The sequence below is a fragment of the Leucoraja erinacea genome, chromosome 31 (genome assembly GCF_028641065.1).
Source record: "Leucoraja erinacea ecotype New England chromosome 31, Leri_hhj_1, whole genome shotgun sequence".
NCBI lineage: Eukaryota > Metazoa > Chordata > Chondrichthyes > Rajiformes > Rajidae > Leucoraja > Leucoraja erinaceus.
Genome location: NC_073407.1, coordinates 17,705,063 through 17,777,151, shown reverse-complemented (window position 1 = coordinate 17,777,151; position 72,089 = coordinate 17,705,063). Strand labels below are relative to the sequence as shown.

Genomic DNA, 72,089 nt, shown 5'->3' with positions numbered 1-72,089 from the left:
CTTATGAATGGATGCTTTCATTCACAACATCCTCGCTGTAGCCTCAAACATATTGAAGAAAAGCAAGTGATGGAAATGAAAGCCTAGTAAGCAGTTTTAACCTTGTGCGCATGTGTGCTTGAGAGCATCTGTGCTTTTTCGTAATCGCCCATTGACTCCTTCAATGGAGAGTTTCCTCTCAGCTCACCTTTCATTTTGCAGTCACCAGTTAGCAGCAGTCCCCGTTTTTTGATTGTATTTATGACCACTTAATCCACGCCACCAGCCAAGGATCAAATATATCTCCAAATATTGATCAGATTTGGCCTCTGGGAAGTTCAGACTAAAGAGGCCCTGGACTCTGACCCTTAAATAGGAAATGAATTTCAATCCAATAGACTGACGTGGAGAGACTGGCTGCCTGGGCTGTTGGCAGCACACAAAAAAAAAAATCAATGGACTGTGTTAATGATGCACAATTTATTGGGCTGTAGCCATTTTAATATTGTAATGAATGCTGGCGGTGATGGGGAGGTACCTTGCTGTGTGCTCAACATGCTGCAGTATATCAAAAAGTGCAGCATCCATCTTGATGTGTTCGTTTTTCATTTACAAATAATCACCTGCATGCTATTTCTGCGTATCACTCTTTCTTTCCCTTGAATATAAGCTGTGGAGCAGGGCGAGATTTATAAACCTAAAAGGTGGGGGAAGGGGGAACTCTGTGCAACATTACGTTCTGCAGTCAGCAGAGACCTATTCTTCATTCCACGTCAATGTTTGCACGCACTGTGGCACGGGGTGTCGGCTGAAGGGAGAAGCTGCAGAGGCTGACCTGACCGGGGTCTTTTGATCGATCGGAAAAATACAGCATGGAAACAGACCCTTCGGCCCACTGAGTCCACGCTGGCCATCGATCACATGTACACGCTAGTATTACACGCTGTATCTAAGATCGGTTGGCGTGGACTTCTGTGCTTCGCCACTTCTGTGTTATCCCACTCCCGCAACCACTCCCTATTCACTGAGTGCAATTTACAGAGGCCAAGCTCGCATGTCTTTGGGATGTGAGAGGAAAGCAGAGCACCCAGAAGAAACAGGAAGAACATGCACACTCCACACAGACAGCACCAGAGATCAGGATTGAAATTGGGTCTCTGGCGCTGTGAAGAGGCAGCTGTGCCATATAATAATATTTGGATATAATAGTAATAATAATAATAATAATAATAATATGTAAATATAATAATATTTATATGTTGCAATTCTTCAGCTAACTGAAATTCAACGACAGTCCATGGCAGCACTGTATCGAAGAATAGTGTCTGGGGCAGCCTGGCCCAGTACGATGCTGTCAGCTCCTTCCACCATTGCTCCATGTAGCTACCACAGGCTGCACTTGCTTCACTTGCCCGGCGACTGTAGGGCCTCCTGCAGCCACCTCCACCACTCTGTGTATCACTCATAATGAACAGTGATGGTTTGTGGCTTGATGTGTCCGGATCGATGTGTTCGTGGAGTGGGCCCTTGGAGGCCTTGCAGCAGCCTGTGGCTCGATTAGATTGAATTCCATTCTGTGCCATTAGACCAGTGGTTCCCAACGTGGGGCGTACGCCCCACAGGGGGGCAATTTGATTTTTAAGGGGGGCAATTGAGCGCGACTGAGGATGTCTGGGTCCAAATTTTCGATTTTTATTTTTTGGGGATTTTCCATCAGGTAAACATATGTAGTTGAGTCTGAAGAAGGGTTTCGGCCCGAAACGTCGTCTATTTCCTTCGCTCCATAGATGCTGCTGCACCCGCTGATTTTCTCCAGCAATTTTGTGTACCTTCGAACTTCCAGCATCTGCAGTTCCTTCTTGAAAACATATGTAGTTTATGTTTCAGATGTTATTTTGAGTAAATAATTTTTTGGGGGTAAAAAAGGTCTTTATTGTGTAGTTATTACATAATCCAAGGTATTGGCGTTGTCAAGCTTCTTCAGCTGAAACGGAGTTCACTTTTTAAATGATAAGAATTATATATCACCACTTGGGTGGGGGGGGACATCAGGATTTTAGAGGTGATTAGGTGGGGCATGGCCAAAAAAAGGTTGGGAACCACTGCATTAGACAGTCTGTAGCGGCGTGGATCACATTGACAGCAATGCCAAGCCAGGCTGACCACTGCAACTCCAATCCAGTGCGTGCATTTGGCCCCTATCCCTCCAACTCCCTTCCTATCTATACCTGTTCAAATGATTTTTAAAAGTTGTAGTTTTAATCAGTTTAGTTTATTGTCACATGTACAGAGTTACAGTGGAAAGCTTGTTGCGTGCTTCCGTACCTGCTTCTATAGGCTCCTCGGACAGCTCATTCCAATTACAGACTCCCCCCTGATTGGAAAAAGTTGCCCCCAATTTTTAAATTGCCCCCTTTAGAATTTACTTTGGAGATAAAGCATGGAGACACCAGGGGCAATTTACAGAAGCTAATTAACCTACAAACGTGTAGGCCTTTGGAGTGTGGGAGGAAACTGGAACACCCGGAGAAAACCCATGCGGTCACAGGAAGATCATACAAACCATGACCATACAGTACCTGGTGTCAAGATTGAACCCAAGTCTCTTGCTCTGTAAAGCAGCATCTCTACCACTGTGCTCGCCTCTAATCCTAAGCCTAGGACCTCTAGTTTTTAAATCCTCTACCCTGAGGAAAATGATTGTGGGTGTTCCATACTGTGAGCCTGTTATTTTAGATGCGGAGCTATGGTTCATCTGCCTTACATGCTGTTAACCTTCAACATTGCCTCACAAGTGGCTTGGCCTTAATTCCTAGAGACACAAGGCGCTGGAATCTTGAGGACATTTGGTGCTGGAGTAACTTAGCAGATCAGGCATCATCTGTGGAGGACATGGTCCTTAATTCTTGCTTGTTTGGCCAATCGGCCCTTTTCCCGGTGGGAACAGATCACAATGGACAATCTTCACTCCAACCTTCACTTGCACCTTGGGTTTATGACATGGCCTTAGTTTAATGTTGAGACGATTGGATACATTAGACGGATCGCACAATAACTAAGCTGGAAAATAAAACATGATTTATATTTGCTGCATTCTTATGCTGTATCTTAATGAACCTGGAGATTTATGGGAATTAAGAAATGTCCATATTAAATATCGTTTAGCTTGGATTATATGGTGAAGATTATTCACTTGTTAAGGAAGCACTAACGATAACGATTTATAGGAAGTGAATTTAAATATTTGCTTGGGATTGGAGTTACCCAATGACATCAGTGGTTGACTTTATTGACTTATTTAATAATTAGTAATTTTATCTGTTTCTGTCAAATATTAATTTTGTCTGTTTTAAATGATGTTGACTTAGTTGATTGAACTTCTAACTACTGTGTGTGGACTAGAAATGCTAATATGATTTCTGAAAGTCTTTCCTAAATATTGGGCGATGCTGTGAGACTGCCCTTTAGTAATTATCCAGCCCACTGCTACTCATCCATCTCGGGCGGATGTCATGCTGCCTGCTGTTATTTCACATGGAATGGAATGGGACAAACTCATTCTAACTCTCGTTAAGTTCAGAATTGTCTTTCAGTTCCCAGTAGTTGAGGCTAAATTTGACATCGCACTCGAAGGGATGGCTGGTGCAGGAAATGGAAAAAGTGTTTAGACTGATGTACTAGTTATCTTCAGAGATTGGGGCTGAGCCAAACTATTGGAATAGCTACACCTAATCTTGGGCCAGATACGGATTGAGGTGGGTTAATTGTATCACCTCTGACTCGGAAAACAGTGTGAAGTCCCTTGGCAGGGAACACAACCCACACTGACACATCAGTGCAAAGCCAGGGTCGTATCACACTGTTGCTGATCTCTGGATGTGAAGTAAATCTACAGACACCTGCACTTGGTTTTGAAGCATCAGGGGCCATTCAGGCAGGGCCCAATATTGGTTTAGTTTAATTTAGAGATGCAACGGGCCCTTTGGCCCACTGAGTCTGTGCCGACCCCACACTAACACTATCCTGTACACTAAGAGTCAATTTACAATTTTACCGAGGCCAATTAACCTACAAACCTGTAGTCTTTGGAGTGTGGGAGGAAACCGGAGCTCCCGGAGAAAACCCACGCGGTCACGGGAAGAACGTACAGGCAGCACCCGTAATCAGGATCGAACCTGTGTCTCTGGCGCTGTAAGGCAGCAACATTACCGCTGTGCCACCCCTGAGTATTTCCCCACTATTTCTCTGCACCTACATAATACTTGATGTGAAACATCTTGGTCCACAAGGGCAAGGCCCAGAATGTCGTAAAAGCTTTGTGCTAGCGTCTGACAAGTCCTCGTGTTGGTGAATAATGTTTTAATTTGTCAAGAGCCTCCATTTTAAAATGGGCCCATAGCTCCTGTCATCCACATCCAGCGCGCCTGGTCTCACTCGTTCCATCATTGCCAGCTCGAGGAGTGTGGACTCCACTGTGAAGCACGAAGCAAAAGGGTTTGATTCTCCTAAATGGAGTGGAATGCACTTCATTAATGCCTTGATGAGATCATTACACGGACCTGGAGCAAATAATCAATACAACACTGCAAATGATGTTGTAAAGAAAAGTTAAGCCTTTCAATAATTTGCTTATAAAATCCATAAAGGGCTTAATGGGTTTCCCACAGTCAATGGTTTAAAAGGGCCCTCAGTTTCTCAATGCAAGGCTGTCCATTACAATTGGTTGTATTGTGAGAACATAGAACATAGAACAGTACAGGAACAGGCCCTTGTGCCCACAATGTCTATATTGAACATGTTGCCAGAATAAAATGATCGCCTCGGCCTGCATTAAATATCACATTCTGCCGGAGCTGCATACAAGAATAAATGAAGGAGACTTGCGGGATTTCTCACAATACAAAGAGAAAGATCTCAGCTCTTTGTGTTTAGGCGATGACAAATGATGGAAGAAATATCAAATACTGATTCATAAAATGAGAGAGAACTGCCTTTTCTGTCAAATCACATTAAGTCCTGGATGGACTGGACAGGCTAGATGCAAGAAGATTGCTCCCGATGTTGGGGAAGTCCAGGGCAAGGGGTCACAGCTTAAGGATCAGGGGGAAATCCTTTAAAACCGAGATGAGAAGAACTTTTTTCACACCGAGAGTGGTGAATCTCTGGAACTCTCTGCCACAGAGGGTAGTCGAGGCCAGTTCATTGCCTATATTTAAGAGGGAGTTGGATGTGGCCCTTGTGGCTAAGGGGATCAGGGGGTATGGAGAGAAGGCAGGTATGGGATACTGAGATGGATGATCAGCCATGATCATATTGAATGGCGGTGCAGGCTCGAAGGGCCGAATGGCCTCCTCCTGCACCTAATTTCTATGTTTCTATGGCCCTAAACTTTCTAGGATTTAATGAAAAGAAGACAGAGGTGATATTGTTTGGTCCAAATGGCTGCCGTGAACCTCCCCCTGTTGACTTCAGTCCCCTGGCACGGTGTGTGAAGCCGACAGTTTTGGACCTGGGTTTTAGGATGGACAGTGATTTTAAATTAGATCATCAAATAGGCGTGGTGGTAAAGTCCAGCTTCTTTCACCTAAGGCAGCTGGCAAAGGTGAAGCCCATTCTTGAGCGGCAGCATTTTGAAACAGTAATCCATGCCTTTATAACATCTAGGCTGGATTACAGTAACGCACTCTATTTTGGAGTTGCTCGATCTTCCCTGGCTCGTCTCCAGTTGGTTCAAAATGCTGCCGCTCGTCTTTTAACTGGAACTCGAAAGAGGGAGCACATAACGCCAAATCTGGCCTCCCTCCACTGGCTCCCGGTGTACTTTCGAGTTCATTTTAAAATTATTTTATTTGTTTTTAAATCTTTAAATGGGCTCGCCCCGCCTTGCCTCTCTGAGCTGCTTCATCCATACGCTCCTGCCCGGTGCCTCGGGTCAGCTGATCAGCTGCTCCTGGAGGTACCGAGGTCTAAGCGGAAGCTCAGAGGGGGTAGAGCCTTCTCTGTTGCTGCTCCGGCGTTATGGAACACTCTGCCATTGCACATCAGACAGGCCCCCTCACTGTCCATCTTCAAAACCAGTATTAAAACACATTTATATTCCTTGGCTTTTGACCCTGCTTGAGACTTTGCTCCTGTTTTGGTGCTTTTAATGTTTTAATTTTATTGTTTGTACTCTCTCTTTTAATGTTTTTATTGTCGTGTAATAATTTTTTTGTCCATGATTAGTCATGTACAGCACTTGGTTAGCAACGGTGGTTGTTTTTAAAGTGCTCTATAAATAAAGTTATTATTATAGTTGACCATAAAACGCAGTGCTGAAGGGACCATGTCCACAGATCAAACATGGATATCAGGAGATTTGTGACGCATTTTATTCATCTATTTTTAACAAACAGTGGATAAAATAAGGAGCGAGGAGGCCAGTTAGCGAAGGCCAAAGGATTAATGATATTCAATATCCAAAACAGGTTATAATCTTGATCAAGTTGTAAATAGCCACAAAAGTCTTGATTAGTAAGTGTGTCCAGGGTGATGGGGGTGAAAGGCAGGAGAATGGGTTTGAGAGGAAGAAATAGATCAGCCATGATTGAATGATAGAGTCGACACGATGGTCAAATGGCCTAATTCTACTCGTGTGTCTTATGTTCTAAATCAAAAATGGAACGTTGGAAAACATGCAAAGAGATATGAAGGAGGAAAATGGAGTAAGGGGTGGGTTGTGGGGTAGAATCACTCTGTGTTCAGTACTACCCTTTGGCCATCAATGGAGGGAACGGGCTGGTGATGGGGCAGTAGGTGAGGGAGTGGCTGGTGGAGATCCCAGATGTGGCAGATTGTATCCAGTTGGCCCCTACGGGCTGAGTGGCCTTCTCCAGCATGTGTCCGGCCTAAAGATAAGCCCACGAGACTAGCATCATAAAAAGAACACTTGGAGTAGCTGAGCTCTCCCTTTCCCTTGCGTGTGAGATGGGTCTGGGTCACTGCCTTCTGCATTACTCTAATGCCCATCAGATTGGAAGTCATCAAATCTGTCAGAGGGGGGAGACTCGTAAAGCTGCCGAGCCTTTCGCACACTCATTTTAGAAATGTCACGGGCATGTTTGACTTTTATTTAGTGCATTTCACCATTTAAAACCATAAACGGCGAGAGAGGTGGCCTAAAGCCCATAACCAGCCTCTTTGCGTAATGGACTGAACAGAACTCTCCTGTTATTATATGCAAGCGAGAGTTATGGCAGAACATTGTGTGCGTTTAACATAAAATTCAGATTGCTGGCTGATGCGTGCATATTTACATTTCCAAATGTATTACAGAAATGAAGGGTGTGCTTCAAAGGTCGCTGAGCCTAAGCAGTCAATTTACATCCTGCAAGGTTGTAAATTTTACAACCCTGTGATTTGTTACTCTTCCCCACCCACCCCCCCCCCCCACCCACCCCCCCCCCCCCCCTATAAATTCAAGACTCCTTGATAAAAAGGATGGTTGCAGTATCAATCTTGGGATAGGTCAGGGAAACATGGGCAGATGTGCAGGCCAACTTGTGGGCGGGAACTGGTTATGCAAATTACACGCAGATTTAAATGAAGGGTTTGATACAGTGGAAGAGGAGAAACTGCTTCCAATAAGAGAGAATAAACGCAATCATCAAAAAGGAGGGAATTACTAAGAGGGACTTCGGGGCGACTATTTCGCTCGGAGAGTGGTCTGTATCTGGAACGAGCTGCCAGAGGAAACTATACAAGTGGTACAATTAAAAGACAGTTGGATGGGTGGGAAGGGTTTAGAGAGCTATGGGCCAAATGCAGGCAATGGGACCCGTCCAATATGCCAGCTTGTTTGGCATTGACAAGGTGGGCCGAAGGGCCTGTTTGCATACTGTACAGCCACATGACTGAGTTATTTGAAATAACTGCTTCCTCAGTAGTTTGAGTTTTGGCATGTTGCCCAATAATCTATCGAACTTCTACAGGTATAAGATGGAGACCGCACTTGTTACATCGTGGCCTGGTTTGGAACTTTGAACGCTTGGGAATGAAGGCGGCTGCAGAGGGTAGTGGACACTGCTGGGTTTACACGGCTACTGAGCCTCCCCCATTGTTGGAATCTACATTGTTGGAAGCGCTGGCCCCCATCTAACATCATTAAAAGCCCACACCACTCACAATCCCTGTATGCTGCTCCCATTGGGGGAAAAGGTACAGGAGCCTGAGAACCCTCTTCTCTAGGTTCAAGGGTAGCTTCTTCCCATCAGTCATCTGGTTTTATTGAACCACCCTGCACAACCCCCCAACCACAAGCCTAGCTCCACCCTTCCAAACCACCAGGGACTTTGCACCGCTGTGGATTCTCTACGCACTACATTTTTTATGCGCTATTATGGTCCAGTTTATGCAGAATAATTGATATTTATCGTATATGTATTGTTGCATGTAATGCGTCCATAAAGCTGCGGCAAGTCAGGATTTCATTGATCTTGTTCTGAGCCAATCCACGTGATCAATAATTATGCTTGACTCTCTGGTTGTGGATTTCATAAAACTGAAAATGTGGTTCCACAATAGTTTTCATAAGGGAATTGGATAAATACTTGAAGATTAAATTATATTGGAACCGGTGGAAGAGTTAGTCGCAGAGAACTAGAGAAGACGCGCTAGGCCAAAGGGCTCCTTCCAGACTGGACAACATTCTGATTTGAAGGAACTTGAGGGCCAATTGTAGAGTATTAATGAACTTGGTCAAAAGCTTTGAGTGGTCTTTCTCGTTCAAAAACAGCGTGTCAGCTGAAATATAATTATTTCATTTATATGTTCTTTTAAAATAATTTAACTTCTCCATTATTGATCAGTGTAAATAACCCCAACTGTCTGACTCTTAGATGCAGCAACACACAGAGGCCAACGTACATTTGAAGCATAAGGTCGCTTTAAGGTGAGAGGGCGGAGCTTAAAGAAGATGTGCTGAGCAAGTTATTTTTTCTCCAAAGTTGTAATTGTCTGGATCATGCTGCATAGGGTGGTGGTGGAGGCAGATATCACAGAAGTATTTAAGTGGCTTACAAATATGCAAGGAATGGAGGAATGTGATCATGTGCAGACAGTTGAGATTAATTTGTTTTTGGCACCATGTTTGGCATGGACATAAACTTACAAAATTCATAAGGGGTTGGACATGCTAGATGCAGGAAGATTGTTCCCGATGTTGGGGAAGTCCAGAACAAGGGGTCACAGTTTAAGGATAAAGGGGAAATCCTTTAGGACCGAGATGAGAAAAACATTTATCACACATAGGGTGGTGAATCTGTGGAATTCTCTGCCACAGAAGGTAGTTGAGGCCACAGTTCATTGGCTATATTTAAGAGGGAGTTCGATGTAGCCCTTGTGGCTAAAGGGATCGGGGAGTATGGAGAGAAGGCAGGTACAGGATACTGAGTTGGATACTGAATATGATCAGCCATGATCATATTGAATGGCGGTGCAGGCTCGAAGGGCCGAATGGCCTACACCTGCACCTATTTTCTATGTTTCTATGACATTGTGGGTTGAAGGGCATGTTCCTGTACTGTGTTCTGTTTGTTTCATTTTACTTGAGAAATCTCCCCCGCCTCGTTTAGCCTCTCTGTTATTATTTGTGATAATATTGGTCATGTTTAATTTTTGTTTGTTGTGATTACTGATGACCAGGAAACATGTCACGGATGTAGGGATTGCTATAAATAATATTTGCCGGCGATGTCTGAACTGAGATTTTAAACACAAGATAAGACTTCCCTATGAATGGATTCTGTTGCATGCCGTGTTTGCTTGAGATTTACTTACTAACTTTCACATCCGCCAGCTCAGCAAATTACAGTATTCATTACCGATGGCTTCAGGAGCCTATATTGTAGAAAAAAAAGGAATTGGTGCAAGATATATTTGCAACCATTAATTTAATCTCGTCCTGATGCCGTGGGAACTGAATCGGGCAGAATGGGTCTAATTGCAGAGGACTTGAATCGTGTAAATTAAATCATTAGCTGAGCTTATTCTATCCATTGTGGTTGTGTTGCCCTTAAAATTGAGCTGGCTATTAAACTTCCATGTTCTGACTTTTTCTGTTAAATCTGCTATTTTGCAACTAAGGAATAAAGGGTGAATACATGGAGTATTTCACCCCAGGATAGGAGAATCAAGAACTAAAGGGCATAGATTTCAGGTGAGGGAAGGAGGGGGTGGAAAGGTTTAATAGGAACCTGCTGGGTAACATTTTTACACACAGGGTGGTGGTTGTATGGAATGAGCTGCCGGAGGAAGTAGTTGAGCCATGTACAATAAAGACATCTAAAGGATTGGTATATAGACATGAACAGTTTAGAGGGATATTTGCCAAATGCGGGAAAGGGCACTACTTTAGATGGGGCATTATGACTGGCATGGTCGAGTCAGACTGAAGCATCTGTATCCATGATTTATGACTATACTAATCTAATTTGTTTTCAATTATAATCTCAATGACCCCTGGTGTTAAGGTGTTCTTTGCTTAAAAACCCACTGGTGTGATGCAGATGAGCCTGGCCAGTTGGATATTTATTACCAACCCCTATGTGCAACAGTCCCTGGCCATCACTGTTTGGTTCCAATCTAACACCTTTGGTGGCACAACTGGTGCAGCTGTCACCTCACAGCGCCAGGGACCCGGGATCAATTGTGACATGGAGTCCTGGCTGTGTGGAGTTTGCATGTTCTCCCTGTGTGACCATGTATGTTTCATCCAGGTTCGCTGGTTTCCTCCCACATCTGAAAGACATGTGGGTTTGTAGGTTAATTGGCCTCTGGAAATTGTCCCTTGTGTGTAGGGAAATGCATGAGGAAGTGGGATAACTCGGAACTGTTGCTGTATCTTTCAATCAACCTCAAGTCAGCACAGCACTTCCACCAAAGGAAGAGCTTTGGCTTAGATCAGAAGATTCAGGGACTTGGAAGTTGCAAAATGGCAGTGTAACATTGTGACCTCTGCATCCAGTCCAGACTCTCTATTGTACTGTGCTCATGGATAGCATGATTTAACTGGATGGCATGCAGACCAAACACTTCACTGTATCACTATATGCATGACAATAATGAACCATCAGGCAACTATCCACTTGGATGAGACTTGGGTTGGACCACCTGTGGAGTATTGCATTCAGTTCTGTTTGCCCCATTACAGAAATAACATGTGGAGGCTTTGGAGAGGGTCCAGAAGAATGGTTACCAGAATGCTGCCTGGATTAGGAGATATTAACTACCAGGAAAGGTTGAACAGGCTTGGATTGTTTTCTCTGGCCTGCCAGAGGGCGTCGAGTCCTGATAGAGGTATAGAAAATCATGAATGGCATAGATAGGGTAGAGACTCAGAACTTTTTTCCCCCGGGGTTAAAATGTCAAAGACAAGAGGGCAACGTTTTTAAAGGAGATGTGTGGGGCATGTTTTTAACATGGAGGGTGATGAGTGCCTGGAACTTGGCACCAGGGGTGGTGGCGGAGGTAGATACAATAGTGGCGTTTCAGAGGCTTTTATACAGGCATGTGGATATGCAGGGAGTGGAGGGATATGGCTCGCATACGGGCATCATGTTCGGCACAGACATTATGGACCAAGGAGGCTGGGCTGTACATGGAATGGCCATCCCTTGCTCCCTATTTACCACCTGGAATTGTGAGGTTGCAGCGGGTAACACAAGAGATTTAAATCCAATAATGTCACTGTTCCACTGAGTTTCGAACAATGTGCCTGTCTTAACCTTTACACTGATTTACACAGTGACATTTGCAAACTCATTACATTGGGATTAGTCCTGTTGCTTTGCTTATGTTTTGTAACTGAATTCGCCGCAAAAAAAAGTCACAGACAGGCAATGATGAAGTCAGTGCTTTGTGAAGAAAAGAAAGCCGGTAACTTAATTCTGTGGGTGAAAGTGCTCGAAACCCTAACAAATTGGCCTTCTGTTTACACATTAAAGTGTAGGTCATCTCATTACGGGTCAGGTACCACACAGTGAGCAAGAAACCTGGACTCCTAATGCTGCTTATCTGATTCTGCACCCTGGACCTACTGTCTATCTGCTCCCTTCATCTATGGAACCGCCCATTCACTGTACTCCAGCCCCAAAAATCTGCAAACTCGGATGACCTGGCATGATTAAGTTAAGTTTGCATTGTCAGAAATTCAATTAAGCCCCCTCTCTGAGAGGAAGTTTGACAATGGTCTGTGTTCAAACTCGGGTCTCAGTCATGATGGGAAATGATCTTGAAGTGAAGGGAGGAATTACTCGCCATTGTTCCTTCAGAACCCACATTTAAACAAAACGCAGAAAAAAAAGATGGTGTTGTTTCTTTCTAAAATGAATTGTATACTTAGTGTGAATTGACTTAACCATTGAAGCCGAGACACGTCAATTAAAAGTGCTTTTAATATCCTTCTTTAATCGTACCCAATTGGAAACATCCCAGTAGTTGTTCTATTTTAAGACACAGCGTGACAGAGCAGTGAACGGGTGTCCATGTACAGGTGTCCATGTACAGGTGTCCTTGTACATCCTTCAACTGTCTGGCTGATCTTGCTGGCAGGTGTGTGCTGTTATATTGGTTCACGTCGGTCAGTACAGTGTAAAGGGCCTGTCCCATGAGCATGCGACTCCATGCGGCAAGCGCGACCTAACGTGATCGCTTGAGCCGTACAGCCTCGCGGGGCCGGTCCCACTTCGATCGCCGGAGTCGTATGGAGATGTGCGGAGCTGGTCCCGACATCGCGCGGGGCTCCGAAAAACTAACCGTGTTCTAACATTCCGCGCGGCAACAGCCTGCCGCCTGCAGCCGCCTCGACGGGCGTGTACGCAGCATCTCAACGCCGTACGCAGCGTCTTGACGCCTTATGTCACGAGCGAACTTCCCGCGGACTTCGCTCAAACTTCACGTCACTCACTCTACCTCCGCGCGGCCCCCGTTTCCAGTTTGGTCGTGCTCGCCGCAGGCAGGTCGCATGCTCGTGGGAAAGGCCCTTAAGGAATGTGATGTGTGGTGGCTGTGACTGCATGGTGTTCTGTCATGTTTTTTAGTTTGGTTTCAGAGATACAGCATGGAAAAAGGCCCTTTGGCCCACCGAGTCTATGCAGACCATCGATCATCAGTTCACACTAATTCTATGTTATCCCATGTTCTCATCCACTCCTACACTTGAGATACAATGTGGAAGCTGGGACTATGGCCCACTGAGTCCATGTTCACTATCGATTAACCCGTTTTTTTTTTAATCCCATTTTTTGCATCCACTCCCTATACACTGGGGGCAATTTATACGCTAGAGCCCAGAGGCAGTGGCTTTACCAGAATTCAGATTTGTTTATTGTCAAATACACTAGGGTGCAATGAAATTCCATGGTCGCATGAATATTGGGTGGATGCAAGATTGCAACCTTCACTTGGTCCTCTCTGTTTCGACGAATGAAATCGACCTGGTGTGCGCAATCAAATAGAACAAGTTGTCCTCCAACTTTAGGCTGTGCACGCCATACACAAGAAGAAGTCGTTGCATGAAGTTCACAGAGTAAATTATATACATACACTAAAGTTAAATACAATGATGAGTGCAATGCAACAGAGAGGTGCAAGATGAAGTATGTGGTGCCGTATGAATTGTTTGACCTTTACATTAGGAAACAATATTGGGGTAATGTTTATGCTGGATAATGCAGGTGGTCTTATATTGTAATAGTTTAATCAGGATAACCTTTATGTAGTTGCAATGAACTTGGAGAGTTGGTTTGCCCAGTACTGGATCCATCCTATGTGTTACATCCCCAAACGCCTGGTGCAGGGGGATGTTTAACTGAACAATGCAGCTTAGTGCAGCAGCTGATGTATCAGAGAGATGTATCACAAGCTGTGCTGATGATTTGAAGAGTATTCAGTGGTGTAGAATCTCAAGAGAAACCATGTAAACAGAATGAGTCGTGCAGTAAATAATGCCACTCCATGCAGAAGTGGTGTTGGAATTTTTCTGTCCACTTTGTGGCCCTGTTTGCAAATGTTCCTTCAGCATTGTTCTGATGTATGAATCGCTATTACTGAGGATCGTCATCAAATCCTTAGAAATAGTAGTGGAGCCTGTAAAAAAAAAACCATGTGAATGCCTGTGGAAATGAAAATATGATATGCATGATAGAAACATAGAAATTAGAGGAGTAGGCCATTCGGCCCTTCGAGCCTGCACCGCCATTCAATATGATCATGGCTGATCATCCAACTCAGTATCCTGTACCTGCCTTCTCTCCATACCCCTGATCCCCTTAGCCACAAGGGCCACATCTAACTCCCTCTTAAATATAGCCAATGAACTGGCCTCAACTACCCTCTGTGGCAGAGAGTTCCAGAGATTCACCACTCTCTGTGTGAAAAAAGTTCTTCTCATCTCGGTTTTAAAGGATTTCCCCCTTATCCTTAAGCTGTGACCCCTTGTCCTGGACTTCCAGTGAATGTACAGCACTACCTTCCAGCCCAACAGTCATGTGATGTTTAGGTTTTGCACACACCTCATACCTTACTTACTTTATATCAACGCTTAATAGTATAGTAGTTTAGTTTATAGAGATACAGCGTGGAAACAGGCCCACCGAGTCCACACCGAACAGCAATCCCCACATTAGCACTCTCCTCCCACGCACACACTAGGGACAATTTACATTTATACCAAGCCAATTAAGCTACAAACCTGTACGTCTTTTTAATGTGGGAGGGAACCTAAGATCTCGGACGAAACCCACGCAGGTCACGGGGAGAACGTACAAACTGTGTAGTCGGGATCGAACCAGGGTCTCTGGCGCTGTAAGGCAGCAACTCTACCGCTGCGCCACCGTGCTTTCCATGCTTTATGCTGCTGGTTGAATGGTGCAGTGAAATTCCACTTTTGCATTGAATTCAGTAAAGGCCTTACAATACATAGACACAATCATATCTAAGTACAAGACTGTGTAGGAGAAGCAGATTACACTGAGGCAATACATGAGTTGCATTTTTCTGGCACCATCTTGTATCCTTTAGTTTTTAAGTTCTTAAAAGTGTAGTCTTATCTTGGCCTTAAAGGTCTGTTGTCCTGGCACAGCCATTCTTCAAATCCTTTGGTCCTTGGATACTTATACAGCCACTTCTGCCGCACCTTGCGGTAGCAAGTTCCCCAGTCTCATCATTTACTGAGCAAAGACATTGCTTGCACAATCAAGAAGGGTTTTGGCCTGAAACGTTGCCTATTGCCTGAACCCGCTGAGTTTCTCCAGCATTTTTGTGTACCTTGGTTGCACAATCAATGGGAGCAGGAACTAACTGGAATGTCCACAATACACGGCACTGCTGGGGACAAAGAAAGCAAAAGTTGATGTAATATTTGAAATCTGGAGCTTGGATCTTAAACGGCTGTTGTTTGCATGAGGAGAGGGACTTGGGATAAAGAATACTGTTCACATCAACTCCCTACACTCTAGGGGCGATTTACAGAGGCCCATTAGCCTACAGACCCGCACGTCTTTGGGATGTGGGAGGAAACCGGAACACCCGGAAGAAACCCACAGGGAGAACATGCAAACTCCACACAGACTGCACCCGAGGTCAGGATTGAACCTGGATCTGCGGCGTTGCGAGGCAGCAGCTGTGCCACTGTTTTTCACCCCCCACACCCCCCCAATCCGCTGTTTCAAAGTGAAGATAAACCTTAAAAATGCAAGATTTCTCTCCCCTCCGATAGCACTGTCTCCAAGACTCTACTGCCCTCTGTTGTCAAGCCAATATTATTGCCTTGTAGTTAAAGACTCAGCAACAATAAGTCCTGACTGGGGATGTGACAGTTCTCCTGCCTCCTCACTAAGACTATAGATGTTAGGCCAAGTCTTATTGATCAGGCCATAAATTACCCTTGAATGCTCCATTCTCAGGCCCAAACCCAGGGATTTTAAAACAGGTTCACCAAATTGTCAATTAAGTGCAAATCAATCCTTAGCCATTTATCACCGGTGTTAATCTGGCCATGCAGTCCCAGGCAAAAAATCAATAGCAACTGTCACAAGGGAGCAATTGGAGAGAACTATAGGACCAACATCTGCTGTATAAGGGCAACAACTGAAATTTATATTTGCTGAAAATGGCACCACAGCAACAGAGAAAAAAAGCTGTGAATTTCATCCATCGAACAGAGAACAGTACAGCACAGGAACTGGCCCTTCGGCCCACAATGTCCGTGCCGACCTTGATGATAAGTTAAACTAATCTCCTTTGCCAGCACATGGTCCATATTACTGTGTAGGAAAGAACTGCAGACGCTGATTTAAATCGAAGATAGACACAAAATGCTGGAGTAACTCAGCGGGACAGGCAGCATCTTTGGAGAGAAGGAATGGGTGACGTTTCGGGTCGAGATCCATTTCACTGTGCCTATCTAAAAGTTGCATAAATGCCAGTTATCATATCTGCCTCCTCCTCCACCAGCAGCGCATTCCAGGCATCCACTACTCTCTGGGTTTAAAAAAAACTTGCCCTGCACATCCCTCTTAAACTCTACCCCTCTCACCTAAAAGTTATGCACATTAGGAACAAGGTTCCGACTGACTGCCCTGTCTATGCTTCTCATGGGTTTTACTGTATATTCTTCCATCAGGTCTGCCCTCGGCCTCTGATGCTTCAAAGTTAACAATCCGTCAGATGTTTAGGACAAACATTTTTTTTCTTCCTTGTTCTTTATCCTACTTGCCCAATTCTTCATTGCCACCCTCTACCCCATTCTCCAGCCATGTCCCCTATGCACATAGAAACATAGAAACTAGGTGCAGGAGTAGGCCATTCGGCCCTTCGAGCCTGCACCGCCATTCAATATGATCATGGCTGATCATCCAACTCAGTATCCCGTACCTGCCTTCTCTCCATACCCTCTGATCCCCTTAGCCACAAGGGCCACATCTAACTCCCTCTTAAATATAGCAAATGAACTGGCCTCGACTACCTTCTGTGGCAGAGAGTTCCAGAGATTCACCACTCTCTGTGTGAAAAAAGGTCTTCTCATCTCGGTTTTAAAGGATTTTCCCCTTATCCTTAAACTGTGACCCCTTGTCCTGGACTTCCCCAACATCGGGAGCAATCTTCCTGCATCTAGCCTGTCCAACCCCTTAAGTTTTGTAAGATGGGTAACTTCCATCCCCACAATCCAAATCAAAAGGAACTAAAGTTTCAGCTGGTGTTTTCCTTCACAAGTGTGTAGCGAGAAAGTAACACACCACAAAATGTAAACACCACCAAAAGTGTCAACTATCATCACTTTTTAGTTTAGTGTATTGTCATGTGTAATGAGGTACAGCAGAAAGCTTTTTGGTTGCGTGCTTTCCAGTCAGCGGAAAGACTAGGCGGCGGTAGTGGCGGACTCTGGCCAGCAGCGGCCTCTGCAGCCTGTCCGCGTTTTTATTATTTTTGTCTGTGTTTTTAAGTAGTTTTTGTATATTTTATGTGGGGTGTGTGATGAAGTGGGGGTGGGGTGGGAGGGGCAACCAAACTTTTTAAACGCTCTCCCTGCACTGGAGACCCGACCTTTTCTCGTCGGGTCTCAGCTGTCATTGGGGCCGCAACGAGGAGCGGCCTCCAACAGGAAGAAGCTGGAGAAACTCAGCGGGTGCTCAGCATCTCACCGAAACGGAGCTGGCCGAGACCGGAGGGTTTGGAGCGGTGGAGGAGCGTTTCGCTGCCGCTGCTAGCTGCTGCTGCTGACGCTGAGTCGGAGGCTGCTGCTGCGGGTCTGCGGACGGCGGCACCGGGAGCCCGCGGCTCCCTGTAAAGTCTGATTAAAGCTTTTCGGGGGTCCTGCAACGGCGACTTCTCCCGGGACCACTCTTGCTGGAGTCGAAGAGCTCCTGGAGCGGGGCCTGACACCACTGCCCCGCGCGGCTTGGAATGCGGGACTTTGCGAGCGCACACCGGGGGCTCTAACACCAAGATCCGGTGTGCGACCTCGCACCACCCGGCGTGGCTTTAATGGCCGCGGGACAATCGCCATCGCCAGCCGGGGGCTTTGACTTTGACTCTGACATTGGGGGGGAGAGAGTGCAGTGGAGAGATAAGTTTATTTGGCCTTCCATCACAGCTATGTGATGGATGTTTATGTAAAATGTAATTATGTTGTGTCTGGGGTCTATTTGTGTGTAATGTATGGCTGCAGAAACGGCATTTCATTTGGACCTCCAGGGGTCCAAATGACAATTAAATATACTCTTGATACTCTTGATACTATACATGCAGTGGCGGTCTGGCCAGGGTGTCAGTTTGCCCGATGGCAAGTGGGCCCCTGATGAAGTGGGCCCCCTTTGTCTCCTGGCAACCAATATTTTTAGACCCAGTCCGCTACTGTATACATGATCACAATCAAGCCGTCCACAGTGTACACATAATGGGAACTGCAGATGCTGGAAAATTGAAGGTACACAAAAGTGCTGGAGAAACTCAGCGGATGCAGCAGCATCTATGGAGCAAAGGAAATAGGCAACGTTTCAGGCCGAAGCCCGAAGGCTTTCGGCCCGAAACGTTGCCCATTTCCTTAGTTCCTTCGGATTTCGGCCCGCAACGTTGTCTATTTCCTTCGTTCCATAGATGCTGCTGCACCCGCTGAGTTTCTCCAGCATTTTTGTGTTCCCAGGGGATAAAGGGACTAACGTTTAGTGCAGGATGAAGTCCAGTAAAGTCTGATTAAAGATAGTCTGAGGGTCTCCAATGAGGTAGATGGTAGGTCAGGGGACCACTCTCTACTTGGAGATGAGATGGTTCGGTTGCCTGATGAAAGTTTGGAAGAAAGTGTCCCCGAATCTGGAGGTGTGTGTTTTCAAACTTCTGTAGCTCTTGCCTGAAGGGAGAAGAAGGAGTGTGAAACTCATCCTTGATTCATGAGGCAGCATGAAGTGTAGATGGAGTCAATGGGAAGGTTTGCATGATAGAGTGGGCTGTGTGCACAATTATCTGCCGTTTATTGTGGTGGAGCTGTTCCTGAACCATGCTGTGATCCCCCACCCCCCCAATTTTCACCAGTGCATGCTCTGTCTCTGCTATCTCAGCTGAGAGGCAGTGACTGGAGAACAGCGCAAAGACCCTACATTTAGAGACTTGGAACTGCAGATGCTGGAATCTTGAGCAAAGCACAGTGTTGGAGGAATTCAGTGGGTCAAGCAGCATCTGTGGAGGGAAATGGACAAACAGCATTGTAGTCCGGGACCCTTCTTCATGCTGGTGGAGTAGATGGGAGAAAGCTGGAAAAGTTGCGGGAGTGGGACAAAGACTGGAATGTGATGGGTGGAGTCAGACGTGGGAAGCTGATTGCCAGATGGGTGGAGAAAGCGACGAACTCGCAAAAGGATTTGAGTGTAGGAGCAGGGAGGTTCTACTGCAGTTGTACAGGGTCTTGGTGAGACCACACCTGGAGTATTGCATTACAGTTTTGGTCTCCTAATCTGAGGAAAGACATTCTTGCCATAGAGGGAGTACAGAAAAGGTTCACCAGACTGATTCCTGGGATGGCAGGACCTTCATATGAAGAAAGACTGGATACTCGGCTTGTACTTGCTAGAATTTAGAAGGTTGAGGCGGGATCTTCTAGAAACTTACAAAATTCTTAAGGGATTGGACAGGCTAGATGCAGGACGATTGTTCCCGATGTTGGGGAAGTCCAGGACAAGGGGTCACAGCTTAAGGATAAGGGGGAAATCTTTTAGGACCGAGATGAGAAAAACATTTTTCACACAGAGTGGTGAATCTCTGGAATTCTCTGCCACAGAGGGTAGTTGAGGCCAGTTCAATGGCTATATTTAAGAGGGAGTTAGATGTGTCCCTTGTAGCTAAAGGGATCAGGGGGTATGGAGAGCAGTCAGGTACAGGATACCGAGTTGGATGATCAGCCATGATCATACTGAATGGCGGTGCAGGCTCGAAGGGCCAAATGGCCTACTCCTGCACCTATTTTCTATGTTTCTAGAGACAAAAAGACAAAAGGTGTCAGATAAGGAAAGAAGAGGTGGAGTGGAATGTAAAGCCACAGGGAGTGATATGGCTGGAGGGAAGGAGGGAAGATAAAAGGGAAATATGAAATGGGAGATGAGCATATCGAGGAAGGGAAAGTGGGAGACAGTGGGGGAAATGTGTGCACACTGGGGTGAAGGATGGGGCAGGGAAGGAGAGGGGTATCGGGGAAGTATTATTTGAAATTGGAGGTGTTCATACTGTTGGGTTGTAAGCTACCCAAGCAATATATGAGGTGCTGTTCCTCGTATCAATATGTGACCTCATTCTGGCAATGGAGGAGGCCAATGGAGAAATATAGATCATGTGTCGGCAGATGAGGTTAGTTTCTTGTTTAGCAGGAACATTGTGGGCCGAAGGGCCTGTTCTTGTGCTGCACTGTTCTATGTCCTAAATACCCTACTACGTTCTTCATATTACAGCACAGCCACCCACATGCTCTCTTGGAGTGTGAGGGCTAACCAACATGTTTCTCATCTGAAATGACACCTTGTTGCAGGTGCTCCTTTGCAATAATGATGATGCTTTACTCCCTACCCACAACACCAAGACCCAACGGCACTTACAGAGCAGTACAGTCGGAAAAAAGTGCCGTTTTGATGTATCTTAGAAATATGGAGTGTCATCCTTCCCTCCGAGGATACTTGCAAGGTGTTTTAAAAGAAGAAAAAAAATCTATAAGCCCAGTTCTGTAAATCAGAACACAATCAGCTACATCACCTTGTTTTTCTGTGAACACATCCCAGAAGAAAGTCTCACTCGAATGTCATCCATCCATTTCCTCCCCAGATGCTGCCTGACCGGTTGAGTTCCTCCAGCACTTTGTGTTTAGCTAAACGTTCCAACACATGCAGTTTTTATTGTGCATCCTTGATTACTTTGGATGCTTCTTCAAGACAGAGCCTCCTTGCCTCCAGGGAAAGTTGGGCTCTCCAACAGGGGATTACTTTGCTTGGGGTACCACTCATTAGGATGGGACCTCATGCATGATGGAAGCCTAAAACAGGAAGTTAATCTTTGGTAGGTACACAAAATTGCTGGAGAAACTCAGCGGGTGCAGCAGCATCTATGGAGCGAAGAAAATAGGCGACGTTTCGGACCGAAACCCTTCTTCAGACCGAAATGTCGCCTATTTTCTTCGCTCCATAGATGCTGCTGCACCCGCTGAGTTTCTCCAGCAATTTTGTGTACCTTCGATCGTCCAGCATCTGCAGTTCCTTCTTGAACAGTTAATCTTTGGTGTAGGTGGAACCCAGACAAGGAGGTGTGTGCACTGCAAAGATCCCCAGCTGTATCTCAGCACTGGGCCCAAAAGAGCAGTAGGTATTCCTTCATTTACTTTGCATCCTAATCTCTGTCTATCATATGTGTGTTGAATTACTCGTAAGACTCGTGCCGTTTGATGTATCTTAGAAATATGGAGTGTCATCCTTCCCTCCGAGGATACTTGCAAGGTGTTTTAAAAGAAGAAAAAAAATCTATAAGCCCAGTTCTGTAAATCAGAACACAATCAGCTAACATCACCTTGTTTTTCTGTGAACAAATCCCAGAATCTTTCAGCGAATGAGAATCTTACTCGGATACAGATAAATCTTCCAGTTTCTGACAAATCCAGAAAATGGAATCCCTTGGTGATTTCCCTCCAAAAATAGTTCAAGAACAGCTTCTTTCCAACAACAACCATCAGGTGCTTCAACACTTACACAATGCTAACTAGACTATAGACTAAGAAGATTGGCCTGTCTGGTTTGCACTGACCCTGACTTAATGGGGCGGCGAGGGGGAATATTCAGTAAGTGAAAAACTGCCGTACAATTCAGCAATCCATCCGCCACAACTTGCAGGACAAATAAATAAAATGACCTGGTCTGACACCATTCTTACGGTTTTGAAAACCGTGACCTCCAAGTTCAAGAACAGCTTCTTACCACCAACAACCATCAGGTGCTTCAACACTTACACAATGCTAACTAGACTATAGACTAAGAACTGTCTTGGTTGCACTGACGACTTTGGGCTTTTAAAAAAAAATCTTGAGCTTTTTAGTTTAATTTTTTTTGCCTATTATGTTATCTACGAAGTACTGTGTTTACATGTCCTGCACCAAGTAAGAATGTTATTGTTCTGTTGTTGCTACATATGACAGTGAAACAGTCTCATTTTCACCACATTTTGTTTGGTGAACTTGCATTACCGTCATGTAGCATTGAACCAGGCCCTTCGGCCCAACTCATCCATGCCAACCAAGATGCCACATTGACTCTGAAGGAGGGTGCTGATCCAAGTGCCTGGTATTTGCCTCTACAGATGCTGCATGACCTGCTGAGTTCCTCCAGCAGTTTGTGTTTCATTCAACATTTTCAGCACTTGCAGTTCCTCGTGTCCCTTTCTAAGCTGGTCCCGTTTGGCCACGTTTCACCCATATTTTTCTAAACCTTGTGTTTACGAAGGAACTGCAGATGCTGGAAAATCGAAGGTACACAAAAATGCTGGAGAAACTCAGCGGGTGCAGCAGCATCTATGGAGCGAAGGAAATAGGCAACGTTTCGGCACGAAACGTTGCCTATTTCCTTCGCTCCATAGATGCTGCTGCACCTGCTGAGTTTCTCCAGCATTTTTATGTACCTTCCTTTTTCTAAACGTTTCCTATCCATGTACCTGCTCAAATTAAATGCTATTATACCTGCCTCAATTACCTCCTCTGGCAGTTTGTTCCTTTTACCCACCAACCTCTTTGTGCAAAGGTTACCCCTCCAGGTTCCTATCTCAACTTAAACCTGTGACCTCCAATTCTCGATTCCCCTACTCCACAAGAAAGACTCTGTGAATTCTCCCTACCAATTCCCTCATGAATTTGTACACCTCCAAATGATCACCCCTCAGCCTCTTGTATCCCAAGGAATAAAATCCCCGCCTGCCAATCTCTCCCTGTGGCTCGGGCCCCCCCTAGTCCTGGCAATATCCTCGTAAATCTTCTTTGCACTCTTTCCAGCTTAATAACATTTTTCTTAAACCTGAATCGTAAATAATCAAAAGGCCTGGGGTTCTCTGGGTTTTTGGCTATTGTAAACCTCTGGTGAATTGAAGGAAATTGCCGGTGTTGTGTTTACTAGACCAGAGATCAAAGGGTCAATATTTGTGTATCTGAGATGTGAGATCAGTTCCCGACACAGCATCGGAGAAATTTAAATTTAACCTCGAGTAACTAAATATAAACCCGGATCACGATGAAGGATGGCCCAAGAAACAGCAGGTGCTTAAAATCGTGAGCAAAATCTGGAGTGGACTGATGAAGTAACCTGAGGGTCAACTTGTCACTTTCCCTCCATTGATGCTGCCTGACTTGCTGAGGTCCTCCAGCACCTCTCCTTTTTTCCTTCCTAAAAAGGGCACTGACTGATGGTCTCTTTGGAAGCCATTCGTCCAGCATTGTCTTGTCACCCATATCAATTGTACAAAATTCTTAGAAGAACTTCTTAGGAGAAGTTTTTCACCTCTCTTCTCCTCGACTTCCATTCTGCATCCACTCCTTGAAACGGTGATCGATAGTCTTTCACCAGCCTCGCTCCATTGCTGCCGCCAATATATATGTCATCCACTTGTCTTTAATCTGCCACAGGCATCTCCTTTGATTTCTTTTTCATGCCTCCCACTTCTCAATCTGCAACTTAAAACATTTTTTTATTTCTGACCACTCTCAGTTCTGATAAAATGTCACCGAGCTGAAACATTAATCCTGTTCAAAAAGTGGACGGAAGTCATTTTGGGTCAGGACTCTTTTTCAGAAGGAGAACTTTGTCAAAGTAGGCATAGTTAATCCTGTTTAACAAGGAACTACAGATGCTGGAAAATTTAAGATAGACAAAAATGCTGGAGAAACTCAGCGGGTAAGGCAGCATCTATGGAGCGAAGGAAATAGGCAATGTTTTGGGCCGAAACCCAAAGGATTTTGGCCCGAAACATTGCCTATTTCCTTCGCTCCATAGATGCTGCCTCACCTGCATAGTTAATCCTGTTTCTCTGTTCACAGATGCCAATTGACCTCTTGCATAAAACTATAGTGCAATGGAAGATCTGAGACCATCTTCTTTGCATCCAAAGGTGTCCTTCATCAGAACTGATAGAAAGGGAAATACGAGGAACTGCAAGTGCTGAAATGTTGAATGAAACACAAACTGCTGGAGGAACTCGGCAGGTCATGCAGCATCTGCTGAGGGGATATGGATTGTAGGGGTTGCTACCAAGATGCACCAAAGCACACAGCTGGAAGCCTATGAGCACGACGAGTGCGAAAACTGGGAGAGGCACTCAAAACGAGGAGGAGAAAATACATGCAATCTCTTGAAAGAGCTATGAGTTTCAAAATGGAAATGGAGAAAATTCAAATAGGAAAATACATAATAAATCAATCTTACCAGTTTAAAATAAAACAAATATGAGCAGGTACTATCACAACCTTTAAAAAAACATCTGGACAGGCACATGGATAAGGATAGGTTTAGAGGGATATGGGCCAAATATAGGCAGGTGGGAGTAGTGTAAAAGGGGCATGTTCGTCGAGGTGGGCAAGTTGGGCCGAAGGGCCTATTTCCACGCTGTATGACTCTATGACAGCATGACCACATGGTGAGACCACACCTGGAGTATTGCGTACAGTTTTGGTCTTCAAATCTGAGGAAATAAATTCTTGCCATAGAAGGTGTACAGAGAAGGTTCACCAGACTGATTCCTGGGATGTCAGGACTTCCATATGAAGAAAGACTGGATAGTCTCAGCTTGTACTCGCTAGAATTTAGAAGATTGAGAGGGGATCTTATAGAAACTTACAAAATTCTTAAGAGGTTGGACAGGCTAGATGCAGGAAGATTGTTCCTGATGTTGGGGAGGTCCAGAACAAGGGGTCACAGTTTAAGGATAAGGGGGAATTCCTTTAGGGCCGAGATGAGGAAAACATTTTTCACACAGAGAGTGGTAAACCTGCGGAATTCTCTGCCACAGAAGGTAGTTGAGGCCAGTTCATTGGCTATATTTAAGAGGGAGTTAGATGTGGCCCTTGTGGCGAAAGGGATCAGGGGGTATGGAGAGAAGGCAGGTACAGGATACTGAGTTGAATGATCAGCCATGATCATATTGAATGGCGGTGCAGACTTGAAGGGCAGAATGGCCTACTCCTGCACCTATTTTCTAGGTTTCTATGACCCTATATCTTTAAGGTAATTAAGAAAGGTGCTGTCATACATGCCATTCTTAGACGTGCAGTGCCTAGACCACATCTTTAACATGAATCATTCTTACTGAATTGTAAATTAATTCATTCTTTGGTGTACTTGTGTCGATCCAGAGATCCATCCTGAATGGGGCAGTGTGCCTGCGATCAGGTGGTGAATGGTGGCAGGCATTATAGAACAAATGATGGTGCCTTTCTAACATGATTTATATGATTTATATGTATCACTTTTCCTCAACTCTAGTCAGCGATCTCTTTGAACGCCATCTCTTTCCTCCTGTGCTGTGTGTATCTGCTTCACCCTTCCTCCGACTCCCTCTCTCCACCCACTTCCTCTTCTAATACCCACGAGGATGCCCATGGTTTAGGAATCGTGCTGTCAAACCCCCCTCCCCCCCCCCCCCCCCCCCCCCCCCCCCCCCCCCCGATCCATCCACAGCCAGCAAAGGGTTAAACTCGTAGAATGCGACAAGAATCCTAATTTGCAAAACCCAGAGAACAGGAAATGCTTTAGAAAACCTGCCTTGTAAGGTGGGACAGATCGTGGGGGAAGACTTAGCTTTTGACTCTTTTTACACACCTAAAAGCAAATGGAGATTTTATTTTTTAAAGATTTTGATGAATGAAAAGTAAATTATTCCTCAAGATGGCAGAGGTATGTCGATGTTCAGCATTTTTCACCAAAAATGGACAAAAAACATTTTCTTCCAGATCTATTTAGTGTGCTTTAGTCTACTCGCTCTATCCTACAATCCATCATATTTTACAGCATGCAATTTTGACCGAGAATTTTCCATGTTAAATGGCTCATGAATTGACTTTCTTTCTTTTATTTCTTTTTATAAAGTGAAAAACGTTTTCCTTCTCATAAAATGAGGGAATTGTGGTGCTGCCCTTTTAGGTCAGAATCCATTAGATTCTCCAGTGAGGTAATCCACCCCTCTGTGGCCCAATATTGGCAGCTACCTTAGCAGCTCATCTGTCAGCCAGATCCAGTAATCAATCACCGGGACGATCAATATGCAGCATAGGCATTCATCATGAGTTTAAAAGGACCATTAGGATGCAGTCGTCAGTAAAATGGAACAGAAAGGGGAACAGAAAAGAAAAGCAAGCTAATGGAGAATGCGTGCTGTTTACGTTCAAAAATAACTCCCAGGTTTTCCGAGATTTACTGGAAAACACGAGCCACGCTCGCGCGGTGATTCATTGTTCACAACTTGAGAGGTTTTATAAAATTTTGGCCCCTAGTGATTGGGTTGTCACAATGATTTGTGTTCAGAGGTACCTGAGAAAATGGAAAAGCAGAAGGTTATGGATTACAGCAAAGGCCAGGAGCACTTCAGCAAGGAATGGAGAGCTCTTGAGCGTTTATTCGGGTTTTTTTTATATCTATGCTAGTTATGTCCCATCGTTGCTACTGAAGCCAACGTGTGGCCAATCAATAGTGGTTAGTGGTTCTGTAACTTTTTTTACCTCATGATCCACGCAACTGAGGGAGACTTTTATTGTCAATGTTAAGTGGGATTATTGGATTACCCACCATGCCAAAATATCCTTTGTAGTGCAGAGTTAATGTCACATGCATCGCAACGGAACAATGAGACTGGTACTTGCAACAGTACAACAGGTGTGTATGCATGTTACTCACTGGATGAAACAATAAACAAACATTTTTTTTAAAGTTAAAAAAAGAAAAAAACAGTGCAGTGTGTAAAACAAAACAAACACAAAGTCCCTAGTGCAAACCAGACAGACCATAGTTCACAATGTTCTGTCTGGCTGTGGTGGTCTGTTCACAATAGTTCAGTCTGAAGAAGGGTTTTGGCCCGAAACGTCACCTATTTCCTTTGCTCCATAGATGCTGCTGCGCCCGCTGAGTTTCTCCAACATTTTTGTGTACCTTCGATCTTCCAGCATCTGCAGTTCCTTCTTTAACACAATAGTTCACAATCAGTTTAGTTTAGTCAAGTCATAATCAGTTTAGTTTATTGTCACATATACCGAGGTACAGTGAAAAGTTTAGAGTTTGTAGTGTTCAGTGGGAAAAGCTGTTCCTGAACTCGGACATCATTTGTGGAGATGGGTAAACTACAGTGGCACGGCTGGTAGAGCTATTGACGTTGCGATTACCAGGCATTTCCAGCAAGGAACTGCAGGTGCTGGTCACAACTCCTGATGTAGCATCTTATACATCGGGGAGACCAAGTGTAGACTCGGCAACCACTTTGCCGACAATTGTGCTCTTGCACGACTCTGGATCTTCCGGCTGCTCACCATTTTAACTCCTTTTCCCCATTGCCATATTGACCTTTCTGTCATCGGCCTCCTCCATTGCCAGAGTGAGGTCGCATGGAAACTGGGGAAACAGCACCTCATATTCTGCTGAATTATCCAATTTTAGGTAATTACATAATAGCTCCCCTTCCCTTCCCCTCCCCCCTCTCTCCCGTGGCCCACCTGGACTTGCTCCTATTCTCCCCTCTCCCTTCCATCTACATTTCTTCCTCTAGCTTCAGAATTCACAACTGCTCGATCATTTTGTCCCACTCTTTGTGTTGTTGCATCTCTGGCCCTTGTCCAACCATCTGTATATCAACCCATCCCCCCCCTCACCTCGCCTGTATCTACCTATTACTTAGCCAGGCTTTGTCCTGCCCCTCTACTCTCCCAGCTCTCTTCCACCTCTCCGCACCCTCCCCCCCACCACAAACATTCTGATGAAGGATCTGACCCGAAACGTTATATATCCCCGTTCTCCAGAGATGCAGCCTTGCCCACCGAGTTACTCCAGCACTTTGTGTCTGTTTTAGCTCGTGTAACAGCCACCAGTGCCATCTGTTAGGCCGAATCCTAGTCACCATGCATTATTCAGCAGCACTCGTAAAAACCTCCAGCTGCTGGGAGATTATTCATGAAGAAGTTACCTTGGAGGCACAGATCAGGTATTGAGTAATTTGACACTACTGCACAGGGTTGCAGTCTTTGCTCTACCTGGCCGCAACCCTGGCAGCAAGCCTCTCCTCACACCGACACGATTGCATTACTCTTCCCCGAGGGTCTCCACCTTCAACCCTTGGGAGCCGCCACGTACAGGGGTCCAGCTGGAGGGACATAGACCCACAGAAAGGACTCACCATGAGGATGCATAATCCTACGCCACTTTGAGTAAATGCCTATGATGGTGATGATGATGATTCAATTACTCACCATCATGTACCCCAACCTCACTCAACCTCTCCCATTGTTCCCCCTCCCACATTCCTCCCTCTCTCTATCCTTACTCACTTTGATTTCAACTTCTCCCATCTCCACCATTACACACTCCTTTCCCCCCTCACTTTGTCTCTCTGATCATCATGTCCCCCCCACTACTTTCTTTCCTCCCATATTTACACAGGGTGAAATAATGGCGGAACATTGCAGCCCAGGAACAGGCCCCGTGGGTCTATCAGCTCCTGTCCACCAGCATGTCAACAAGACCTATTTCCTTTGGTTGCAAATAGGGCGTGAAATCGACATCCCCCGATACTGCCCATCACCAGCCTGATGTAGTTGTTCTGTCACCAGGGAGCAATTGGTGAGTTGAACAACTACACTGATGAAATGGTTGGCATAAATAGATTTCTCAACATATTCAGTTCAATAGGTAAGGAGCTAATGAATCCCTGGAATGAGAGAGAAAACAAGGTCACGTTTTATAAAAGGAGGTGGTTAATGAATTGGGACAAAAGCCCCTATCGGCTTTCGGTTGAATATGTTGCAGCATTTTTCACCTCCTCTTCATTGTCGCTATGTTTACTCTTTACAACAATCGCTGCGATCTGCATTGACCTTAAATGAAGTAAAATATTCCTCACGGAAAACTGTCAAAGGAAAAAGTGAATAGAGATGCACATAAACAATTATTGGAGCAGGCAATTGTCCACTGTACATCCCCCCTGGCATGTAGGTGAGTGGGAGAATGTGGAAGATGTTGGAGGCAATGTGGGGAGATTTAAACAAATGAGCTGATCATTATTGCCAGTGGTGTGAGACCTTGTTCTGTGCAACTGCCTGCAACTGGCATTTCAATCGTGCCCGCACATCCAAAGAACATGATTGGCTATAAAGTGCACGACTAGGCCATCGACAGGCTTGAACAGTTTGAGGTGTGATTGAGTTAAACATATTTTCACTGCCAGAGATTTGTAATTTGCAGCCGTCTCTGTTTCTGGTGCCAATCCCTGTGGCTGGTACTTGTGCCAATGTCTGGTTGTAAAGTCAGCAACAGGAGATGGTAACAATGTGTAAAATCCATTGTCCCTTGTGGGAATGATACTGGCTGATACATTGCTGCCTGCTGTAAGTCTCTACTTCGCTGCAGTGTTAAGACGAGGGACACAACTAATTGTTTTTGTGTAATAAAACAAGTAAGTGGCAATTAACAAGAAAATTGTAGGAATATTCTCAGGTAACACCTAGCAAGGTGCAGCTTACATTTGGTTTGGCGTCTACAAACAATTTGCCCATAGGAGCATCTCCCAGTCGCATCTTGCTGAGAGCAATAATTGCACTGGGATAATCAAGATAGGGAGACTTTGCAAGTGAGTTGTCAATGAATGGTAGGGATCTGGGAAGGGTAGGATGAGCAGGAAGGGAATTTTATTTGAGTGGTGGCAAACTATGTGGGGAATGATGAAGAAGGGTGAGTGTTTTGGATGAAGGTGGAGGAATAAGGTGACTTTGTTGAGACGTATAAGATCTTGAGAGCGCATAATAGGGTAGATGCTGTGATGTTTTCACTCGTACGAGAGTCTTGAAGGGATTTAGTTACATCAGATTGGTCATTTAAAGCTTAAGAATTTCTTGAGAATGGTGAATCTTTGGAATTCTTGACCCCAGAGGTAGATCATTAGAAATATTCAAAGAGGAGCTAGATCAGTTTCAGGCGACTGAGCGTGATGGGCACAGAAGAGAACTCGTCATCAGTGTAGATCAGCTATAATTGTGTTGAGGATACATAGAATAACATAAAATGATGAGAAGTATAGATAAGGTAGACTTATGTCAAAGCCAGAGTGGCAATGTCAAATTCTAGAGGGTGAAAGAGTCAAAGTTTAAAGGCGATGTATGGGTGGGTGCCTGGAACATGCTCCCCAGGATGGTGGCATGTAAGAGGCTTTTGGACAGACATACAGATGTGCAAAGAATGGATGAATATGGATCAAGTGCAGACAGAGGAGAGTAGTTTAATTTGGCATCATGTTCAGTGTGGATATTGTGGGCTGAAGGGCCTGTTCCTGTGCCATACTATCCCATGTTAATGTACTAACACCTCCCCACCCCAGGTGCATTTCTATGGAAACATTTTGTAATCGCACTCTGTTTAAATAATACTTTGCCTTTTCATTCTTCCAAAGTCGGCATAACCTCACATTTTCCAGCTTCCCAACGATATCACTCGGCTATACCTATCTGACATGATACACTCATCAATTATAAAGAAGAAACAAACAGAAAACTGTAGCTGGATGAGAATCTGCTGTTTGCAGTGGCTCCCGATCACTGATTTTACATCTGTGTAACACACGTTAATCTTTAATTAGGCTGCCATTTCAGATGAGCTGCTTTTTGACTTCATTTTTAATTAATGTTTTATAAAAATGAGTGTAGATTTCACCTTCAAAGAGAGCGTTAAAAATCCAGATCAAACTAGAATCTGAAAAATTGGTCAAACCAGGCAAAACCCACTGCATAGCTTGTCCTTGCCAGGATGGGACTGTCCTTACCAGAGGTCTTGTCATGCAGGTGGGACGCAGTCACCCAGAGGATGACTATCACCTCCCGTTACCTGGATATCCCACAGTCAGTCAGATGGATGTGGCAGCTCCAAACTGGGCTTTTTTCTTTCTCCCAGCAATAAGTGTTATTTGTAATAAAAATCTATACAAAACAAAAAAATGTGCAAAGAATTTAATGGATTCTCAGTGTGTTTACATTCGATAACGTCAAAATCAGTAGTGTTCTTACCTGTCTACACACCAAACAGCATTGTCACCCATGTGGCCCCATGGGGTGATATCCCCTCCCTTGTTTGATGAGTGTCCCCACTGGATTCTGCCCCTCAATGTCTGACAGTGGAAGAAACCCAGACTGTGGTCTTCCCCCACACAGCCTTGGGCCAGTCGGCAACATTCCCTGACAGACATGTCGCAGTGCTGGGAGACTGGTTGCATCACGGCCTGGTTCGGCAACTCGAACACCCTGCAATGAAGGAAACTACAGAGTGGTAGACACAGGGAACTGACCTCCCCACCATCGAATGGATCTACAAGAGGCGCTGCCTCAAAAAGGCCGCCAATATCATCAAAGACCCACCCCATTCTGGCCATGCACTCATCTCACTCCTATCATTGGAAAGAAAGCACAGGAGCCGGAAAACTGTGACCACCAGGTTCCAGAGTTGCTATATCCCAACAGCCATCGGCCAAATTGAACAGTAACCTCAGCAACTATGATCTACTATGAATTGTGTAGGAACTGCTGCGGCCCGGCCTCCGGAGATTCGGAGGCTGCAACTGCGGGTCTGGCGGACGGCGGCACCGGGAGCCCGCGGGCCCCTGGAGGGAGACCGCTTTTCAGGGCTCTCGCAACGGCGACTTCTCCCGCCCGAGTTGCGGGGTCGAAGAGCTCCTGGAGCGGGGCCTTACAGCACTGCCCCGCGCGGCTTGGAATGGCCGCGGGACTCTGCGAACGCACGCCGGGGGCTCTAACACCAAGACCCGGTGTGCGACCTTGCATCACCCGGCATGGCTTTAATGGCCGCGGGACAATCGCCATCGCCAGCCGGGGGCTTTGACTTTGACTCTGACCTTGGGGGGTGGGGGGGAGAGTGCAGTGGAGAGATAAGTTTTTTTGGCCTTCCATCACAGGGATGTGATGGATGTTTATGTAAATTATGTTGTGTCTTGGGTCTATTTGTTTGTAATGTATGGCTGCAGAAACGGCATTTCGTTTGGACCTCAAGGGGTCCAAATGACAATTAAATTGAACCTTGAGGAACTGCAGATGCTGGTTTAAACTGAAGATAGACACAATGAGCTGGAGTAACTCGGTGGGTCAGACAGCATATCTGAGGAGAAGGAATGGATGACATTTCGGGTGGAGATCCTTCTTCAACTGCATCTTTGGCTGCACTACGGACTTCGGTTTTGCACTATTATGGTTACCTATTTATTGTATTTTTAATTGTTATATATTATCAGTGGGGTGTTGTGTTTAGGAGCCTGTTTAGCAGCAGCAGGTATGAATTTTGTTCCATTGTTGATGTGATGATAATTAAACACTCTTGACTCTCTAGGGTTCAAGTTCAGACCTGAGGAGCAGAATTTAGAATGAGTTTGTTGTAGAAAGAGTCGAGTGAAGGAGGCCGGCAGGTGAACACTGAAACAATCAGGTCTAGAGGTCCCAACATTATAGATGAGGGTTTCAACAGCAAATCTTTTGAAGTAAGTGCGGAAGCTACTAAAATGTTAAAAGAAAACAGTGTCGTTTTTAATAGTGATAGGTTTGTTGATCTATGACCAAGTGCAGGACAATTTGTAGATTATAAATGCTCCCTCACATAGACAATGAGATTCACTGCAAGATAGCCAAATTGTAAATTTTCCCATTTTTGCCTTTTAGTTTAAGAAACGCGAAATCACAGAACACAACGTGAATATTCTACTGATTAATAACCCAAAATATTTCACTGAAGAAGCAGAGTTTAATCTTTTCTCTGAAGAAGGGTCCCGAGCTGAAATGCCATCTGTCCATTCCCACCGTGGATGCTGACTGACCCGCTGAGTTCTTCCAATTAGTGTTTTTGTTTTTGTTTCACCTTTTTCTCAATTGGATAGTGCAGCGATGGATGGAACGGTGAAGTGGTGATGGGAGTTGATGATAGGGGTGGAGTGGGACGACTGTGGACCACTCCCACTAACATGAATCAGATGGGCCAAATGGCCTGATTCTGTGCTGAATTTCCTATAGGATAGCATCGTGAAGATATTTCATTTTACTCTCTGATAACCTCGGTCTAAAATCCTCCTCTCATCCTGCTTCTCCACTCGCCAAGCAATTCTTGCTACTGTTAGGATGTTATGAAATATTTATTCTTTCAGATCCGTTGGCTCCTTTCTTGTTCTACAACTGGCTTTGGATTCGCCTGCAGACGGGAGGGAGTTCCCTCTCCTGTGAGGCTCTTTAGAAAGGGGCGCACAACCTAGAAGGGCCGGTTGAGGCTGTGTCTCCGGTTGAGAGAATTGCTGAGCAATATATAGTACAGCACAGAAACAGGCCATTTGGCCCATCTGATTCGCGTTGGTGCTGGTGTTCCACAGTTGTCTCCCTCCACCTCAATCAACAAATCTTCACAGAATTACATCCACCCTCACTCTTCAAGTTTCCTCAAATGCATCAACGATGTTCACTCCAACTACTTCTGTCCACGTTTTAGTGAGTATCACCATGCTTTTGAGCATTTATAAAGCGACTACTGTAACAGGTGCTCCCGGGCTCTTCGGAGAGATCATCCTTGTGCAGTTCCTTGTGTCCCCAGTTGCTTAGTTGGAAGCAAATCTGTTTAGGTGATTTAAAGGGTGGGTCAGCTGGTACAGCTGCTGTCTCGCAGCACCAGAGGCTTTGGTTCGATTCTGATCTCGGGTACTGTTTGTTTGGAGTTTGCACGTTCTCCTGTGTTTCCTCTGGGTGCTTCAATGTCCCAAACATGTGCGGGTTTGTAGGTTAATCGGCCCCTGTAAAATTGCCATCAGTGTGTGGGGAGTGAATGAGAACGTGGGATAACGTAGGACTAGTGTGAATGGGTGATCGATGGTTGGCATGGCCTTGGTTGGAGGAAGGGCCTGTTTACATGCTGCACCATTCAATCAATCAATCAATCAATTCATTTTAAAGGAGCAGAGATAGGTGGAAAGACAAAAGGTTCCGAGAAGAGGTTTCAGAAGTTGGAGGGGTTCACGGTAGCTTAAAGCTGCCATTAGGAAGAATGAAACTTTATGCCCCTGTCCCACATAGGAAACCTGAACGGAAACCTCTGGAGACTTTGTGCCCCACCCAAGGTTTCCGTGCGGTTCCTGGAGGTTTTTGTCAGTCTCCCTACCTGCTTCCACTACCTGCAACCTCCGGCAACCACCTGCAACCTCCGGGAACTGCTCGGAAGCCTTGGGCGGGGCGCAAAGTCTCCAGAGGTTTCCGTTCAGGTTTCCTAAGTGGGACAGGGGCATTATTAAGCTACAATCGGGAAATGAATTGGAGGAATACAGACTGTTGGGACAGAAGGTATAAGGAGGGATTTGGAAAAAATGGCAAGGAGTTTAAGATCGGGGCTTTGCCCGAGTAATGATTTTGAGCATAGGCGATTGTTCTGAAATGTTTATCTCTCCAAAGATGTGGCTGAGAACTCTGTTTTTTAAATGTGCTATTGCTGGTATCTGTGATATTAAATACAGCAGTTTTAGTGAAATCCTGTGCAATAACGGCAGCAAGAAAATCTGGTTAGTGAGAGACCTCAGACCTCAGCAGCGCGTTCTTTACTCTGATGCTGACCTCTGCTGGGGAGTTTGTGTTAGGTGTGTTGGAGCTGAGAAATCAGATGGATTCATGCCCATTTTCTGGGTACTATCCACTCGGGCATATGTCAAGGTTGTGACCATTCACAGACTAAATCACACCAATTGGATCATGTTATTCTACACGCTATCCTCACCAGCCCATTTCTCATCTCCAGCCTTCCAGTCTTTGATATTTCCACCCTGGGAAAAAAAGTTGTGACTGTCCAGCCTATTTATGCCTCTCTTAATTTTATGTATTTCTTCCAGGTCTTCTCTCGACCTCTGACATTTTAGAGAAAATAATCTAAATCTGTCCAAATTTTCCTTGTAGCTAATATCACCTAATCCAGGCAGCATTCTGGTAAATCTCCTCTGCACCCTCTCCAAAGCCTCCACATCCTTCCTGTAATGGGGCAACCAGAACTGCATGCAATACTCCAAATGCAACCTAAACAAAGTCTTATATAGTAAAACAAAAAGTGCAGGAGTAACGCAATGGCAGAGGAACATCTCTGGAGGACATGGATAGGCAATTGTTTGGGTCAGGACACAAAGTCTTTAGAGCTGCATCACCAAAGACTCTAAAGTCTTTAGAGCTGCATCTTATCATTCTTATCATTGCCATTGAGTCCTGTCGTTCACAGGCACCTATTGCCATTGACTAACTCTGTAACTGGTCTTCACATGAAGAGAACTCGGGTAGGATGCCAGAACATCAGTGCTTGACGATCGTGAGAGGATGGTTGCTTTTGAACAGTGCAAATGGACAAGTCCAAAGACGGACAAGGAATGATTTCACCTGACCTTTACCCTTTACTGTACTAATTACTACTTTATGAAGCAATTCTTCATTGGACGTCAAAAGTAGACTGGAGAGGGCAGAGGGTTAATTAACCAATATCCCAAATGTTGGTAATGATTAACTAATTAAAAGATTCTGTAATCGTTGAAACCATGTAGGTTGAGGAGGTATCTAATTAACAAGCCGAGGCCAAATTATAATTTGCAGGAACGGAAACTGGTCTCTTGGTAATAAATCTGCTGGAGTCATTGTTCAGCGCCAAGCTGCTTTCTTGCAAGAAAATGTCCAGTTTGGAGCTTTGTATGGGGTGGGAGATTGCAACCTTCACGTGGTCCGCCCTGTTTCGACAAATGCAATCAACCCGGCGTGCACAATCAAATAAGATCAAATAGAACAAGTTGTCCGACAACTTTAGGCTGTGCACGAAGAAGGAGCTTTGCATGAAAATATTTTTCTCCATTAATGCTGGGATTAGAATTTCCAAAATGATCCCAATGTTTGATTTGGAAACCACTTGCTCTGTTTGTCTGAACTCCCAGCTGCTTCTTGACTGCGGGGAGAGTCGGGTGAATCCCATGGGAATTCTGCCTCCTGCCCTCTGCGTGACACTGTTGGTGGACAGCTTCATACCTGAGGCACCTTCTTAGACCATGGTCACAGCTCATCTCCATTCAGCAGCTGATATAATGGGTTCATTTTTGAGTAAAGACCCTGTTATAACCTTGTTTCTGCATCAGTGGATGTACTTTAGCATCAAAGGTCTTAAGTGTAGGAATTTTGTCCCTCAATGTCTCCCCCTTGTTCTCCCAATCCAGTTAAGGTAATCCTAAATACCCACCTGTCTGGCTAGCTTTCTGTTCTCTTACCTTAATATTTCATTATGTAGCTTGATGTCAAATGCTTTGAAGGGCTTTGAGTCTTTTTACAATGTTAAAGGTACTGTATTAAATCGTCGTTACATAGAACAAGAACAGTACAGCACAGAAACGTGTTCTTTGGCCCACAATGTCCGTGCCGAACATGTTGCCAAGCTAAACTAATCTCCTCTGCCTGCGTGTGATCCATATCCCTCCAGCCCCTGCATATTCAGGCACCCAGCTCAAAGCCTCTTAAATGCCACTTACCACCAAATACCACAGTTGTGTCATTTGGAAATTTACGCTTTCTGAGTACGAAGACTGAGTAGGGCCTTGTTATGAGATATTCAGTAATCGGTCAGTATATTGGCATGGTTAAATATAAAACATCCTTAACAAGGCCTGGGGTAGGTCTCCAGTACCCAACAGCAGTCCTGACACATGTTCGATAAAATGGAATCCTCTCTTCATTTCCTGCTTTCCTAATTTTTCCTACTTGTTTCTCAAGGGACGTGGACGAGAGGTTCAAGAATGTTCTTCAGATCTGGAAGTGATTTCAAGACGTTGACAGTGAGTTTGTGAGGGTGTTAACTGTTACAATGAGCTAAGGTGCGCTACAGCTAAGAACTGTATTCTGCACTCTGTACCAGCCCCTTCGCTCTACATATTATACTTGAGTTTGAACTGGTAGCATTTATGGATGGTATATCTCATCTGTTTGGATAGCATACAAAACAAAGCTTTACACTAACTCGGTACATGATAAACGTAAACCTAGAGATTAGTGATCAGAGAGGTAGCACACTCCATCACACAGACCAGACCAGACTCCCCACCATCGTCTCCATCTACACCATACTTGAGAGACAACACACAATGTATTAATGGACCTTTTTCACCATAGTTATTCCCTCTTCTCCCCTCTGGCAGAAGATACAAATGCTTGAAAGAATGTACCACCAGACTCAGGTCTGTTATCTGACCATTGAACGCTTGCCCCATCATCTAGGGTGTAGACCTGATCTTCCAACCCAACTCATTGTAGACATTGCACTTTTTCTCTGGAACTGCAGTGCTCCAATGCTGCAGCTCTATTCTCTGCACTCTGACATTTTTCTCGTTGGACTATCTGTTGGACTTGTACATAGCTTGATTGTTCTTCTGTATAGTATGATTTGACTGGGTAGCACACAAATAAAGCTTTTCACTATATCTCGGTGCATATGACAATAATAAATCAAGAGTTAAGGCTAAAAGTGGGGGTTCAGTCCTGATGTCCTCTATGGTCTAGACCTGGATTTGTGATTTGGGAGTTAGCAGAGTCTCTTGTGTTGCAGGTTTTCAGAGTTGGGCAGTATGGGGTTGCAATGTGAATGGTGCCCCTCTGATGGCACTGGATGAAAGCCTCATCAGTTTATGCCTTGTGCGTTGACTCGTGCAAAACTGGGGCCGCTGAGAACTCCTGTCAGCTCCGGCTGCAGGCTGAACATCCAAAGCACTGTGGGTGACAAAAGCCCAAAGCGAATGGTAAACAATTGGACAGGAGGCCAAGGGTTCACTTCAGAAAAGAAATAACAGACTTCACAGTTTCTGACTTAAAAAACAGGGCCCTGACGAGAGTGACCCGTGTAAATCTTTAGCTGTGTAAGTAAATATTGGCAGCCCTCATCAACCTGGAATTTGCAGTCCCCGAGGGAGCAATGATTTCACAGTCAGGATTGCTCTGAAAACCTACAGCCCCACAACTGCTCCATTGCTGGAGATGAGAATTGACATTTTAGCTTGAACTCAGCAACCCCCCCCCCCCAGCAATCACACTAATGGCTTCAGTTTGAGGGTTGTGCTAGCACACATCGAGGAGGTCTCTATATTCTACACTAACTGCCCCATGTGATTACTGGAATTCCTGATGCATTTGAAAGCAAGTCAAAGGCCCTTCGCTGACTGGAGACCTCCTTCCCGGCAGCGCTGTGACACCTGATCGTTAGGAGCCGTCATCCTTTTACGAGGTTGTAAAAACTTTCAACAGAGGCACGGAGCGTTACGATTAGCGCGTCTGACCTCAGCCTTTTGGCTTTGTGCCCCCACTCTCACCCTCTGCCCTCACCCCTGCCACCCCCACCACCAATTCTGATTGGATTCACAGCATCGCTTCAAGCAGTGTACAGTGATATGATGGTTATAAAACTCTACACAACACTAACCTCAACTACGCACTTCTACGGACTCTCTTTGGTTGCCCGAAGGACTTTGCGGGATTTTTGCACAATATTGTGGTTATTAATTTATTGACATTTTTTTTTAAATTATATATTATGAGAGGAATAGAAAGGGTAGACAATCAGAACCTTTTTCACAGATTAGAAATGTCAATGATTAGAGATATATTGTTGCACTGTTGTACGTTTCACTGCATTGTTGTACGTTTCGTTGTTATATCAGTGTACGCATAAAAGCAATAAAGACTAAAGTGGAGAAAAAAAAGAGATATATTGTGCTGCCAATTCACAGGGTGGATTGTACACCTCAAATACAGAGAATCCGGCTCCTCTCACCTCCTCCCTGATTGTTCCGCCCAACCTTCTACCAGCAATGGGCCAACAAGTTACCCCTGCAGGGTCAAACAGTGGTAATGAAATGTGTATGTAAAGTCAGGCCAAACCTTTTCCCCTCCTCTGATCTCTACAGCTTGTGGGGAAAGGCTGGCAGAATTGACCAGCTCTTTACATCATATATTGTCAGTGATTAATTCCGTCTTTGTAAATTACACCAGGAGTCATGAGCCCCCTGGGTAAACTGCAGCATATCATCATATAAAGCTGGCTTAGTTTTAATTAAATTTATTTTAATTAAAGTCCTTGGAAGTCTTATTAGACGCAGTAATTGATTTCACCTGAGTATGTGGTTGGACACATACTAAGCTACTTATGTTTGTTTTTTCTGCTTTGGGAGGTTGGGACGGGATGAGATTACTTTTAGACTCTGTAGTTTCCCAGACTGTGTTGTACATTTCGGCAGACAGCTCGGCATGGCTGAACATGGGGGAACACAAGTTTACAGCTTTGAGGTGTGTTCTGTGTTCAAATCAGCCACGTCGGGGCGGGATAAAAGCTACTACAGAGTTTCGGATAACTGTAGCAGTCCAGTTCCCACACTCTTACCAGGAACTGATGGCTTTGTGGCCAAGTTTACAGACGATATGAAGAGATAGGTGGAGGAGCGGGTAGTGTGGAGGAAGCAGGGAGGCTGCACAAGGATTTGGACAGCTTGTAAGAGTAGACAAAGAAGTGGCCAATGGAATACAATGCAGCAAAGTGTCCGGTCATAATCTTTGGTCAAAGGAATAAAGGCATAGATTCCTTTCTAAATGGGGAGAGGATTCCAACATCAGAAGTACAAAGGGACTTGGGAGTGCTGGTGCTGGATTGCCAAAAGGTCAGCGATAAGGTAGGCGAATGCAATGCTATCATTCATTTTGAGGGGACTAGAATATAGCTGCAAGGATGTTATTCTTTACAAGGCTTTCCAAGGCACTGGTATGAGCAGATTTGGAATATTGTGAGCATTTGGCTGGACTTTGCCCCAGTGATATCCCAAGCCAGGATAAAACATCAGCAAATCGCACACTATGTCATATGACAGATACCTGCTACACATGTGACTGTCTGGTCACTGGGCCCCCTAATGTTGCACTCAGGGTGAGACATTCTAGAGGCCACACTCCAGAGAGGGCAGCACAGTGGTGAAGCTGATAGAGCTGCTGCCTCACAGTGCCCGAGACCCGAGTTCGTTATTGATTTCAGGCGCTGTCTGTGTGGACTTTGCATGCCCTCACTGTGACTACGTGGGTTTCCTTGGGTGCTCCTGTTTCCTCCCACCTCCCAAAGGCATGTGGGTCGGTAGGTACATGAGCCCTGATGTGCAGGTGAGTGGCAGAATCCAAAGGTAGTTGCTGAAACTGTGGGGGGGGGATAGTGTAAATTGTAAGAAAATGCAGGATTAATGTACAGAGGTGGTTTATGGTCAGCATGGACATGCTGGGCTGAATGGCCTGTTTCTGTGCTATATCGCTCTCCTGCCAACAACCATCATACAACCGGCAGCTTCCTGGAGAAAGGAGAGAAAACCACATTGAAGCATAAACACCTGACAGAAATGGGCAGACTGGTGGCAGGAAGTATGTTTCTGATGGTGGGAAGTCCAGAGCCAAGAATTCCCAGCCTCGGCTACATGGAAATCTAGAGTCAAGAGTGTTACGTACTGGCAGTGGAAGAATGAAATGCTTACATGGAGAAGCTGACCAGGCTTGTTAATGCGATACCACACAAAAAAATATTTAATCATCAATATTCATCATCAGAGTGGCACGGTGGTGCAGCGGTAGAGTTGCTGCCTTACACCGCTTGCACCGCCAGAGACCCGGGTTCGATCCCGGCCACGGGCGCTGTCTGTATGGAGATTGTATGTTCTTCCCGTGACTGCGTGGGTTTTCTCCGAGATCTTCGGTTTCCTCCCACACTCCAAAGACCTACAGCTTTGTATATTAATTGGCTTGGTATTAGTGTAAATTGTTCATAGTGTGTGTGTGTGTGTAGGATAACGTTCATTTGTGGGGGTCACTGGTCGGTGTGGACTCGGTGGGCGAGTGATGTGATGGACGCGGGGGTCTGGACCAATCGCTGACAAGTCGTCGTCCCCCCCCCCCCGGTGACATCATGTCCGTTAATTGGCTTTTTGGCACAGCGGCCTTTCAGTGAGTTGACTTCTAGGCCACGCGGCCTTCGGTTAGTTAGCGTTTCGGAATAGCGGCCTTTCAATGTGTGGCTTCACTTTAGGCGTTCCACTCATTCGGTTAGTTGGCTTTTAGGCTTTGTTTCCGTTCGGTTATTTGGCTTCCACGTCTTTGCTTCGGCTTCTCGTCCTTCGACACCACGTCCGCAAACCCTTTGGGTTGATTTTATACTTTTTAGTTATTAGTTTCTTAAATTAGAAGTTGATTGATCACAATGTCAAATGAGAAGAGGGGTTATATTGATGGAAACACATTGTTGATAGCTGTAGTTTATATTTTAATTGATATGTGTATCGGCACCTTCTTGTTTACTGACTTAATGTATATTCCAGGCGGTACATCGCGAAGAAAGCTCACAGTGCATATTCTTTAGAAAAAATTATTGTGAGTCAATACACATTAGACCGAGAAACTGACTTGATCATGGTGCAGGTTTAATATTGACAGAGTCTCTCTGCTGCTTTTAAACTGTGGCTTTTCAGCACCCCCTGCTGACGTTTAGCAGTCACTAAACATTAACAATCCCTTACCTCTTTGCTCATCAGAAGACAAAACCATCAGGAGGTGAAGATGTTTAAAAAAATTGCAGATGCTGGAAATCGGAAATAAAAATTGCTGGAAATATTCTGCAGGTCAGGGAGATTTTGTGGGGTGAGAACGCTGAACAAATATCATCGACCTGAAAGGTTAGTTCTCTGTCTCTGATCACAGTTGCCGCCTGACCTGCTGAACATCTCCAGTATTTTCTGTTTTTGTGTCTAGTTTGGAGATACACTGTGGAAACAGACCCTTCGGCCCGACGTGTCCATGCCAACAACTGATCACCCATTCACATTAGTTCTATGTTATTCCACTTTCGCATCTCTACATTCTAGGGGAAATCTACAGAGGCCAGTTAACCTACAACTCGCATGTTTTTGGGATGTGGGAGGAAACCGGAGTACCCAAAGGAAATCCACGCAGGGGTCATGGGGAGAACGTACCAACTCCACACAGACCACATCTGAGCTCACAATCAAACGTAATGCATTGCGTGTGGTGAGACGTGGTGACGTAGGCAGTGACGCGCCCCAGGCTTTTGGGATGCTCAAAATCCTCGCGCGCCACCTGCATGATGCGCAAATGACGCCCAAGTGGGACAGGCCCTTAAGTCTCTTGTGCTGTGAGGTAGTGCCTCTACCACTTGCTCCGCTGGGCTGCTCTTTTTAATGTTTATCTATTTTTAAAGCATTTTTGATGCTCGTATTATAATATGAGAATGTTCATGGCAATCATTGACTGGATACAATATGTATTCCGACTGTTTAATTATGGATAGTATAAGGGTGATGATGGAATTAAAATTAAAGAATTATAGAAAATGTACGTTGAGTGTTTTGATTTAGATAACCATAGAAAATACAGGATTCTGATTTATGTAGTAATCGGCTCATAGTCTGTTCCCAGAAGCAAAGCCCTTATGTAACCCAAGGACTTGTGACCATAAGATTTAGCCAGAGCAATTACCTTTATAGAGTTTCTTCTGGAAGGAAGTGAAATTGGAGGCAATGATTGAAAAGCAAAAAACAGCTGATGCTGAAAGTTTGAAATAGAGTTTTTGAGTCATTAGTGATACAGTGTGGAAACAGGCCCTTCGGCCCAACTTGCCCAGACTGGCTAACATGTCTCAGCTACACGAGTCCCACCTGCCTTCATTTTGTCCATATCCCTCCAAACCTGTCCTATCTATAAAATACGATACGATACAATAGCGATAGAACTTTATTTATCCCAGGAGGGAAATTGATCTGCCAACAGTTATAAAACACAAGATACATTAAATATGAAATTAAAATGATGAATGGAAAGGATTGGGAATGTGCAATGGTTTGAGTAGGGGGTGTGGGAGAGGAGTCAGTCTATCCCACGACAGAAGGGGGAGGAGTTTGATAGCCGCAGGGAAGAAGGATCTCCTGTGGCCTTCGGTACTGCATCTTGGTGGAACCAGTCTGTTGCTGACGGTGCTCCTCAGGTTGACTAGAAATAAAAACAGAAATAAAAACAGAATTGCAGGAGGCACTCAGAAAGTCAGGCAGCATCCGAGGAGCAATGAAAATCAGGGATAGAACAAAAAATGAATTGGAGTTGTGTAGTGATCTCAGCTGGAAGACACATGGTGGAGTATGAACAAAGGGTCCTGGCCCGAAATATCGCCTGTCCTTTTCCCTCCACAGATGCTGCATGAACCACTGAGTCACTTCAGTATCTTGTGCCCAGAGACTGCCAGGGATCCCAGTTGTCAGACTGCTATTTACAGGGGGCTGTCACTGGAGGAGCTTTGAAAATAAGTCGGCACGAGTCAAGTCAAGTCAAGTCAAGAGAGTTTATTGTCATGTGTCCCAGATAGGACAATGAAATTCTTGCATTGCTGCAGCACAACAGGATATTGTAGTTATAAATACAGATCAGTGTGTCCATATACCATAGAATACATATATATACACATACACTCATCAGTAAACAGATAAAGTGCAAAAGGTTGTTATAGTTCATAGTTTGTTGGAAGTTGCGTTTAATAGTCTGATCGCTGTGGGGAAGAAGCTGTTCCTGAATCTGGATGTTGCAGATTTCAGGCTCCTGTACCTTCTACCCGAGGGCAGCAGAGAGATGAATGTGTGGCCAGGATGGTGTGGGTCCTTGAGAATGTAACTTTTAATATTAAAATGTCATTGTGTTGTGATTTGCGTAATTTCACCCTAATTGCATGCATTGGGAACGTAGCAGGAAATGTGTCCAAGATTACAGATTGGTACTCGGTAAGGATATTTACACTTGCATTAAGTTTAGTAAATTGAGATAGTTTGTCCAAAGTTTTGTTTTGAAAGCCTGTTCCTTACAGCAACCAACAGAGGGCGGTACTGGGCTACAAGCCTCGACAATCTCTTTGGCTTTTAAAAACCGTTAACTGCTTAATTTATTTTCTTCCTCTCTACATCCTTCTCAGGCTGATCATCCCTATCTTGGCCCGGAGACACAATAATCCTCTTATTCGGGGGTCTTGCAAGATTCTTCACTGCACAAGTTGAGTATGTCAGCGGCTCCCCATCAAATTGATGGGATCGAAACTTCCCTATTAGTGAAAGGCCTGGATATCATGGATGCAGAGAAGGTGTTTCCACGAGTGGGAGAGTCTAGGATCAGAGGGTGTAGCCTCAGAATAAAAGGAAATACCTTTGGAAAGGAGATGAGGATGTATTTATTCAATCAGATCAGATAATACTATACATAAATATAATCATGTTAAACTCAACTACAATAGTTAGAGGAAAGGACAAGATACAGAGTGCAGAATATAGTTCTCAGCATTGTAGTGCACCAGTTCCATGGACAAAATCCAATGTCCACAATTAGGTCAAAGCGAATTGAATAGTATCCTAGCTTATGGAAAGACCATTCAGAAGCTTGATAATACAGGGGGATAGGCTGTTCTTGAGTCTGGTGGTTCATGCTTTCAAGTTTCTGTATTTTTTTGCCCAATGGTTGCAGAGAAGAAGGAATGAGCGGGGTCGAACAAGTTCTTATACAGGTGAGACCATAAAAGTTCTCATAACATCATTCTCCTCATAAAGGCAAATGCAACCAACACACCTTCTTTAACATGCGACTGGTCAACGATGCACAGGTGTGTCAGCAAGGTTATGTGATATGGGACACAGCTTAAATCCATAAAGATGTAAGTGAGAACTCATGGCAGATCTAGACTTCAGTTCAGTCTACCCAAACAGTACAGTGGATACATTTGGAGGAGCCAGCTTTCAGATGAGTTGAACAGCGGCCTGCCTTCCCTCAAGATGGCCATACCAATAATTTGAAGAAGACTCTGGGCCTATGTTCTGCCAGTGTTCTGATCATTTTTTAGCATGCAGACTATATCACTATCGCAGATGAATTGATCACAATTAGATGGGTGTTTCTGAGAGCTTGCTCTGCACATAACGGCTGCAGAAATACTTTCATTGCAACATTGGCTAGACATAAGAAGTTGTTCATCACCTGTAATGCATTTAGGACACTCTATTAATGATAGGCATGATAGATGTACAAGTGATGATGGACACAAAATGCTGGAATAACTCAGCGGGACAGGCAGCATCTCTGGATAGAAGGAACGGGCGATATTTCGGGTAGAGACCATTCTTCAGGCTGAAGAAGGGTCTCGACCCGAAACGTCACACATTCCTTCTATCCAGAGATGCTGCCCGTCCCGCTGAGTTACTCCAGTATTTTGGGTCTATTTTCAATGTTAACCAGTATCTGCAGTTTCTTCCTACATATACATATGCAGGTCTTTCTTTCAAGCTTTTAATTTTAAGTGTCCTTTCATTTACTTCTTTCCTTTCTCCCTTTCATTCTGATCTCTTTCTTTTTCTTTTGTCCCTTCACTTCATCCCCTTTTGATACATTTCTTTGCCTGTTGAATGATTGCATTTGGCTGGATTTTGCCCTGTGATCACCCACACCAGGATAAATCATCAGCAAATCACACACTGAGTGTTAAGCAAACCTTTTCCCATACCTGACATCAGCACGGTCTTCCACCATCACTGAAGGTGCTGTATCCACCATTCATCATCACTCCGTCCCAGAATAATTTCAGTGTTGATTAAATTAGTAGGAGCAATCACAATCTCAAGCAAGTTAATTGAGAAGATGTATTCAAGCCTTGACGTTTTAACACATGCATGATTAAGTGTTATAAGGTTTGTTTTTGATTTTGCATAATTTAACTTTAAATCCTGCTGGTAGAGCCAATCAGGGCATTTAACGACAGGAGTAGACCCTTTTAATATGTGCAAATCTCTGATTTATTTTGTCGTGTAATGTCCTTTTATTTTATTTTTTATTCCTTTTTTTTATTAGTATTTGCGTTTGTGCCAATGACAAATTTGCTCCCGGCAATATTTTGTGCTCTTGCAAGCATTTCATAAATCTTTCAAAGTGGTTATAATTCATTTAAATTGTTAAAAACAAGCAACAATTGCCATCTTCATCACAATGGTTATTCCTTATTTTCACTGCAGTCTTTAATAAACGCCAGTAAATGGCTCTGAATTAACACTCAGACAAAGTGTTGAAGTTGGCAAATGAAATCGGACAAACAACTAAGTTAGGAGTACATCAGTACCAAATATAAAAGCCCCCCCCCCCCAAGACAAATTGGATTTGTAAATATTTTTTTCCATTGAGCTGGAAAATGATCAGACATGCAGAGAACATGCAAGACGTTGGGGCTCTCTAATCTCTGTACAATTTTCCGTTTGTGGTCCAAGTGGGTGCATGGAAGCATGATTTCTAATCCACTGACACAATCAGAAGAAGATATGTATTATACCTCTGTTCAGATCAATGAATGAAATTACAGCTAAACTAATAGTGTTGTTTGCTATTTTCAACAGAGAAACTTATTGTGCACAGTTTCTAAACATGAAATCGGTTCTGATTTAATGAATGCAGAAAGAAGATGAAATATTCCCCTTGGAAAGCTTGCAACCCAACGGTAAGAACATTGAATATATGAACGTTGAATGTTCCACTTCTAATTAGTACCTCTTCCTCTTTATTTCCTTGCCTCCCCTTCACCATCAAGATCCACACACATTTCTTCCAGTATCTCCCACACTCTGTCACCCTACTCCATTCCCCTTTCTTTGTACACTCATCTCCCATCTACATCCCCCTTTTCTTTCTTACCTCTCTATTTCTTTACATTTCACTCCTCCTCTTCCCTCCTTATCCAACATCTTTTTGCCTCCTTTACACCTCTAGTGTTTGTCACCTCCTCCACTCCTTTGCCAATCAAACCCCCTCACCTGTATCCACAAACTGAATGGGAATGTTTCCAATTCCGCAGCCCTCACACAGTGCAGTATATTCTTGTTGCCATGTCAAATGGTTTAAAGTTACTCACACGTGGACCTTCCGATACATCTTCCTGCCTCTCCTTACCAAAATAAAAACACGCTTATTTTTGGCTGCAAAGTGGGTCAGCTGGTAGAGCTGCTGACTCACAGCACCAGAGACCTGGGTTTGATCCTGACCTCGGGCGCTGTCTGTGCGGAGTTTGCACCTTCTCCCTGTGACCGCATGAATTTCCTCCGGGTGCTCCGACTTCCTCCCACATCCCAAAGACGTGCAGGTTTGCAGGTTAATTGTTCTCTGTCAATTGTCCCTGGTGTGTATAGGAGTGGAAAGGAAAGTGGGGTGACATTGAACTAGTGCGAACAGGTGATCGATGGTTGCTGCGGACTTGGTGTGCCCAAGGGCCTGTTTCCATGCTGTACCTTTCAATTCTATCAACTCTGACAGTCAATACAGGTTGCAATACTCCTGCAACTTTTATCGTGCAAAAGTCTAAAATGCAGTGGAACTCAGACAAGATCAGAAATACTTCTGCTTTACTAAAGTGTCTCCTTGGCGACTCGTCTAAATGTGAGACAACGGTTCAAGGCCTTGAACAGAGGCTTGGATATGAAATTCAGGCTGATATTCCAGACCAGGAGAGTTATATTTGGTGTTTAAGAAGGAACTGCAGATGCTGGAAAATCGAAGGTACACAAAAAAGCTGGAGAAACTCAGCGGGTGCAGCAGCATCTATGGAGCGAAGGAAATAGGCAACATTTCAGGCCGTAACCCTTCTTCAGATATATTTGGTAATGGGCTGTTTTAACCTTCAACCAAAATTACCAAGACAGCTGATTTGTTCAGAAAATACATTTCTGTTTGCAAATTGGCAGTCACGTTTTTGTAGATTATGGGCTGCAGGGGATTTTGTGAAAGATGTTACTTCAAATTAAATCTTTGAATTAGATTTACAAATTAATGATAAATAATATTGCCTTCTAAGTAGTTTTGTGCAATGCAATCTCATGGACAACAAACTGGAGTAAAACCAGCTATGAACTCATTCCACTTAAGGCCTATTCAATCACAAACTGCTTTACAATCTATTGATCAAACACGCACATCAATGAGTTGCCTTTGCCATAGCTGACATCAGGCAACAGAAAAAGCATAGTCGACAGGTTTAGCGATACAGCGGGACCCAGGTCAGTGACTCAGTAGAGTACTTGCCATCGACAGATGACGCAAGTTTAGTTTCCAATTGCTGAGATGTGATGTTGACTTTTAGTTCTTGACAACAGTCGATACGAAGGGCCGACCTCAAACACTCAAAGTTGCAAATGGCCCTAAATGTGATAAGTGTTGGTTTGTTGGCACATATCACAAAATCTTTTATTGATGTGTACACTAGTACTAACTTTACTGCTGCACATAAACAATCTGGACAGGAGCAAGATGTCTGAAGAGTTCTTGTTGACATTCTGTTAACCGTATGTAAATTAAACTTTCTAAATACCGTGTCTAAGTTATGCCTCTGAAAAGCGACTTTTCAGAATATGGAATTAGAACAAACCCAATTCTGAACATTACGCCAAGCCATGAATCTTTTGCAGGTAATTTATATATAAGTAAATCTTTTTTTCTCTGACATAACTCCAAAATTTATACAGCTACCCAGAGACTACTTAATTATTTCACAGACTCCCCACATGAAGCAATTCAAGAGTGTCTAATTTTCATGTGAACTGACAACAATACAATGAAATTCTCACTTGCTGCAATTTAATAGGTCGGTAAATGCAATAACATACATACATAATACATATTAACTAAAAATACAATAAATTAATCATCGTAATACTAAGTAGCCATAATACTGCAAAACCGAAGTCCGTAATGCAACCGAAGACACAAGGGCCTGTCCCACTTGTGCGTAATTTACGCGACAGGCCGGTAGTGACTGATGCACAATAGTCGCGCAAAAATCGCCTAGCAGTACGACAGTCGCGCACCAAGTGCTCTTGAGGGCCCTGCTTATTTTGGGAGCCATTTGCGATGTCGTTCGTACTTAGTCAGATCTCCGTGGCAAGGATTTTCCCAGTAGAAAAATTTTCAAAACTACGCGTGCTTTATACCCAAGTGGCCACGTGGTGCGGCGCTCAAATGACATGCAAATAGCGTGCCGACGGTGTGCGGGCGACACATGGTTACGGACGTTGATGCACGGTGAAGCATAATAACTTAGCATAGGCAATGTTCATGCATCACCGTGCGTAACCATGCATCACCGCGCACTACACGTACGCCATCAGTACGTCAGCGTGCGCAAGAGATACGTCATGCAGGTGGTGTGCGAGGATTTTGAACATTCTAAAATACCGAGGTGCCATGCGTTACCGCGCATCACTGCACACCCCACCACGCCTCACCACACACCACGCGCGCGACACAACAGCCAATTTTTAGGATGTCACGTAAATGACGTGCAAATGACACCCAAGTGGGACAGGCCCTTTAGTCCGTAGAAGATCAAAGTTGCTGAGGTTGGTGTTGTGAAGTGTTTAAGAGCCACCTGGCTGCCGGGAAGAAGCTGTTCTTGAACCTGGTGCCAGGCTCCTGTATTTTATTCACGATGGTAGGAGCGAGAAAAGAGTGTGGCCAGGATGTGCGGGCCTTTGATGACATTCCTGTTAACGACTCTTTGGTTGCACTAAGGACTTTGCGGTGGCACAGTGGCGCAGCAGTAGAGTTGCTACCTTACAGCACCAGAGACCCAGGTTCGATCCTTACTACAGATGCTGTCTGTACGTAGTTTGCACATGATCCTGTGACTGCGAGGGCTTTCTCCGGGTACTCCGGTTTCCTCTAACATTCCAAAAATATGCAGGTTTCCAGATTAATTGGCCTCTATAAAATTGCTCCTGTGTGTTGTGTATGGGTGTTGCTGAGCTGAAAGGCCTGTTTCCACACTATATCTCTCTACTAAACTAAGACATCAGGGATTTTTGCACCAGCATTGGGGTTATTAATTTATTGCATATTTTTGTACATTCCTAATTCAATCCAGAAATAAAACATTTAGCACAAGAACAGGTCCTTCTGCCCACAGTGTCTGTGCCGAACATGATGTCAAGTTAAACTTATCTACTATACCTGATACATATCTCTCTCCCTACGCTGCATATCCATGTGCCTATCTAAAAGCCTCTTAAATCCCACTATCATATCTGTTGGCAGTGTGATCCAGCCACCCAACTTTCTCTGTGAAATGTCTGAAGAAGATCCTGATCCCAAAACGTCACCTGTCATTCCCTCCGCAGATGCCCACTGAGTTCTTCCAGCACTTTATAATATTTTGTACATTTGTCTGTATACTGTGCAGATAGCTTACACCAACCTGCAGCCTCCAGTTTTCAATTTGGCCCAAACTCAGCCATGATGATAAAAACATGGTGCCGGAGGAACTCAGCGGGACAAACATCCCTGGAGGGGAACAGACAGGTCGGGACCCTTCTTCAGACCCCGCCCGAAATGTTGTCTGTCCATTACCTCCACAGATGCTGCCTGATCCGCTGATTTCCTTCAGCATTTGTTTTTTGCTCCAGATTCCAGCATCAGTTCCTTTTGACTTCAGCTGTGGTGGACAAACACAGATAAAAAGTGGTCATGTCTTTCACCTGTCAGTGACTCAGATTTGCCAACTTTATCAGAAACTTTGTCAATTCTGAAGAGACCTCAGTTATGTTATTTTTGCATTTATCTGGCATATTTTACCACACAGTCACCTAAAAGTATAAGTAATAGGTTCACAAATAGGCCACATTGACTCATGGGATCTGCTCCAACATTTCTATATCAGATCATATCTGAACATCGACAAGTATGTGTATATACTCACATTTAATCTCAAGTAATACAGCACATAAACAGGCCCTACAGCCACCATGTCTGTGCTGACCAACAATAAACTCACCACATTTACCTGCACTTGGTCTGTACACTTCTATGTCTTCAAGATGCTCCCACAGTGTCATTCAGGAGGAATTTCCAGTGATTCAAGTTCTCGATGAGGTGCTTCTGAAATACCTTGCGCCACTTTCATAAGTTCATAGGTTCCACAATCAGAATTAGGCCACTCGGCCCATCAAGTCTATTCCGCCATTCAATCATGGCTGATCTATCTTTCCCTCTCAACCCCATTCTCCTGCCTTCTCCTCATAACCCCTGACACCCTTACTAATTAAGAATCTGTCAATTTCGGCCATTAAAAATATCCATTGACTTGGCCTTCATAGCCGTTTGTGGCAATGAATTCCACAGATTCACCACCTTCTCAGGCAGCAGCTCTCCAACCAGTGATCCGCATCCCCAAGAAGTACAAGGACAACAGGCACAAGGGAGCACCAGTTGCAAATTCCCCGCTGTCCTCTATTCTGTCTCGTAAATATATTGCCACTCCTTCATTGTCACGGGAACTTCCTCCTCCATCACCCTGTTCAACAGATGAACTGCAGCGGTTCAATGCAGAGATTCAGCCTCTCAAGGACTTCTATGGATGGAAATAAATACCAGGTGCGCCAATATTGGCTACAGTCCCCAAAATAAATGTATGCATTACATAACCATAGATATACGCATCTGCATGGATGCATATATGCTGACACATGCATGCACCTTTGTATACACATACATGAATACCTATGTCAGAAGTGCACCTTCAAGTCGGAGAAGTACATGGATTCCATAATGGGACACATGGGTATGTACATGTGTCACATGTATATATCCACATATCGCTACATGGATGCATGTATGTCACACATGGATATGCACATATGTCTATGAATGTATGCATAATCACACAGATATGTATGCATGTTAACCACACATAGACATGCACATGTGTGTACATGGATGCATATTTGTCATTCATAAATATGCAAATATGTGTGTACATGGATGCATGCATGTTTCACACATGCACTTTAATTCATAGTCTCACACACATGTGTTCAGGGCTGCATGTATGTTACACAAGTATGCACATGAATCCATGCATGTAATATACATGCGTGTACATGGATGTATTCATGTGTCTGCATATATAATTTCCGAAGGGAGGGGGGGGGGGGGGGGGTGTGCGTGTGGGCAGGGCTGCTGATGCTGCTTGGCGACGTGCCGTAAAGCGTGCGCGGTCGCTGAGGAGACGGGAGAAGCCTCTCACCGGGCGGCGGGATGTCCGCGGTTGGCGGGTGAGTGGCTCCAAGCTCCGGCCACGGCCACTACCCGAGCCCCGGGCTCCTCCTCCACCCCCCCCGGGCCCTATCCCTGTCCCTGTCCCTCGGCGGCGGCTCCACCATTCCAGGCCCGCGGCCCCCGGGCACCGAGCGCAGCGGTGAGTGCGACCGACGCCAGGCCCGAGGCTCCTCGCAGGGACTCAGGCCCATCGTTGTTGTTGATCCTTTATCTGCCTCGTGTCATAAAACTGGGAAAGCGCAGGGAATGTTGATGAGGATCTTGCCAGAACTCGAGGGCCTGAGCTGGAGGAAGAGGATGGACAGGTTATGTTGTATGAGCACAGGAGGATGAGGGGGTGATCTTATATAGGTGAATAAAATCATGGGGGAAATAGATAGGTGAATGCACGTCTTTGATCCTGAGTAGGATCAAGCACTGGAGGACATGGGTTTATGGTGAGAGGGAAAGATTTAACTGGAGCCCGTGGGGCAACATTTTCAAATATATGGAGTGAATTGCCAGAGGAAGTAGCTGAGGCAGGTACAATAACAACATTTAAAAGACATTTGGACTGCCACATGGATGGGAAAGGTTTAGAGGGATAAGGACCAAATGCAGGTACTTGGACAAGTTTAGATGGGCTCCTCGTTCGACAAGGATGAGTTGTGACGAAGGGCCTGTTTCCCTGCTGTATGACTGAGTCTATGGTCCTTAACATCAGTTGAATGATTTGTTCAATATTGTTTATGCCCTTTGGACACGTGTGAGATGTGTCTCCTATGTAATGGGCGAAATGTGGTTTGTTTTCAAAAAGATGCTTGTGTGTAGTTTTCCCCCCATTTTTGTTGATTATTTTATGGCATTTAGTTTTACTTGCATTCCTTTTGAAGATATATATAATCTTCATCTATATATATATTGGAATAAATAGTGTTCTGCCAAGAATCTCTGAGAAATATTGTTTAAAGATGTTACAGTGCCCTCCATAATGTTTGGAACAAAGACCCATCATTTATTTATTTGCCTCTACTCCACAATTTGAGATTTGTAATAGAAAGTCACATGTGGTTAAATTGCAGATTTCATTATCAGATTTTATTAAAGAGTATTTTTATACATTTGGTTTCACCATGTGGAAATTACAGCTGTGGTTATACATAGTCCCCCCATTTCAGAGCATCATAATCTTTGGAACACATGGCTTTACAGGTGTTTGTAATTGCTCAGGTGTGTTTAATTGCCTACTTAATGCAGGTATAAGAGATTTCTCAGCACTTAGTCTTTCCTCCAGTTTTTCCATCACCTTTGGAAACGTTTATTGCTGTTTATCAACGTGAGGACCAAAGTTGTGCCAATAAACATCAAAGAAGCCATCATGAGACTGAGAAACAAGAATAAAACTTAGAGACATCAGCCAAACCTTAGGCTTACCAAAATCAACTGTTTGGAACATCATTAAGAAGAAAGAGAGCACTGGTGCGTTTACAAATCGCAAAGGGACTGGCAGACCAAGGAAGACCTCCACAGCTGATGACAGAAGAATTATCTCTATAATAAAGGAAAAAAACCCAAACACCTGTCCGACAGATCAGAAACACTCTTCAGGAGTCAGGTGATGATTTGACAATGACCACTGTCCACAGAAGACTTCATGAACAGAAATACAGAGGCTACACTACAAGATGCAAACCACTGGTTAGCCACAAACATAGCATGGCCGGGTTACAGTTTGCCAAGAAGTACTTGAAAGAGCAACCACAGTTCTGGAAAAAGGTCTTGTGGACAGATGAGACGAAGATTAAGTTATATCAGAGTGATGGCAAGAGCAAAGTATGGAGGAGAGAAGGAACTGCCCAAGATCCAAAGCATACCACCTCATCTGTGAAACATGGTGGTGGGGGTGTTATGGCCTGGGCATATACAGCTGCTGAAGGAACTGGCTCATTTATCTTCATTGATGATACAACTGCTGATGGTAGTAGCATAATGAATTCTGAAGTGTATAGGCACATCCTATCTGCTCAAGTTCAAACAAATGCCTCAAAACTCATTGGCTGGCGGTTCATTCTACAGCAAGACAATGATCCCAAACATACTGCTAAAGCAACAAAGGAGTTTTTTCAAAGCTAAAAATGGTCAATTCTTGAGTGGCCGTCAATCACCCGATCTGAACCCAATTGAGCATGCCTTTTATATGCTGAAGAGAAAGCTGAAGGGGACTAGCCCCCAAAACAAGCATAAGCTAAAGATGGCTGCAATACAGGTCTGGCAGAGCATCACCAGAAAAGACATCCAGCAACTGGTGATGTTCATGAATTGCAGACTTCAGGCAGTCATTGCGTATGCAAAGGATATGCAACAAAATACTAACAACTACTTTTGTTTACATGACATTGCTGTGTCCCAAACATTATTGTGCCCTAAATTGGGGGGGGGGGGGGGGGACTACATATAAACACAGCTGTAATTTCTACACGGTGAAACCAAAATGTATAAAAAATTCCCTTTAATAAAATCTGACCATGTGCACTTTAACCACATGTGATATTTTTTCTATTACAAATCTCAAATTGTGGAGAACAGAGGCAAATAAATAAATGATGGGTCTTTGTCGCAAACATTATAGAGGGCACAGTAACATCATGTGGGATCAAAGCAGTGATCTTACTAGTAGATATGCCTGACTATGAAATGAAGGTATACATTTGGGTAGAAAAGTGGTGATGTAGCTCAAGTGACTCAGATTCAAACTGATCCTGTCTAGGTGTTTACATAATCTTTCTTATGACTGCCTGGTCTTTCTCCCACATTACAAAGATGTGCGGATTGTAAGATTAATTGACCAGTTTAAATTGTTCATGGTCTAATTGGGTGCTGGTTAATCAGGTGGATGGAAACGGACAAGTACAAGACATTGGGTTTACTCTGCAAACTGGTGTAAAATCGATGGGCAGAGTGGCCTTCAATGTTGTTACATAATATCTGAGAAGCAAACTTACTGTTGATTGCAAGAAGGTGAAGAATGTAGAAACATAACTTTCTGTCCTGGGTTCCATTGATAAATTTCAGCTTTTCTTCTTTTCTAACTGCCTCTTTAAACTCCATGTCCCTGGCCTCTCAACATTCACCTCCAAAGTTTAAAGATGGGGACAGGGAACTAACACACCTACTTGTCAGCAAGATTGGGCCATGTGCTCAACTGCTCTGCAGCATTGCCAGATAATATTCCAATTACCTCCCCCATCATCAGCAAGTACAGGGTGATATGTAACCCTGACCCAAACTTTATACAGAAACAAAGAATTGCAGATGCTGGTTTATACCATAGATAGAAACAAAGCACCGGAGTAACTCAGTGGGTCAGTTAGCTTCTCTGGAGGTTTCGAGTCAGGACTGAGAAGGAACATTACCTATCCTTTATCTCCACAGTTGCTGCCTGACTCGCACTTACTCCAGCACTTTGTATAAAACTTTAAGCAGATTTAGAAACATAGAAATTAGGTGCAGGAGTAGGCCATTCGGCCCTTCGAGCCTGCACCGCCATTCAATATGATCATGGCTGATCATCCAACTCAGTATCCTGTACCTGCCTTCTCTCCATACCCCCTAATCCCCTTAGCCACAAGGGCCACATCTAACTCCCTCTTAAATATAGCCAATGAACTGGCCTCAACTACCCTCTGTGGCAGGGAGTTCCAGTGTGATAAGCTCAAATTTGGGGAAGGTGTAGGGTGTGAAGCTGACTAAACTGGTTTGTCAGATAATATTTCTTGTGCATGGGGACATTTTCCTTTGTCAAGGTATAATACAGGTTTTTGCATGTATTCTTTCTATATTGGGTCGGCTCCATTGTCTGAGTGAGGCCATGCACAAATTGGAGGAACAGCACCTCATATCTTGCTTGTGCAACTTACAACCCAGCAGTATGAACGTTGTTTAAAAAGGAGCTGCAGATGCTGGAAAATCGAAGGTAGACAAAAGTGCTGGAGAAAATCAGCGGGTGCGGTAGCATCTATGGAGCGAAGGAAATAGACAACGTTTCGGGCCGAAATCCTTCTTCTATGAACGTTGAATTCACTCATTTTGGATAACTTCTATAAACACCCCCTCCCCCTTCCCCATCAGCCCATCATTTGTTGCCGCCCCTGATTTGTCCTGGGTTTTGTTTTTCCTTGCTTCAGTCGTCGCTCCCCCCCCCCCCCCCCCCCCTTTTTCAATCATTCTGAAAGGGTCCTGATCCAAAACGTTACCTATCCATTTGCTCTAGAGATATTGTCTAACCCGCTGAGTTACTTTAGCATTTTGTGTATCTTTGGTAAAATCCAGCATCCATAGTTGTGTGGCATAGTTGAATATATGTATTCAAGTTGTGTGACATAGTTGGATGCTGGAACAATTAATTTATCAGATTGATATTGTATAGGAATTCATTATAAATATGGAAGGATAGTCTTTATTGAACCAAGTTTTCAAGAGACATCTTTTTTTAATTTCATTAAACCCCCAAAATATAAAAGAAATCACAAAGTACTGGTGGTCAGGCAGCACCTGGAGAGGGAATGGACAATGTTTCAGGTCTGAAGCTTTCTTCAGACCCAAACTGTCACCTGTATCCACTCCCTAGATGCTGCCTGAGTTTCTCCAGCACTTTGTGTTTTGATAAAGATTTCAGCATCTGTTCTTCCTTGTGTCCCCCAACATATAAACTTGATGTGCCTATTATTTCTTTTGAAATGCTGTCAACGCATGCTGTATGCAGTTCATTGTATGCAGTATAACATCCTTTTGAAAGGTACAAATGTTTTGTGATTGTATTTAAGAATTTTCACAATTTACTTTCTCTTCTCCCTTTTGCGGGGAGCGGGCTAATGTGGGAGGGTCAATTGCCAGTCAATTGTCAATTGCCGGTTTGAATAATTTAAAAAATACTGAACTTTGGAAGTGAAGTGAAAAGATAGGTTTGTACAGTTAGACTGCAATTATACTGCTGCTTTCATGTTCTTCCACAATTTTGTTCGAGCAGTAATACAAATTAATATTTGAGTATTGACCAACCTCAGGAAAACTATAGCCTATAGTTTTCCTGAGGTAAGCCAATACTCAAATATTAATTTATCAATTTGAGTATAGAAGTTGGGATGTAATGTTATGAGTATAGAAGTTGGGATGTAATGTTAAAATTGTACAAGGCATTGGTGAGGCCAATTCTGGAGTATAGTGTACAATTTTGGTCGCCTAATTATAGGAAGGATGTCAACAAAATAGAGAGAGTACAGAGGAGATTTACTAGAATGTTGCCTGGGTTTCAGCAACTAAGTTACAGAGAAAGGTTGAACAAGTTAGGGCTTTATTCTTTGGAGCGCAGAAGGTTAAGGGGGGACTTGAGGTTTTTAAAATGATGAGAGGGATAGACAGAGTTGACGTGGAAAAGCTTTTCCCACTGAGAGTAGGGAAGATTCAAACAAGGGGACATGACTTGAGAATTAAGGGACTGAAGTTTAGGGGTAACATGAGGGGGAACTTCTTTACTCAGAGAGTGGTAGTTGTGTGGAATGAGCTTCCAGTGAAGGTGGTGGAGGCAGGTTCGTTTTTATCATTTAAAAATAAATTGGATAGTTATATGGACGGGAAGGGAATGGAGGGTTATGGTCTGAGCGCAGGTATATGGGACTAGGGGAGATTATGTGTTCGGCACGGGCTAGAAGGGTCGAGATGGCCTGTTTCCGTGCTGTAATTGTTATATGGTTATATTTATATGGTTATCAATATTAATATTGCCTATAGGCTATATTAGAAGATTTTGTGGAGGGCAGCTGGCATCATCAGTGAGGTCTTGAATTGGACTTGCCTCCAGCTCAGCATCGAAGTAAGTCTGAAAAATTGCTCAGGTTTACTTAGGTTTAGGTTTATTATTGTCAGGTGTACCAAGATACAGTGAAAAGCTTTTGTTTGCAAACTATCCAATCAGATCAGATAACACTATACTTGAATACAATCAAGCCATATACAGGTACAACAGGCAGATTGAAGAGAAAAGTACCAGAGTGCAGTATATAGTTTCTGAGCATTGTGTTACAAAATGTCCAATATCTGTGATGATGTAGGTTGAAAAAAGCAGGACTGGTACTCACTTATGGAAGGACTAGAGCATATTGAATATGTACAGTGTTTGATACATTTAAGATTCAACAGCTGATAACGTGGAGGCTCATATTCAGAACTTTGTCCACGTGGAGTTAGTTAGTTAGCTGCTCTTAATATTAGTATTCTCTGGTTACATTTTGCATTTTGTTCTCCAGCCTGTAATGGGAGATGCTTTTCTGGCATATGCCCTACTTTTGGCTCCCGGTGCACGCCTGCCCCTGTTCCCTGTTCGCAATGTCAAGAATCACCAAGGGGAATGTGGTGGTTAGATAGTACAGAAGAAATCACTCATTTCTAGTTTTGACCTTCTCACCTGATCTACAAATATTGTATTTGCAATGCAAATCATATTGAAATTAGACTTTTGCTTTTGTAGACAGTGCTTTTTTTGTAACAGTACTTCTAAAAAGTTTAAAACTAGAATTGCAAATGTTTAGAATTTCAATACAGGTGCACAGCCTTTTATCCGAAAGCCTTGGGACCAGACACTTGTCGGATTTCGGACATTTTCGGATTTCCGAATGGAAGATTTTTAGCGTAGATTAGGTAGGTAGCGCGGGCGGCTTGAAAAGTCTGGAGCGACTGCCTCCTCCCCGGAGACCGGGGAATCATTGTAAATCATTGCATAAATGTTAGTCAGTTAGTTTGGAGGGATTTTATGTGGTGGTGGTGGTGGTGGGGTGGGTGTGTGAAGGGGGAAACTTTAATTCTTAGTCCCCTACCTGGTCGGCGACTCCCAACATCGCGGAGCTGGGGGCTCCGTCCGGCCGCGGGCGGCGCCGGTTGTAGCTCCGACCCCAGCAACTCTACCCATGGCTGCGCGGCGCTCCAAATCCAGCGCCGCCCGCGGCCGGACGCCCCCCCCCCCCCAGCTCCGCGAATGTTGGGAGAAGGCATTGCCCGCTTCCCGCTGGTATCCCAGCGCTGCGACGCCGCCGACTCCCAACATTTGCGGAGCTGGGGTGGGGGGCGTCCGGCCGCGGGCGGCGCTGGATTTGGAGCGCCTCGCAGCCAGGGGTAGAGTTGCCGGGGTCGGAGCTACAACCGGCGCCGCCCGCAGCCCCACCGGCCACAGCGCTGCGGAGCTTACTGCACGGCGACCCGGTAAGGCATTGACCGCTCCCCGTCTCTCCGACCAGGTAGGGGACTAAGAATTAAAGTTTACCCCTTCAACCCCCCCTTCACATAAAAGCCCTCCAAACTAACTGACTAACATTTAAGCAATGATTTACAGATGTTTAAGTGTCTCCCCGGTCTCCGGGGAGGAGGCAGCCGCTACAGTAGTACAGACCTGGGTTGACCGTGGGTCGTTTCGGGTCAAGTTTGGCGCCAAACACGAGTTTTGGTGTGCAGACGACATCCTGGAAAAAATGGCCGGTTTTCGGAGTTTTTCGGTTTCCGGAACACCAGATAAAAGGTTGTGCACCTGTACTACGTAAAGATCACTAAAGTTAAAAAAGATAAAATTTATTAATATTTGTAGGTGAAATTAGGCAGTTGCGTTTAAGCAGCTTATTGGACAACAATCCACCATAGACAGCAACAGCAAGGAGCGATATGTGTCCCGGCATCTTTTTGTAAACACAAAAAAGGACTATATTTAGAAATGCAAGTCCTTGAAATATTGCCTGTTCTTTCAGTCAGATTGGAGGCAATGGTGTAATTCTTCCTTTAGTTGTGCTGGAAATGACAGGAATTGATTCCATGTAACGACACAAAATGCTGGAGCAACTCAGCTGGTCAGGCAGCATCCTTGGAGAACATGGATAAATGACTTCGGATCAGGACCCTTCTTCACATTGATTGCAGGGGTGGGGAAAAGAAAGCTAGAAGTGTTCATTCCTTGTACATTGTTCATTTTATGTACCTGGCCATCACTGCATTTTGCTATGGAAAAAAAAAAACACCTGCTCGGGTGATGTTATTGCTCAGGAATCATGCTTACATAAAACAGACTTTTTAGGCTGTTGTGCTGCGCAGTTTAATTAGACTGTTGAGCAATTCTATTTTGTTTGTTGAGAGGAAGGCTGCTGAGTGTGTGTCCCATTCCCTGTCCCACCTCCACCTCATTGACTGACAACATGTAAATTATTCCATGATATGTTGAAAGCATTGAAACTGGTACATTTGTACTGCAATGCTAATATCATTATATAAAACTAATATTTAGTTTAAACTCATGATTGTAATGATAGGAAGCACAGTAAATGTAGATTACGGCAATCAGCTTCGGAACAGTCCTGTCTAGAACAAATACATGGAGCCAACCCGCCTGCACTTACCTGGATGTAGAGGGCCCATTTCAGTGGTGCGAAGTGCAGATGGTGCCTTGGCATCAGGTGTAGTCCAGAGGCCCTCACCCAGAATATCTGACAGCCTTAGTTAGAAGCCAAAGTCTGGAGTAGTGATTGGTCTCAAACAAAACTGTGAAGCTTTACAACAACAATTTTTAAATAAATGGATTACATCAATGTCAATACTTATTTTCAGAAAATATTTGTTGATCATACATTAAAAAAATTCAGGAACCATCCTTCTAAAAGATTCTTCCAAACAAAATTTGCCTTCCCATTCTGCAGCGTGACTGTGCTCATTCAAATGAATGCTTATGCCATGTCTGGCCTGGTTGAGGATTGGAGCAGTAATTTTTGTTTAGACCATCCCTTTCCCCCCCCCCCCCCCCCCCCCCCCCCCCCCCCCCCCCCCCCACCCCCCTCCACCCTCACTGCTCCGTCTCCTGTTGTGCTGGAAGTCCCAGTAAGATCAGACAATATGACTGGATCTAGTCCAGTGACAGATACAGCGGCTGTCACTCCATAAGTTTTAAACTCTGTTTATATTTTATCTCCATAAATGCTACCTAACACACTAAAGGATTCCAGAATTTCCTGTTATTATTATTACTGATAGATGTTCCTTAGTGGTTGCCAATTAATACACTGCTAAAGCAATCAATTTATTCTAAAATACCTTGGCATTCTCTGAAGCTATGCAAATAGTATATTAATATAGCTATTTGCCATTATTGATGATTATCTACTTCTCTTTGATGAAGGAATAATTTTAATGATAAATTACCTATTATATAGAGTACTGCTGGAAAACTTTCCTTGTACTAAGCGAGAAATTAATCACAAATTATTTGATTCAAAGCCTACAGTTTTATTCTGCAGTGAGGTTTTGTGTTTATGTGTAATTATGTTCAACTTATGCTCTCCTCCCTCTAGAAACCATGATAAGGAAGTTAATGTTTGTGCTACATCACTGGACAGATGCCAGTGCTTGGGATGGCATTGTGTCATAGCAGATATGAGCCACTTTATTTAATGACCTGAATTTTGCAGTGATGGTGATGGTGATACTGTCAGCATTTGCCATAATTGTACATTGAAACTGACAGCATCTTCTGGAGATCAGATGTCTGCAGTTAAAGGAAAAAGTCCTCGTTCCTTTCAGTGATTTATGTTTCTTCCCTCTTGTACTGACTAGTGCCGTTTTATTACTTATCACATGATTTTGTTCATAAATATGATGAAAAATTCAGGATTTTGTAAGCCATTCCCACTGAGAATTTTGATTTGAGGCATTACTGAGGTTTTACGAGCCCGTTGATTCAAAAAATCATTGCCTTAAAACTTCTTTGATCTAATGGATACATCGTACTTGCATACATTGTCATTCCTTCAGATAAATATTTAAAAACTGCAATTAATTTTAAAGTAAATTATTACTTTTGTTTCAAATAATATTTTAAATTCCTCCTCCAAAATGTAAAACAGATTTGACCATGTTTTTGATCCTGGCAGCTTCGAAGACTGGCTTTTAGAGGAGGATTTCATTCCATGTGACACCTACACAAATATTACCTTGCTGCACAAAAAGGGAGCAAGGCACAAAATAAATACATATTTTGAATGCAATATGGTCAGACAAAATCTGACTTTTATCTTCAGTTTGATGCAGGCACTTTTTGCCTGAATTGGAATGTATGCAACATAGCAGTATTCTGTAAGAGACCAAATTTGTTTCCAGGAGTTAAATGTTATGATATATAGGTCATAAGGAATAGGAGTAAGATTAGGTCATTTGGCCCATCATGTCTACTTTGCCATTCATTCATGGCTGCTCTATCCTTCCTAACCCCATTCTCCTGCCTTCTCCCCATAACCTCTAACGCCTGTACTAATCAAGAATCTATCCATCTCTGCCTTAAAAATATCCACAGACTTGGCCTCCATAGCCGTCTGTGGCAAAGAATTCTGCAGATTCACCACTCTCTGACTAAAGACATTTCACCTCATCTCCTTCTTGAAAGAACATCCTTTAATTCTGAGGTTATGACCTTTAGTTTTAGACTCTTCCACTAGTGGAAATATCCTCTCCACTAGTTGTAGTCCCCCAGTGATAAATTAAATTGATTGTACATGATTTGGAAAGGCACACAATGTCTATATAAGGTTGACAGTGCATGTCAGAGCAAAAACCAAGCCATGAAGATGAAGGAGTTGTCCGTAGACCTCTGCGACAGTATTGTGGCGAGACACAGATCTGAGGAAGGGTATAAAACAATTTCTGCAGCATTGCAGGTCCCGAAGAGCACAGTGGCATCCGTCATTCTTAAATGGAAGAACTTTGGAACATAGAGCTGGCCGCCTGGCCAAACTGAACAATCGGGGGAGAAGGGTCATGGTCAGGCAGATGACCAAGGTCACTCTCGCAGAGCTCCAGATTTCCTTTGTGGAGATGGGAGCACCTTCCAGAAGGACAACTATATCTGCAGCACTCCACTAATCAGGACTTTATGGTAGAGTGGCCAGACGGAAGACACTCCTCAGTAAAAGGTACATGACAGCCTGCTTGCCGTTTGCCAAAAGACACCTAAAGGATTCTCAGACCACGAGAAACAAGATTCTTTGGTCTGATGAAACCAAGATTGAACTCTGGCCTGAATGCCAAGCGTCACGTCTGGAAGAAGCCAGGACTCATCACCTGGTCAATACCATACCTATGGTGAAGCATGGTGGTGGCATTTCCATGTGGGTTTTCTCTCGGAGCTCCAGGTTCCTTCCACATTCCAAATACATACAGGTTTGTAGGTTAATTGGGTTTTGTAATTGTCCATAGTGTGTACGATAGTGCTAGTGTAATCACTGGACAGTATGGACTCGGTGGGCCAAAGGGCCTGTTGCCACACTATCTCCAAAGTAAAGTCTAAAAATGTCCCAGTATAAACCAAAATGCTCAGACTGTGACTGGTGGACATAAGGAACTGCAGGTGCTGGTTTACAAAAAAAAACACAAAGTAAAGGATTCTGAAGAATGGCCCTGACCTGAAAATATAAACTATCTATGTCTTCCAGAGATGCTGCCTGACTTGCTGAGTTTCACCAGCACTCTGTAATTTTTTTTTTGGTAGAATTTAAGTGTTCCTGTGTTGTTACTTGTTTTGATGCATTTTAACACTTTTTTTGTTTCTCTTTTGCAGACCTTTGGAAAGGAAACAGTAAGAAGCTGTTGACCACTAACGGACGATGATTTGTTTGCTGTTTGCAAAGCCACTTTTTCTGGGACTCCTGTCACCGAGAGAACATTGCAGCAAGCTGCCTTGATGCCTTTAATCCCAATCCCCCGGCGGGTGCGTTCATTCCACGGCCCCCACTCTACATGTCTACACTCGACATGTGGCCCTGTTCGGACGGCGCACCTTGTCCGGACCAAATACAACTTCGACCTTTACTTGAAACCACGGTGGCTGTTTAGTTTCATCCGCTTCCTGCTGTACTTCAGCTGCAGTCTTTTTACATCCATACTCTGGGTGGCACTCTCTATCCTGTTCTGCATCCAGTACTTCTCCATACGTGTGTCCTTGCGCTTTCAATACAAGCTGTCCATAGTGCTTCTGTTGCTGGGGCGTAGGCGTGTTGACTTTAACACCATGAATGAACTCTTTATCTATGGGATCCATGTGACAATGCTGCTAGTTGGAGGACTGGGCTGGTGTTTTATGGTGTTTGTTGATATGTAAATAAGAGTGCATGTGAAAAGAAAACAGTTTTGTGCATTATAATGTAAAATATATTGTTTACAATCATGCAAAAAGATTTATTTGATTTTTATTTAAAACAAGATCTTGCTAAGTTAAATTATGTGAACCAACGATCGTTTCTTTGTTTCTTTTCCCACCCACCCTCCTCATCCCTGGTATCTAAGCCTCAGCCTGATATGGAATCGCACAAGCCCACAGTAAAAGTACAGGAGCGATGAAGTCTTATTGCAGTTGTACACATTCAAAGTACAGTGTACTATATTTGTCTCTGCACATAAGGAAGTATATACTTGCTATAGAAATGGTGGAGTAGTGCTGGACTAGATTAATCCCTGGGCTGAGGGAGTTACTCAATGAAGAAAGGTAAAGTAGCTTCTTCTTTCTGGAGTTTTGAAGGGTAATAATGAGGGGTAATTGTGTTGTAACCCACAAGAACCCGAGGGGGAAAGATGAGGTAGATGGTACAGGCCAGTATCCTCTGGCTCGAGAGTCTGGAATTGGGGACTTTAGTCAAAAGGTCAAGTGTTTAGGGCGAAACACAAAGTACTGGAGGAGTTCAGCAGGTCATGTAGCATCTATGGAGGGAATGGACAGACCATTTTTTCTCCCAAAGTTGTGAATCTTTTGAGTTTTATATGGTTGATGGGAGGTGGGGTCCATGAATGCAGAGTCATTTTAGATTGAGGGATGAAAATTTTGGATTCTTAAGGGGATCAAGGAATGTGAGGTGTGGTGAGGAAAATGGAGCTGAGGTCATGGACTTTATTGATCATTGAGACCTCTACTCGGTCTGGAATTATATTTGCAATAACTTAGAAGGTATTCCCTGTCCCTCATTCAAACTAAATTATCTGATCTTCAAACTTGGGAGGCAGGGCAGCTATAATTGCCCTCATCAGCCAGCAACTGGAGAAGGTGAAAACTAATGAGTAGGAGTCCTCCCAACCTAATTTCATTTAAGACACCGACTAAGGATTTTTGATTTGTGCGATATTTATGTTCTGGTATCGCAAAGCAGATTCAACAGTTACACTCAAAGGGGAATTAATAAGAAGCTAAAATTAACAGGAATATGGTGAAAGAGCAGTGCAGTAAAACTCACTGTGCTTTTAAATAACTGACAAATACTCTTGACTTCCTTGTGTTGTATGATGACTATTTTACTGATCAATTCACTTGTTAACTCCAGGCCACTCACCTTGTTGTATATAGCAATACATTTTTATACAAGGACTAGTGAAGTTTCCAGCACTATATTCTCTTGGAATGAAACCAAATATGACCCGCTAGATTTGCTGGTATTGTCCATCCTCACCATTTCTTCCTTCTACAAGTTACTAAATGCATAATCGAGATGGCCATTAATTAAAATCTTTATTTTGACTTTATCTGCATTAATTTGCTTCATTGCTGGGATTGAATTCAGTTCTGAAAATATAAATCTGGAATATTTTTATTTTAAATGTAACTTTAGTTCAGTTTATTATCATGTGTACCAAGGTACAGTGAAAAGCTTTTATTTGCGTGTTATCCAGTCAAAGAAAAGGCTATACATGATTACAATCAAGTCATCTAAGGTGTACAGATAAAGGACAAAGGCTACAACATTTAGTGTTAAATAAAGTCCAATTAAAGTTAGTTAATAGGTCTCCAATAAGGTAGATGGGTGGTTGATGGTCAGGACTATGTCCACAACGCTCTGTAATTTCCTGTGGTTTTGGATGGAGCTGTTTCCAAACCAGGCTGTGATGTATCCTGATAAAATGTTTTCTATGGCGCATCCGTAGAAGTTGTTGGAGACATGCTGAATTTCCTAAGCTTTCTAATGAAGTAGAGGTGTTGGTGTTCTTTCTTAGCCATAGCTCCGATGTAGTTGGACCAGGACAAATTGATGGTGATATTTATTCCGAGGAACATGAAGCTTTTGACCATCTCTACTTCGGCACCATCAGTGTATACCGGGGGTGTGTGTACTGCTTTGCTTCCTGAAGTCAATCATAGTCTCCTTTGTCTTGCTGACATTGAGGAAGAGGTTGTTGTCTTGCACCAGGTTAAGAGGTTCTCAATATCTTAAAAAAAAAAGTAGTGTGGCGATCTTGATGAACCACCTCATTCAGTATCTAAATATTTTATTCTATCATACTCTTTTTATGAAGTATTTATTGTACAATTTTGCATTGAAGTTTGATGCTCCAAATCTAAGATTAAATCCACTCAACTTGTCAACTTTTGTCAGCTCAGGATTTGTGGAAGTTTGAAGAATTACAAAGAATCACAACGCACTGTATTTTGTAATCTATCCTAAATTGGGTCGGTTACCTCTACCCTGACCAAATTAATTTAGGTCATCTTAAGCAGTTTGCTTTCAAATGATTGTCCTATATACAGCTGCTTTGAGATAATTATATCTCTTCTGATAGAAAGATTGCCAATTGGTTCATGATAAACAGTTTTATCTCATCACATAACTCGAAGTGCATCAGATCATTGATGACTTTGGTAAAATGAATGCATGGTGCAATACTTAAGTGAAGGTTATTCTGACCATTCAAATGTTATATGTCTACTTTGCACGATATTGAACGGGTTGTCTTGCCCATTCTGTTATTTTCCAGATATTACCAGGTACCTTTGAAGGCCAGTCGAAAGATGAATGCAATTCCAAGGGTGTTTAATTATTATATGTACCTGCAAAGGAACAATGAAATTCTTACTTGCAGCAGCATAACAGGCCGCTTAACATAACAACACGCAGATAAATGTATAATAATCAATGCTGTTCACTCAGATTTCTGCCTACGTTTCCTAATAGTGTTCTGATGGAATCAGTTGATCTTTAGATTTACACTAGTCTCGGTGAAATGCTGTGTAGTATGATTGATATAGTATTTTATTGACACTAAATTGCACTGGAGTCTCTTCAAAAACAACTGAGGAAGGCTGTTTGCTTTATTGCAGCTCATCCATCCACGGCTGCAAGAGCAGCAGCTGCCTGAATTCCAGAGTATCTTGTTTGCTGCCCATGGACTGTTCCAAGGTTGTTTGGCTAGTTCAATCTGTCCTTTCACATCTCCAACCCCATCACCCATGGTCTAGTTCTTTATCTGTTATTAAATGTAATTTGAAGTTCTTTTCCAGAGTTTCTTCGACTTCAGTGCTTTATATTAGTGGAGCAAATCCACGCTGTAGATCTGGAGGCATGGTAGCTGAGGATTTAAAATTAATTGAAACGCTTGGAATAAAAAGGGAAGGAAATCTCTCTTTAATACCGTCTAACCTAATTTGATTGCAGACACACCAATAGAGTCAAGGAGCTGTACAGCATGGAATACCGTCCTTTGGCCCACCTTGGCCATGCCAACCAAGTTGGCAGACTGAGCTTTTCGCATTTGTTTGCCTTTGGACAATAGCCCATTTAACCCTTTCTAGCCATGAGATTTGATCCTTCCAATCCAATATGATTGACTCCTCACTGCCCTCTGGAATGGCCTGTAAAATAACTCATATTGAAGGGAATTAAGAGTTGGACAGTAAATAGTGCCCACCCTAAAAACAAAACCCCCAGAAGCAGTAAAAGTATAAAGTCAAGTTACTTAAGGGTTTTTGTTTTTGCTCATCTCTGTGGTCTGTCACTAAGGCTTTTTATATGTACGTTAAAAATAAGACAGTTACCATGGAGAAGGCAGCACCACTAAAAGATAAAAGGGGGAATCTATGCTTGAAGTTGAAGGATGTGGATGAGGTACTAAATGAGTACTCTGCATCTGTATTCACCAAGGAGAAAGTTGTGGAGAACAGCAAGGTCAGTGTGGAGAATACAAATATGCTAAGGCTGTTTGAGAACGAGACTCAATAGTCTCCACTCAACCTCCGACATTACAGAGAAAACAATCCAAGTCTATCCAAACTCTTCCTGTAGCTGAAACCCTCTAATCCAGGCAGCATTCTGGTAAACCTCCTTACAGTGGGTGATTGGGGCTTGGAAAGCATTGCCAGGGGTGGTCGTGTGGGCAGATATGATAGTGGTGTTTAAGAGGCTTTCGGATAGGCACATGGAAGTGCAGGGAACAGAGGGATATGGATCATGTGCAGGCAGATGAGATCAGTTCAGCTAGGCTTCATGATCAGCACAAACATTGTGTGCCAGGGGCCCCCATTCCCGTGCTGTACTGTTCTATGATCTATCAGTCACCAAGTATCAGTCTTCTCCTTTTCACATACCAATGCTTCGGTTAAATTTAAATTAGACAACCTGCCAACCAACATGTTTTTGGGGAGAGCCAAATACAAAGTGCTGGGGAACTCGGCGGATAAGGCAACATCTGGGGAGGGACAGGCAATATTTTGGATCGAGACTTATTGGAGTAGAGCGGTGCAAGTTGGAAAACAGGTGGGACAGGGCAAAGCTGGCATGTTATAGCTGGATATAGATGAAGGGGATTATTGGAAGATGGGTGGAGCGGACAAAGGCCAGAGGAGAAAAGGTGGATAACACTGTCACCACATCACCCTTCTTTTATTTCCTTACACATAAATAGAGGCTATTCAGCCCAGTCTAGGCATGTTAGCCCACAGCAAGCCAGGCTAATGTTTATGTTGACAGTCAGATTTACCACACCTCCAGATACACTACAATCAAAATTTATCTTGTGCTTCAGTTTTCTAACCTATGCTTCACTATTTTGCAGTTCAGAATTTCATTTTTGATTGGAAGATACACGGATAGGTAAGGTTTGGAGGGTTATTCTCGCTCACCTCAAAACCAGCACTTCCTCCAACATGGACCCATATCAATTTGCATATAGAGCCAACAGGTCAGTAGAAGACACAGTCAACCTGGCCATCCATCACACTCTGCAACACCTGGAAACCGCCAACACTTACGCCCGCATCCTGTTCATGGACTTCAGTTCTGCATTCAACTCCATCAACCCGGTCAAACTCTTCCATAAATTAACGGACATGAACATTGACCCCTGCATCTGTCACTGGATCCATAGCTTCCTTTGGAACAGACAACAAAGGGTGAAGATACACAACACCACATCTCAACCTCTGCACCTCAGTACAGGAGCCCCTCAGGGCTGCGTCTTGTCACCCTGGTTATTCTCACTCTATACAAATTCAACTCGCATCCCAGTATAGTTCAGTCAAAATATACAAATACGCAGATGACACAACCATCATAGGTCTCATCTCTAACAACAATGAAACAGAATACCACACTCAAACAAACAAAGCAGTCACTTGGTGCACAGACAATAACCTCCTACTCAACACATCAAAAACCCATGAACTTATCATCGACCTTAGACGTAATCCAAGACCCCCCCTACTCTTCTCCGGCGAACCCATATCCACCACTGACTCATTCAAATTTCTTGGCACTCACATAAGCAATAACCTCAAATGGAAAACCAATTCAGATCACATTTATAAAAAAGCCAACCAAAGACTCTTCTTTCTCCGTCAGCTCAAGAAGTTCAGAGGGAGGAAACATCTCCTAATCCGATTTTACACAGCCATCATCCAAAGCATGCTCACTTCATCAATAACAGTTTGGTACAGCAGTTTAGACACTCACTCCCGTAATAAACTACAGCGCATTGTCAACAAAGCATCCAAAATCATCAGCACTCCCCTCCCATCAATAGAATCACTCAATCTCAAACGGTCCGTGTCAAGGGTGAAGAAAATCATTTCTGATACCTCCCACCCAGCACACCACATCTTCCACCTGCTGCCCTCAGGGAGGCGCTACAGCTCACTGCCTGCCAAAACATCACGATTTAAAAACAGTTTCTATCCATATGCAATTCGAACTCTGAACTCTCCATGATAATATCACAAAGCCACCTCGTGCATGTACTATATACTGTATGTTGTTTGTGTTTTATGTTATGTTTGACGGGAATCAGCTTATTGTGTAACATCCTGTACTGAATATGAATTCCACCAGCTTGACTGTGTGGTCATTAAATAATCTTGAATCTTGAATATGGGCCAAACGCGGGCAGGTGGGACGTGCAGATGGGACACCTTGGTCGGCATGAACATGTTGGGCTGAAGGGCTTGTTTCTGTACTCTATACAACATGGAAACAGGTACATTGGCCCACAAGACCATGCCAACCATCAATCATTAGTTCACACTACTTCTCTGTTATCCCATTTTCTCATCCACTCTGTGGACGCAATAGGGGAAATTGGACAGAGGCCAATTTATCCACAAACCCGCACGTCTTTAGGATGTCGGAGGAAACCGGAGCACCCAGAAGAAACCCATATGGTCGCAGGGAGGATGTGCAAACTTGACAGACAGCTCCCGAGGTCAGTCTCTGGCGCTGTGGTGCAGCAGGACTTCCAGCTGCACCATTGTGCCGTTTTTAATACACAACAGCAATGTCCAGATCTGTCAAGTGCTGAATATACTGATGTAGAATGTTTCATTTCATCAACACCAACAATAACTACCGAGTATTAGTGCTGTGCAGTTTAGGAGGCCATTATTTGTAACTCCCAAAATGACTCAGCAAAATATCTTCATTGACAATCATAGAATACTTGCATTCACAATAATGTGTCAGTTCTGAGCTCACTAAGCCGATCTAAGATGGCTATCATTAAAAATAAATCTTAATTATCATTAATTATGGGTGATGTTAGGCTCCTAACATATTCAGTGAACACTAGTTCATTAAGTATTTTATGATCATTTTTAATTGGTTTTTGTGACAGATTTTATAGTTCAGCCATCAACCAATTCTTCTACTGCTGAATACTGAAAAATTGGCAACATTAAATTTTATGGCAGCAATTATATATATTTACTGCTTTTTATCCTTCTTACTGCTTTTTACCATTCTGTGGACCTTTCTAATGAGTTATCAAGTCAAGTTTATTCGTCACATACACATACGGGTTGTGCAGTGAAATGAAAAGTGGCAATGCTCGTGGACTTTGTGCAAAAAACAAACAACAACAAACTACAAACAGAATGGACTAGAATCACATATTCTTTTACGTATTGCATATTGTGGGAGGAAGGAAAAAACAGCAATTTTTAAACAAACAGTAGAATGGTATAGTAACGTTAGACCCTGGTGAGGTAGGAGTTTACAGTCCTAATGGCCTCTGGGAAGAAACTCCTTCTCAACCTCTCCGTTCTCACAGCATGGCAACGGAGGCGTTTGCCTGACCATAGCAGCTGGAACAGTCCGTTGCAGGGGTGGAAGAGGTCTCCCATGATCTTATTGGCTCTGGAGTTACACCTTCTGATGTATAGATCCTGCAGAGGGGCGAGTGAAGTTCCCATATTGCGTTCGGCCGAACGCACTATTTGCAGAGCCTTCTTGTCCTGGGCAGAGCAGTTATGAACGTTTCTCTGTTTATCCGCTAACCCGCCTCAAGTATCCAATCTCACAAAGTTTGCCGTCACATAGTTTCTAGAGTTAATGTGCTGTTGCCTTGTTTTTTTATG

General features: G+C 43.9%; 1 protein-coding gene and 1 long non-coding RNA gene across 3 annotated transcripts; both read left to right on the top strand.

The window, feature by feature from the left end:
* The first annotated feature begins 44,293 nt into the window (after positions 1-44,293).
* Positions 44,294-47,926, top strand: LOC129711809 (uncharacterized). Its single transcript, XR_008725926.1, has 3 exons — positions 44,294-44,367; positions 44,828-44,867; positions 46,738-47,926. It is a non-coding gene; the product is annotated as an uncharacterized LOC129711809 (long non-coding RNA).
* Positions 47,927-52,316: 4,390 nt separating this feature from the next.
* On the top strand, positions 52,317-64,720 carry LOC129712013 (transmembrane protein 250). Of its 2 annotated transcripts, none has more exons than XM_055660135.1 (2): positions 52,317-52,434; positions 64,050-64,720. In XM_055660135.1, the coding sequence occupies exon 2, from the start codon at positions 64,173-64,175 to the stop codon at positions 64,587-64,589; it is 417 nt and encodes a 138-aa protein (XP_055516110.1). In that variant the 5' UTR covers positions 52,317-52,434; positions 64,050-64,172; the 3' UTR covers positions 64,590-64,720. The 2 variants fall into 2 exon arrangements, with proteins under 2 accessions (XP_055516110.1, XP_055516109.1); XM_055660134.1 differs by lacking the exon at positions 52,317-52,434 and adding an exon at positions 52,441-52,577.
* The last annotated feature ends 7,369 nt before the right edge of the window (positions 64,721-72,089 follow it).

Coding starts and splice junctions, on each gene's coding strand:
- LOC129712013 (XM_055660135.1), top strand. CDS start 64,173: ATGCCTTTAATCCCAATCCCCCGGCGGGTGCGTTCATTCCACGGCCCC.